This window comes from Thermobia domestica, chromosome 9 (genome assembly GCF_964235325.1).
Source record: "Thermobia domestica chromosome 9, izTheDome1.hap1.1, whole genome shotgun sequence".
In the NCBI taxonomy this organism is placed as follows: Eukaryota; Metazoa; Arthropoda; class Insecta; order Zygentoma; family Lepismatidae; genus Thermobia; species Thermobia domestica.
Window position 1 is genome coordinate 60,260,934 of NC_137462.1, and position 72,089 is coordinate 60,333,022.

Genomic DNA, 72,089 nt, shown 5'->3' on the forward strand with positions numbered 1-72,089 from the left:
AATATGAAAACAGGTAACTGGTTTATAAAGAGGTATAACTTAATTGAGTGCCCGATCAATATTGATTATAAATTTTCAATCATGAATCATCGACAACAATCGCTAGAAAACGAATGACTTTTTTGTCTGACTAGCTAAAAAATTGCCATAGAAAATAAATAATTAAATAAATAAATAAATAAATAAATATACAATAAAGAAATAAATATAAAACAAAACAAAAGACCCTTGATTTACACAACAATCATATTTCGTTTTCCTTTTTGAAGTGAATTTTCATTTGATTTTTCGTCTCATCTACTACACAAGCTACGTCTAACGTAATACCTGAATGCAAAGTTGGAGTTGTTTCGTTGTGCGATGACTGATGTCAGTAAACGAGTTTTTGAAGGGCAGGTATAGGAAATAAATGACAAGTCTTCAAAATTCAGAAAGATTGCTGGATGTTTATCCCAACACTATTCATGAACTGACAAATTACAGCTCTTAAAAAATGTAATAAATTTAGAAAACATGAGCCAGGGCAACAACTGCAAAGTGCCAGTTGGAATCTTAAAACATGCGGTGAAAATTAGGAGTGTTGCCAATTTGAAAGATCGAATAATGGACGTTTGATGCTCATTAGAAGCAGTCCTAAATTCACACTGGTTAATTATAGAACAAAAATAAGCATATCATTGGCTTTTTGGGAAAATTTGCTATTAAAATGAGGTGTCACATTCTATAGTTTTCGTTTTTCAAACTTCATTTTAATTCAAAATGGCGAATTGCAAGATGGCTGCCATCAAGGATACCCTTACCGTATCACTTCCCTCTAGGCATAATATGTATTACCGAAGCGTTTATAAACTTATTATCATTAATACGCGGGTTGGAAGCGGAGGTAAAAGACTTTCGCACATAGTAAGTGAACAATTAAATGCCTGTAACTTTTCTCCAAATAGGTGTATCTCAAAACTACCTTCACCATTGTCTTCCTGATTAAACTCTAGCCCGAAATTATGTATCACATTACCCTATTCCTAATTAAAAACCTTGACCTTAATTCAAAATGGCGGATTTCAAGATGGCTGCGGTCAAGGTCATACCTACCATACAACTTCCCCCTAGGCTTTATATGTATCTACATGGTTGTTCTTTCATTAACGCTTCGTTTATAAAGGTTAGTAAGGGACTTCTGCAGTAATCTCTAACTACCACGGTATCAGAACTCTTAAAAATTATAAAAAATAGAAAACATGCACGATGGCAAAAATTTCTGTCATCACAAATTATACATATATGCTCTCTATCAGCTAGAAAAATTTTATTGAAATCGGAGCCGGACAATTGGGTGAAGTCCCTTGTTAGGATTTGCTTGAAAAATCACCTCTTCGGTGAGGATAGACATTTTGATAGGCTGCAGACTGGGATGCGGTTCATTACTATTCCAACTATTATTTTTTCCTGCATTTGAGATTACTTCCACATATAGTGTACTGCGTTTAAAATATAATTTAAATACCACGTCTTAGCGACTCAGTGATGAAGCGTTCACATTTGTTGTGGGGAGGGTCCCGGTTTTTGCTCCAGCCGGTTCCAAGGTGGTTTGTGGTGAACAAAACAGTGTGTAGATAGGTTTTCTTTTGGTTTTTCCTTTTCTTCTCACTCTCTTCGTTTCAGAAACTCGGTCATTATCATTATCACACTTCCATTTAGCTTGCAATATAAAAGTAGAACATTAAACAACAAAAATAATAATGAAAAATGAAACAAACAAGACAATAATATACAAACAGCTACTCTGGTTCAATGATATAAAATGAATATTTATGTAAAATATTCACTTGATTATAATTCATGACTTTGCTGAAAGTTCAGAAAGTAGACATTACTGTGGAATAATTACGATTTCATGCAGTCTTGGGCAAATTTCAATTAAATTAATAACTAACAATTAATCTGTAAGTTTAATTGTTAGTTGCAATTAACAATTGAAGTAAGTAATGGTCAATTGTTAATACCAGTTTGTCATTAATCAATGAGAATCAATTGTAATTAATCAAAGGATTGAAAATAATTACTGTTGGAAGTAATTGCAATTAAATTTAGTCGTTCCATTGCAACTGAATGTAATTTAGAAGTAATTCAATTATAATTAATTTCCACAGCAACTACTTTTAATTGATTTATTAATTGCAATTGATTTTAATTGATTAATGCCCAACTGATTTCATGATGAATGAGTTATAGAGAGAAGAAGAACAAGACTAAGAAAATCAATGAAAGACAGTAGAAATACACAGAGAAAAATCCGTTCTCCGGACATCGGTATATTGTACAAATATACGGTATCCTCTTGCTTAGTATAGAAATCAGTACGGAGCATACGTTATCCGTATGCTACATAGGCACTGCCCTTAGATGTTACATCATGCCGTTGCAGGATGTCTTACATCTAACAGTTTTCCGTGTATCACATGCATATACTTATGTCACCTTCGTTAGCTATATGTTATATACGTCCATTTGTATGAGATCCTGATTGCCTACATTGTTTCATAAAGAAAGTACGTATAGATGGAACACTTATACACAGTGGCGGCGCTTGGACGTTAAAAGTGCGGGGCAAGACATGATCTGAATATTTGTACATCAATGCTAACATACAAATTTCCCTGGTTGAAACTATATACATTAATAGGCCATTTCAGAAAAGTGGGTGGGCAACTGCCCCCCTTTGACCCCCCTAATCGCCGCCCATGCTTATACAGAAAGTATTATAAAGCATACGTTTTCAGTTATACGTCTGCTGTACGTTAAGTTCAAAAACTACAGTAATTATGCATGTAACCTATCTTTTTAAGTACGTCACCTACATTTCTTTATCAGTGTATTTACAGGATTATCCAAAACTCAGAAATTTAATATTTGAGTTTTTTGTGTTTCAGTCTTTACTGAAATCTTATAATATATGAAATATTATAATTTTTATGAAATCTTATAATATATATATTAACAAGTTAAGAGAAATTTATTACAAAAATTTAATAGGAAGTTATAATTAGTGTAACCAATGATTCAAATTTAGAATCACGTCGATACTAAAAAGGACTTTGCTAATAACAATTGGAGAACATCGAACAATGAAAGCAAAGATCTCAAAAAAGTTTGTTCTCTCTGAAATTGTGAGACTTGTAAGACCAAAGCGTGCTTAAACTCTTATTTATATGCATTCTTTCATCTGGTTTTCGTGAATAAAACTTTCCAAAGTTGTAATACGGATTTTGAATGTAATTTACACTTTTATTAACTTCACTGGAACTAGCATATCACTGGATTCAAAACAAAACTGGAACTTATTTCCTTAAGTTGCATACAAGTTAAAGAAAAACTCCCCATATAACTTTATGCCCAAGATATGAATGAATAAATGTAAATACTATTTTAAAATACAATACTTCAAATACTTGGGTATTGTGGAGTCCAGGTACTATCGTGTCTAGAAGACACAAAATGTATGGTAATATATAAAGAAACCGAATAACAACAATATATAACTTTATTTTAATACAAAAGAAGAAATCTATCCAAGATACGCCTTGGTTGCGAGAGGCACTGTAGCAGCAATGTTTGGTCTTTGAGAAGGATACGCGGAAGTTGATATTGGTGCGGCGGCGATTCCTGGAGCCGCAGCATATGTTGCAGGACCTGGAGCAGCTGCAAGAGTAGGAGCACCTGCATATGCAGCAAAAGGAGCAGCCGCTATGGCTGGACGGGCAGCGACCAGAGCAGGGGCAGCAGCATATGCTGGAATACCCCCATAAGCTGCTAGTGGAGCACCGGCAGCATATCCTGGACTGGCAACAAGTGTGGGGCCAGCTGCAAGAGCTGGGGCAGCAGCAATTGCTTGGCCTCCAGCAAGACCTGGAGCTACTGCAAGACCTGGAGCACCATATCCAGCCAAGGCAGGTGCAGCTGGAGCAGCATACCGACCGTAGCCAAGGGTGGTAAGAGGTGCAGCCTGTGCTGCGTAGCCAACACCAGCGGCACCTCGTTTGTCCTTCGATTCTTTGGCAGCCACAATGGCGACAACAGCAAGGAAAACAGCCTATTTGAGAAAAGAATAGAAATAGAAATATATTACATGTTTTGGATGGATAATAGTAAAGAAATGTATTAAGTATCTATACTGCAAATAGATGTATTTGATATATGTTTTCATTACGATTCAAGGGAAATCAACTATACGTTTTTTTATAATCAGTCTTTACTGAATAAGTACTTAAGAGCACTTAGAATTGACATTATTACTAATTAAATACAGGTATAATTGACGTTCTTGATAGTAAATTTTAAATTTTCATTTTAAAATAATTGCCGTACATCAAATACTAGAAGCCAAATTAGACTATCAGAAATAATATAAATATTAATTTTACCCATATTAAATAAGTAGGTCTTCAGAAGGTAAATTTTACCTAATTTGTTTCTTTCTTTACTTTATGTACAGTGTACAATATTTAATATTACAGTATTACATGAAATAAAGGTAGGTGTAGTAAATTAGGTTTTTGTTTATGACGCAACAACATTGAGGCCCACTTTGTTATATTAATTTGGATTAATGAGAAGAATGTAATATGGAAGTTTGTAACATGATACTTCTCATATTACAGCATTACAAGACGTATATAGAAGATGGAGATTTGGGAACTGGCTATCATTCGACGTTGAAGTTCTCAAGATTCCGCGAGATAAAACGGCAATTTAAGTTCCTTATAATCCATTTAACAATGACATTTTAGGATTTTGTTAAACAAACTTATCTGTTTTTTTTTTTTTTTCAAATTCTGAATACAGATTTGGTACTCCAATCAGTAACGTTTCGGTTACTTGAAGGTTAATGAAGAAGAAACATGGTTGGTTTGATTCATCAAGGAAAAAGAACAATACTTTGTCCTAAAACACAACAACATACTGAGCAATGCTATGTGATAATATGTAACAAAACACACAATCACGTAACAGTTTTGACACAATAACTGTGTCTTCATTAGACTTCCACTCCTTCTCCTTGGAGACTACTCCTTGCACTCCTCTTTGGAGAAGGAGTGGAAGTCTAATGAAGACACAGTTTTTGTGTCGAAACTGTTACGTGATTGTGTGTTTTGTTACATATTATCACATAGCCTTGCTCAATGTGTTGTTGTGTTTTAGCACAAAATGGAAACAAGGCCTGATAGAAAAGTTTTATGTCCTGTAGACTATAGATAGACGGATGATAAAAGAAAGCGAATAATTTTGAAATTAATTGATGGACTGAGAATGGGAGGAAACAGAAGAACCAGGATAAAATCAACAAACGCGATTTCGTCAACCACAAGCTCCTCAAATTCGATCGAACTAGGGACGCATTGCACTAGAGGATAGTGTTGTACCAATGAAAGATCAAGGTAGAATAATAATGATATATTATTATTTCAATTTATATCCTTATATTAATTTTTCTTATTTTACCGCTAGAGTTTGTTGAGCCTGTACTTGATTGTATTTTTGACATTTTATTTATGCTCGCTACATATATTAATGTAACATTTTGGAGTAAGCCAAAAATTCGAGACTAACACTCACTAACAGTTTATATCGTTACTTCTGCTGTACGTGATATATGACCCAAAGAAAAAATATCTTGCCATGTTATCACCTTTCCCTTTAGGAAGCAATTCCAACCCTTCTGAATACTATAGTAATTTGTATTATAGGATGATTAACCTTTCACGTAATCTGCAAGACCTGTAGAAATAGATGTGTTTACCTCTTGAAAGTAAATATCGTATGGTGTACTTAAACTTACCAAGACCTTCATGTTTCTGCGTTTAGTGGTTGCTAGTTGACAGAAGTCTTCTACTGTTCTCATGACTCCCAGTACCTTTTATACTTCTTAATGCATAACTTTCTCCGAAGAAACAAGACTTTGATCTGCATATTCCGTTACATTCTATCTTGGATCACGTTGAAAACAACTCTTTAGTGTTCTTATATTACTAAAGTTGTATATTAAAACGCAGATTGAAGAGAGAGAGAGAGAAAGAAATAACATTAAAATTAAATATTCGTGAATTTTCACTGCTTGTTTTTGCTTCCCAATATAAACATATTAGTCATAATATTGCATGTATGAAAGACTAAATACTTTGTTATCACATAATAGAAACTCGTTACATTTCGCCTCAAAACAACGTGAAATCGGTAATATTGCGGGTACAAATCGAAATCAGTTAGAACTTCCAACTGTTAGTTCTTATGGTTCTTACAGTTAGTTAGTTCTTATAGTTATAGTTAGTTCTTATAGTTCTTATCAGTTCTTATACTCGTGCAGCCTAGTCCGAGTTTTCAATTATTTTACGTCATAGGGAATTGTATTATGCTTAAGTAATTCGTTATCATCTTTAGCTCTGGATTCAGGATTCAGGAGGATTCAGGTCACACTAACTAACTGTATGGATTATGGAAACTGAAGGTTCAATGTTGCTATTTCTGGAAAATCTGTCTTAAAATTGTCCTCCCATCTGCAACTAGGTCTTCCTAATGATCATTTTCCGATTGGGATCAATATGAATGTCACGATGTAGGAATTTTATACTTGGCACGATAAGGGTTTTAGACGTTGCAAAATTCACGAGTCTAACTCCATTGTCATTACTTTCCTTATGCAGACTTCCGTTTCCTATAATCAGGTTGAAAATATCCTCTCGCCTACCTTCGCATTGAAATCCTCTAATAGATTTTTCATATGGTATCGCGGGGACTTGTTCTACTTCTTCGTAAAAGCTGTCTTTTATATCGCCATCTTTATCTTCTGTTCAGGCATGTACACTTAGAACAATAATATCACTTCCCGGACCCTTAAGGGTAATAAAAGACTGTCTATCACTAACAAATTCAGCACATTTAATTGTTAATATTATTCGTTTGTGAACGAAAAGTCCTGTTTCTAGTTAGCGATATTTATTTCCTTTCCCATTAAAAAAAAGAAAAAAGAAAAGAAAAGAAAAAGAAAGTAAAACTTCAGGTCTGTACCGCTTCCTTTCCACTTTACTTAACTTTCTGAACTCCTACCAGATCCATTATATATTTCTCTGATTCACGTGTTAAGGATTTTAATGCGCCTGCCTTGCAAATACTTCTTGTATTCCATGCTTCATGTCTGTTTTACTTTGCAAAGATCGTGTTATGTTACCAGTTCTGGTCGGAAGCTTCTGTGCATATTTCTAAACGAGTGTTGTTTTACAGGATGAGGGTATTAGCTTTACTCCAAACTCATGAGCTGGAGAGTCACCCCTTGTCATCTGTCCGCGACTGCTTATTAGGTAATCTCCTCGATCCACAGCTTGAGGAAGCGTTATGCCATGGCAACAGGAATACACGTTATACGGTCACTCGGCAGTTTCTAAATTTTTTACTTGAGATTGTGTTCTTCTAGTCATCAAGTGAGGTATCAATGACTCCAAACATACAAAAGTTGAAAGTACAAAATGTTAAAAATAATTCAGAAAGGGAAACATGGCGTACGTACCAAAAGTCTTATAGTTTGCTAATGCGATATATGATAAGGCGTTCTACGGAGCTTCATAAAAAGTGAAGAAATGTTGCGTGCTGTCTTGTCTTTGTTCGAAGTGACATTGGATTACAACAATTGGATAGAAATGTGATGACTACTGGTATAAATGGTTGCTTCAGAAAAAAAAGTTATGTTAATAAAATTGTAAAAATTTCTTATAACTACCAATCGATATAAAATTTCATTGCATTGTAATAAGGCTATAGCACTGAACACACGAAAATAATATTTCATAGTTGCTTTCAAAAGCATCAGGAGCGTCGAAGATTCTCTAAATACAGCTGTTAGACAATTGAATTTCTTTTCATTTTGTGAAACTGTGAAACAACAAAAATACAATTTCTGTATTTGTCTTGCCATTTCTGCTTGACACCCTGTCGACAGACAAGTAGATTGATGGACAAACACACGTATGGTATGCACGTATTATCTATCATACTTATGCACAGTGTTAATTGAAAGTTAAAAGTCTGAGATATATTGAAGAAAACTTTATAAAACTAAAATATGTTTACTAAGTAAATAATATGTTTACTTAATAAAGTTACTTAATAATCATATAAACCCTAACAGATTAGTGGAGAGAAATTCTAATATAGACATTTAAAAGTTTTATCGGAAAATCAATCGTTGTTGAAAAATTATTATATAAACAATAATCATTTTTTTTAAATAATTAGATTTGCTGCAAGTTTTACTGCTAAAATCATCCAGCAGTCAACAAAATACTGTGTCGGACAAAATAGATTGAATACTGATACGAAGTGACAAAGTTGTTATACATAGCCATCACCTCCAGATATCAAAATAACGATACTAAAGATATTAGAGATCCATATATCGATACTTTTGATACTTAGATATTTTTCGATATATTGTTAAACATAATATTTCAACATTTTTAGATATTTCAATATTTCAGAATTGTAATATTCGATGTGTTTTGAAATTTTGTTCTTTCAATAATTCCCGATATTTTGATATTTTAATATGTGATATATGGATATTGTTCGAAATTTGGAAATTTAATATTTGAATATTTGTTGAATATTTTTATATTTTGATATTTGATATTTTCATATTTTTAAATATTTTAATATTTGATATTTCAATACGTTTGATATTGTGATATTTTAATATTCAAATTTCTTTTTAAAATCATTATTTTCAATATTTCGAGATTTTGGTGTTCAATATTTTACACTATTTTTATATTTTTGGATCAAATGATATAAAAATCTTATAGGCCTTATATCTGGAGAACTACCTATAGTATAGCCAAACCCAAACTATCACTTAACTCAGTATGATACGCTTATTCCGTAGAAAATACGAAAACTCGATTTAGGGGCCGTTCAAAAATTTTGTGGTCCCTAATTCAAAAACCAAGATCAGGAAGATCGTAATCTTTTGATGTATATTTTTGATAATTCCTAAAATTCTTGGCCAAGATCGCAATCTTTTGATCCATTTTTTAAAAATTCTTCCTAAAATTCTTGTTAACACTTCGAAAGTATGATATTTATTATATCGATCAAATTACGATGTTGTTTTATTTGATATCCAAATGCGAATACCACACAGTTTTCTGGAAACCATAAGAAAAACGTGAAAACGAATCAAGAGACGACATTCACTATTGTGGAGGAAACCGAAAAGAATACAAATAAAAACAATGAATATAATAGATATTATGGGGTTTGAAATCTCAGTTTAATCCGCTTCTATGGTCAACATATGAAATTCTCGTTCGCAACTTCTGATAATTTTATACGGATGAAATACGTTTTGTAAGAAATCCTGTCGTTGTGCCAAGGACTTTGCATCCATCTTATATTTAAAATTTTCATACTTTTCGTAATCTGAATATTTCCTTTTCCTACATGTGGAACAAATATTAAATCTAACAAAATTACAATTATTATCGAAATTAACATTTTTTATCACACACTAATTCTTCTATAAAACTGCATTGGTTAATAAGTTTAGTATTATTAATATTATTTTTGCATTTCTATAAAAGCTTCTAGCTTGCAGCGTATTTCAATATATCTCATTCTTCCTTTACACTTATATTTTAAGATCGAATGGAATTTAACATTGATTATTTCATCTATAATTTAACACTTCGGAAGAACTGTAATAGCATACAGATATTCATGTGTAATACATTTGAATAAACACATATGCAAATTTGAATTACTCTTGAATTCAAAGTAAAAAAAAGAGAGAAAGAAAAGGAAAAATTCGTTTGTTTAGCATATGTATAATATTGATAATATCAGTACGTGTTTTAAAGACTGTTATATTTAGATTATAACATAATACATGTAAATGATAATAACTAAACAAACGGTTGGGATTAGAAAAATGAGAAATAAAACTGGGGGAGTGGTTAAGTGAAAGTTGTTGTCAGAGTAGAGAAAGTTAGTGCTTACATAATGTACTAATTAACTAACAAACTACATTGGTTAATTAATCCATGGGCCACTGAAACAAACCCATTAAGTTATCCAAATCAGGATAAACATCTAAACTTCCCTAAGAATTACTTTTTCATTATCGTTAGATCTTTTATTGGGCCTACCCTTAACATTTTTTTAAACCGATTTGCAAGGAAAACTTGATGCACCTCACGGGTATTCTCCAAGTAAATTACACGATTCATTCATCTGGTACATCTGTTTTAACTTGTGTGATACACAAAGAGTATAGATATCTTAATATTAATTTTGAAGTAACTTTTTCCCTTCTTCTGCGTGCTTACAGAAAGAGCTCACGTGATTCTCTTTACTTTCTTTACCAGAGTTTATTATTAAAAATAATACGAGTAACCAGGGGTAAAAGTGGATCTGAAAAGGTAGGGGTCGGATGACGTTACGCCGTCCCTCGTGCCTATCTTTGCCCATTGTAATTTTTCTAGGAAGTGGGTGGACGGCGTCCACCCGCGTTCCCCCGCACTTTTACCCCCTACGAGTAACAGGTAAATATGTTGCTATGCATTCAGTTTATATAGTGTTTCCGCAAGTTGTGAAATTTACGTAATAATGAAGTTTTATTTCGAAAGCTTAACTATTAAGTTCAGGCATTTTCTACCCTTAGCATTTGTTCCAAGGCAGATAGCTCTTTCTGAATGAGTACTTTTTAGATATAATTAAAGAAATAGTCAATTTTTTTCGAGACATTCAAGACGAAACGTGGTATTTCTCAAGCCGTCTATTATTTCCTTTCAGATATTCCGGAATAGAAATAAATCGGTCTTGTCTTGTCTCAAATTCTACAAAGCGCATTTCATCTCGTGCGCATTCCTACTGAAGAACGTGATCGGATTTTGAACTATTTCGAAGATTTGTGCTTGCGTTTCTCTATCGTGTTGGATTGCGTAGTATCAGGAAGAGATGATTATATAGACAACTGTACCAGTTGACGCGATTATTTTTATTTTTTAAATAAGAAAAACAGCGCTGAAATTTTGCGTGTGTTCAGGGTTCAATTCCTGATAGAAGTCTTAAATAGTGTTGGCATGAAATTTCTCATTTCCTTGTCAATTCTTATCTAGAACACGAGATGAAGAGTACCTTTTTCAAACTCTAGACAAGGCGAGAAATTTCACGAATGTCAAGAGTAGTACTAATTCACCAAACCCTTGATTCTCTCAGTGTTACTTGATTCATAGCATAATGACTATAAATTGATAAAATTATTTCGCGAACACAATGAAGACTGATCAATGTTTAGAGATAGGGAAGTCATTACTCAACAGTGGCGTATTTACGATTTTGTTTCGGGGGAGGCTTTGCTAACTTTCGGAGGGGGCTTTGCCTGAAAATGAAAATTCTGCAAGATATTTCATATACTTTACTGTAGTAAGTAAGATTTCGGAGGAGGCTTAAGCCAGGTAGCCCCTCCTAAATACGCCACTGTTACTCAATATACTACAATATAAACATTATTTCAATTATGTTATATTATACTTTTCTTGGAACTATCGTGAAACGGAAGGAATGAAATTAAGAAAAAATCATGACATTAATTTTGCGCTTAAATTTACAAAAGAAAGTAATCTTTCAGTTTAACGTCCCACAATTATGCCCTGGAGGCTAAAGGAGACGATGATTAAGACAAGTGAATGATAATGGAAGAATTGGTGGAATGAGAATGTGGTAGGAAATGGAAATACCCTGAGAAAACCCACGAACACGATGTTGTCTTCCTCAAATTTCTTACTTGGCAGGGAATCGAACCAAATATCCCACGCATTAGAGGTAGGCGCTCTACCACTGGACCACTGCATTCACATTACATAACTTTTTCTGAGAACTAAGACGGGAGTTCTTAAAAACTTACGAGACAAGACAAAAGAAAACCTTATTTCTTGTCTCGTCTCGTCTAATAGGAACGCTAGGTTTGAAGTTTGAACGCTTTACGGTGGTTCACATGGTAAGTTAAACTGTAGATTCATATCTCATATAGCCTTGGTTATTGAAAGAGACATTAAACTCTAACCAAGTAATAGAGTGATCTTATACAATTTCTACATCTGTAGCCTTGTGCATATATATGCTAGGAACTGCTTTTAGTTTGTTATTTGAAAAAAATGAATCGTTAAACCACTGTCATTTTGTAATAATTAAAACCACATTATTCGAAATCACATTTCTGTATTTCTTTACTATTTAAATACAGTCTTTCTCAATACTTCTCGTCACATGATTCTTTTCGTTATTATTATTATCATTAAGTATTCTGCCTTTCGGTAGTGCTGGAACTAATGAGTTTTTTTTTTTTTTTTTTTAAATTTTAAATCCAGGGGTGGAAATGTCTCTTCCACGTTTCTCGATCTTTAGCTTCCTCTTTTAACTCCCAACATTTTCTTCCATTTCTCAAATCATCGATCAAGTGTGTTCTTCTTCCTCCTATTCCTCGCTTTCCTTCCATCTTTCCTTCTATGGCGGTATGAAGAAGACAATTTCTTCGCAAGATGTGTCCTATCTAATTGCTAGGAAGGATGCTGGCTAAACAGTCCTCTTCTCTCCTATTCCTTCTAAAACATGTTTGGTTACTTCCTCTGTCCATTTTATTTTCTCCATTTCCCTTCGACATCATATTTTAAAACTCTAAATATTTCTTCTCCAGCTTCCGTAACGTCTAAGTCTCTGAACCATACAGTCCAACGCTTCAGATGCAGCACTTGACTAATTTTACCCTTAGTCCAGTATTAAGAATGATCTTCCTTCTTGAATGTTACTTTGGCTATTGCTATTGTCGACTTAACCTTTACTTTCCCGACTTGTCAGTACACTGCCAGAATAGTAAATCCGTTCTTTCCCGCGTGTCACTGTACTGACACAGGCCAAAGGTCTACTTTGACCCGCGAGCACACCGGTTGAGAACCAACGTTTTTGGTTCCTTTCACTATGGACTCTCTCTTCACACAATAAGGCACATCATTTAAAAAAAATATGTGTGCTCGCCGGTCAAAGTAGACCTTTGGCCTGTGTCAGTACACTGCCAGAATAGTAAACCCTTTCTTTCCCGCGTGTCACTGTACTGACACAGGCCAAAGGTCTACTTTGACCGGCGAGCAGACATATTTTTTTTTAAATGATGTGCCTTATTGTGTGAAGAGAGAGTCCATAGTGAAAGGAACCAAAAACGTTGGTTCTCAACCGGTGTGCTCGCGGGTCAAAGTAGACCTTTGGCCTGTTTCAGTACAGTGACACGCGGTAAAGAACGGATTTACTATTCTGGCAGTGTACTGACAAGTCGGGAAAATAAAGGTTAATCTCCTTGGTGCAGTGTCTCTCGTCAAAATACTCCCCAGATGCTTGAAGTTATCAACCTCTTCAAGTTTTCTTTGTCCTACTTTTTGTTATAAGTCTGTAATTATCGTAACCGTACGTAGAACAACTTAACACTTTGGCTTCAAATGAAGTTTCTAAAATACGAAACGAAAATGAAAATGAAATGAAATCTTTCAGTTTTACGTCCCACGGTTATGCCGGTTAGGCTAAAAGAGACGGTGATGATGAAAGATGAGTGAAATGAAGAAAGTGGGAGGAAACAGGAGAACCCCCAGAAAACCCACAAGCACGGTGTTTGTCCACCACAAAGTCCACACGGCGTGAGCTGGGATCGAACCAGGGGCCCTAAGCACTGGAGGTCAACGCTCTGCCACTGAGTCACCGCGCCCCCAAAGTACGAAAAAAAGATTCAAATTTGTTTAATGTGTGTTTCGCTCATTGTTAAGAGTACTATGTTCCTAAACATAGACAAGGAGATTAGAGTTTTTGTTTTTGAATAAAATTCTTTCATCTGACATTAGTCATGCAATCTGCTTCCTCCCTTCGGACTTTTATTTTCAGCTCCGTAAAACGATTATGCCTGTCTGTTTTTCGATGGGTATAGGAACAAAAGCGGTAACAGATAGCAATGAATGCTATTTTTACACTGCCCAACAATATGAAGCTTGTTGAAAGGTGTTTTAAATTTAACACGTGATTTTATATAATTTGAGGGGAAAAAATATTTTTCCACAAATTGGGAAACATTATAGTGTAAATTTCGCTATTTACGCAGCATTGCTGAAAAACTAGAGTAAGAGTATGTCTATATTTTGCTTATAAAAGAACATTATTTTTGACTAGTAGCCGGAACCCGATTACTGACATCACCACTGTGCTAAGGGGATTCGGAGCTTAGAACGCAACCATCTGCATCCAACAAATCTACGATTAAAAGAGAAATAGAATGAAACCGAGCTTAAGATTTCGGTACCCTATTTCTGAGAATTCGAGAACAGAGCCCGATTTGTGACATTACCACTGTGCTCAGACCAGTGTTGGGAAGTAACGTAACGCAAGTAACGCGTTACTTGTAACGCGTTACTTTTTAAGTAACGTTTCCTAGTAACGCGTTACATTTTTTCCAAAGTAACTGTAACGGTAACGCGTTACATTTTTTCCAAAGTAACTGTAACGGTAACGCGTTACAAATTTTTAAGTAACGTACCTAGTTTGCGTTACTTTTTTTCGCGTTACATTTCGGATGAGTAACTACAATATATGTATATATTTTTTCGGAAACAAATGTTTCTTTCCTGTAAGTGAATTTCTCAGAATGAAACAATCGAGCATGAACTACATATGTCAGTGACCAACAGTCACAGAAACACAGAGAAACAGATAAGTTCGTAGTTCCATTTGCTGTTTTTTTGAAGATGAGGACAGCCTTTGGGAAATCACGTGTACTGATTGCAAGCACCTGGAAGATTTTGTCGTAGATTTTGACAGCTCCAAATCAATGCATTCAGTGAGTGAACTAGGAGTGCAATGATACCGGTAGTCTATTTTACTTTAATTGGTGTTGTTTTTATAAAGATGGAGAACGAAAATATTTTACTGTTCGAACATTTGAAAGAATACTTTTTTCTTAAGAGCTGAGAATGATGGTAGACAGAATTTAAAAGTAAAGTGTCTGAAGTGCCCCAGCGGAAAATATTTATCAACAACTAGGGTGCCTTAATTAACGATTTACAATAAGGGGTTAATATGAATAAACTGTTTTGATGAGCAGACCTACTTTATTACTAGACAATAGTTTGCTGATGATATGTAATATTGGAGTTCTTTCAGATCAGTTTGCTTACCCTAGAGTCCCGTTGATTATAGAGTACTGTAATGTTTTTCTATATTCTTTATTTTTAATTTTACATAACAACATTGTTATTATTATGTAATTAGTTTAACAGACTAATTATAAGCAACCATTTTTCTAACTCTAAGCTAAAATTCGACTCGACTCGAATTCAAGTCAAGTTTCGAGTCAAGTGTAGGGTAATATCCTCGAGTCGAATTCCGAGCTGATTCAGTTTTTTTGCGTCGAGTTTCGAGTCCAGTCAAGTTTGATAAATGGCTCGTTCGTTTTAAGTCGTCTTGAAATCATGGCCTGATTACACTGGAAAACGAAAGCCATGAGAAATGTAACCTAAACAGTAATATGGAATACTTTTAGTGTTGCTCACGAGATGGGACACTACTTGCATCTCCTCTCGTCTCGATAACGAGACCACAAGAGATTTTTTATAACAAGCTCAGCTCAGCTCGGCTCAACTGAGAAGATGACTCGAGCTGGCTCGGCTTGGTAGGGATGAGCCATTTGCTCGGTTTGGCTCAATGAGCCGAGGGCTCTAGCCGAGTCGGTTGGGTGAGCTGTTGGCTCGGCTTACTTCTCGGTTCTGGTCGATAGTGAATGAGCTGTGAGCCGAGCTGCTCGAGTCGTTGACAATTCTAAACCCGGGTCGAGCAGTTTTGAAGATATTTGGCCAGTGCCCTATAACTTTTAACAGTGTTCGGCTCGAGCCCGAATACTCAACCTAGACCGTCAACCCAAATTCAGAAGCTCGTGAACAATGTCCTTGACTCCTAGACTTCACGACTACCGAGGTCGGCAATCAACTATCTTTTTAGTATTCAAATAAAAACCGCCTACCTTGCTTTTTATATACAGTGTTATTAATTATTATTATTATTATTATTATTATTAATAATAATAATAATAATAATAATAATAATAATAATAATAATAATAATAATAATAATAATAATAGCGGTAGTAATACGGAAAATTGAAGTCATAATTTTTTCACATTTTTTAAGTGTCGGACCTAAAAGTAACGCGTTAGTAACGCGTTACTTTCGAAGTAAAGTAACAGTTACTTTTTGGGGGCAAGTAACGCGTTACTAACGCGTTACATTTTAAGAGAAAGTAAAGTAACTTGTAACGCGTTACATTTTTACAAGTAACTTACCCAATACTGGCTCAGACAGCCCGAATCTTTGCAATGCCATCACCCTTGTACAGCACCTCCATGTTTAATAGGCGTATAGAAAGGACTTGTGCCCAAAACTTAGGGACCCCATTTCTGACGCCTCATGGCCGGGACCCGATTTCTGACATCACCACTGTGCTCCGGGGACCCAGACCTTTCTAACACCACTACCTGTGTCTAGCAACTAAATGCCTAACGCAGTTTCACTACCGTAGTGCATTTAATGGAATTTTCTCCATGCTGTTTATATTCCAAATTTGTCTTCTGATTTATTAATTAATTTCATCTACAAGTTATCAGAATCCGTCCACATTATGTAAAGTCCATTTGAAATATATATTATTGAAGTATATAGTGTAATGTCTTCAGTACCTTTAACGTTAAAAAAGTGTTCTCCATTGTGTTGGTACGATCATTTTATCAGTTTATGGTCTTTATACTATGAATCATGTAATATTAAAGTAAGGTTTGAGACTTAAGACGTGGGTAACTGGTGTTGCTCATAAGATCTGTGACACTTATCGTCTTGTCTCGAAAACAAACGAGAGGCAAAGAATGATTGAAGATAAAAGTAGAAAAGTATTTAATAATAATAATAATAATAATAATAATAATAATAATAATAATAATAATAATAATAATAATAATAATAATAATATAGTGATACCAATCTGAAACTGCTGTAAATATATATTGAAGCAAGAAATACTGGATAAAAAAATGCCGAGACACATCAGAAAGTATTGAACACATCACAGGCTCATGCCATATAATAGCTCCCACACACTGAAAAAAAATTTAAAAAAATAAAAAAAAGTCCAGATGTAAGATGGAAACGAGGATAATATGTTTTCTGTTATTGAAAACACCATGACCAGACGATGATGTCAATCGTAATACTGGGTGAAACACTCTTACTTCCTGTGGCAACGTACGTCAGTAATTGAGTGCGGTACTTACTGTTTTCACAGGAGTATTTGTGCTCTTACTTACTAAAGTATGTCGCCACAGGAAATAAGAGTGTTTCACCCAGTATTACGAGTGACATCACTACCTTGTCATGGTGTTCCCAACAGAAAGCATATTATCCTCGTTTTCCCTTTAAACATGGACTTTATTCTTTTTAACGCAGACTATCTAAAACAGCCCTGCCCACGGCGAGCAGATAGTGGGAACTCTCCTCGTGAACGCTCACGAGCATTCTACGGGCAAATACCATTGTTCGTGCTTCGTGGATCTTCGGGTTTTGTCCTTAGAGGAGCGGAAGTGTTGTCAACCTTGGCGGTAATCACTAGCTTACCAAAAAAAAAAAAAAAAAAAAAAAAAATGTATGGTAACTGATTGCCATTTAGTGTAAAGTGTTTTTTTACAATGTGGTAACCGTTAACTATAGACCATACAAACTTGTAACAGCAATCAAATGATAAACTATGTACGTTCCTTTTCTTCTTTTTTCTTTCCTTTTGTTAAAGAAGGATGTGGGTTTGTTATATCCGAGTGTGGGTTTGTTATATTATGTTGTTTCGCTTTTTAGGAAAAGAGATAATCTGTTGATACGAAAAAATACTGTAGCACTTGTTTGTAATTATCTAAGTATTATCTCCAGAAAATTAGCTTATCCATGTATGTGTGTACGAATAGGCTTAGCAAGGGGTTGGTTGTGGAGATTAGAAGCCACTATTACACTATCAATAGGAAGAATAGTATTTCTTACTCCACTTTTAAAGTTACTTTGATCGCAAAGAATCAAACAAAATATTAAGAGAGCCAAAGAGATTTTCCATTTTTAAGTGTGACCGTTAGTGACTGCAATTAGTTTTTTTTTTTTTTTTTTTTTTTTTTTAACAAGGAGTGTCTTTTTAATAAGGAAAAATGTATTGTCCCTGGCTGGTTGCTTGGCGGTGGCTTGTTAAAAGTGAAAAAGAATGTTAAATCATTTCAACGACTGAAGCTACACGCTTGTCTTTCTTCGATAGTTACTGACTGATTTTGAAAGTCACAATGTTGTAGGCCTGCTGTAATAGCGTAGGTCTACTGTAATAGCATAAATTCGGAAGGAAACGTTCCAACTGAATGATACGAACAATTATTCCCAATGTCTTGAACATGAAACGTGGGTTGCACGGATAACGTTTAAAGTAGGCTGGACTGCACTGGAATTTCCTTCCGGCAAATTAGTGTTTGGTCGGAACTCAGTTCTTCTGTGTAATTGTCTCTTAACAACATTTGAACATTTCTTTTAGATAATAATAACTAACTAACTCTATGGTCTATGGAACCCGAAGGTTCAATGCCGTGTTTACAAAATATTTCCACTAACTTATGTCCTTAGCCAACTGGATCCAGTTTCTACTCTGTACTCTTATTTCTGCAATATCCATCTTAATATTGTCTTCCCATCTACGCCTAGGTCTTCCTAGTGGTCTTCTTCCAATTGGGTTTTCAGTTAAAATTATGAAAGCGTTTCTAATTTCTTCCATTCTGGCTACATGGCCTGCCCACCTGAGCCTTCTACACTTAATAACCCTAATAATGTTAGGTGAGCGGTATAAACTATGCAATTACTAGTTATGAATTTCCTCCAATCCCCATTTTCATCCCTCTTTGGTCCGAATAATAATAATAATAATAATAATAATAATAATAATAATAATAATAATAATAATAATAATAATAATAATAATAATAATAATAATAATGTGTATTATTATTAGCAAACATGAAGCGAGTGACAAGTTACAGACCGAATGCTAATGTAATACAACGTCACGAATTGTGTAAGCAAGCTAAAAAGGTCTGAAACAATTCGTTTCCGACTTTTGCAGTCGTTTTTACGTCTGTAAGATGACATGTTTAATATTAGTTTCTTTCTTTCTTTCTTTCTTGTTCAATTGTTAGTTACTTCAACGCTAACTGTAACCTCTATCATGCGTCTTCCTCGACCAAAAAACGTACCAATTTTATTTCCTGCAGTGTTTTCGCGTCATTGCTTTCGAAATGGGGAGGGGGAGAGCACACCTGTACATTTCACGCTTGCGTCTGCTCAATGCTTATCATCGTGCGAATTTCTGGCCAGGCTTGGCCATAGGTTTTTTGTCATCATGTGTGGTTGGCAACACTTATCGGATGCAGTGGAAGAAGCGAAGCTAGCAGCACCTGTGCTCACCTGTTCTTATCTTCGCTCGTGGTCGCTCACGCTTTGGCTCCGGGAGCCAATTCATGGACAGGCCTGATCTAAAAAGACATAAGAATGGTTCAAAAAACATTCACCAGCTTTTAGCACATAACATGCAATTAAACACCCACACCAAACCAAGCCCTGCCAAGTCCAGTACTTGAAAATGACAAGTACAATCTATACTGGAATCGAGAAATCAGAACGGATGTAACGGTACTTGCACACAAACCCAACATTACTATTATCAATAAACTGGAAAAAGAAGTCCCACTTATAGATGTAGCAGTACCATTGACTCATAACATACATACGTACAACATTCAGTATGAAAATAAGCAAATATAAAGACTTGGTAAACGAAATGAAATAGACCAAGCATTGCCTCAACTACAGCAATTGTCCTGAAAAGCCCTGAGACATATATTGAACAGATAAAAGAAACCATCTCCTAACATACCTACAGTAATATTACTAGTAATACTAAATCAGTACTAATACTAGTATTAGTAATACTAATTAAACTCCTGACATATGGCACGAAATTGTTTGGAGATGAAGAACTCTTCAAATAATCTGCAGTTGCCAGAGACTGGAGTCAGATTATTAAGTTGAAACCGGTCAAATCCGAGATAGAGTAATAATAATAATAATAATAATAATAATAATAATAATAATAATAATAATAATAATAATAATAATAATAATAATAAAAACTACAAGTTATGGAGGAGCTGTCATTTCTGAATCAAAGATTAAACTACGATATACTGTGCATATTGTAGGCGACGTGTTTAATTTTTATTTTATTGAAGGAAAAGTTAAAGGAATGTCGTGATGACATTAGATTTAGCGAACTTCTTTCACTGTTTCACTATAGAAATGCATTTCGGATTATGTCAGAGTTGGTTTCTGAATTTTGCTATATCTTTGTTTTTTTTCTATAATTAAATTAGAAGTTTAAATTGACGTAAGTTTGAAGTAAAGTGGGTGATAACATTTGAGTGGAAGAATTTTCTTAAGTTAAGCTTGAATTTGTTCATAAATGGGAATTATCAGTATTTTCAAATAGATTTCTCAAAGGATTTTTCATCTTTTCCAGACCGTGTGAGTTTGTGGTGAATAATACGAAATTGCACTTTTTAATTTTAAATGGTTCAACTTTTACAACCTAGAGAACATGTTATTAATTATTAACCTATTAAACAAACATTGAAAAATTACAAAATCTTATTGAGCTGAAGATTTTCACCAATACCAGAATTCTTAAGCTCCAATCGAGCAAGGAATAATATAATATTACAGTTTGAAGTGAGTTTAAGATAAAAAAGGAGCTTGGTTTATCTAAGACGCTCTAGTGAGTGTTGGAATAAATGAAGAAAGTTTCCATAGTTAATGCTAGGACAATAAATTAAAAGAAAACCAATTACATTTAGCCAAGTTTAATAGTAAATATCTCAAGTAACCTTTTAACAAACAATTTTAGTTTTCATACCTCTTGAGATTCAGTACGAACATTACCTCAACTGAGATTGAAATGATATTGCCCTGCGAATATGTTTTTGTGCCTTAAGAGTCTTCATCCCGGCGAAATTAAAATACCGCTAATTTTACAGTAATACGTGATATCTTCAAATAGATAAAAGATAATGGAAATATGGAACAAGAGCGCCCTAGACAATATTATTTTACATGAGAAACCGTTATCACGACTCACTTATCTGCTTTCAATTTCGAGTCATTTTGAAAATCGACATTTATTTTCGCGTTTCTAAACAGCTGAAAACGGAAAGCCGCTAGGTGACTTGTGATAACGGTACCTCACGCAAAACAATATTGTCTAAGACGCTCTTGGTCCATATTTCAATTATCATTTATCTATTTGAAGATATCACATAATTACTGTAAAATTAGCGGTATTTTAATTTCGCCGGGATGAAGACTCTTAACGCAAGAAAGACTTATACCATTAGGAAAATTTCTGTACTTATATTAAGAAGTAAAGAACCAACGATCACGTTGCTAGTAAAAAGTTACGAGAAAAATAACTTCCAGGTTCGAATATTTTTAGACATCTCACGTATTTAGACATCCCATAAACACATATGTTTTACAATATTACCATTGGATTCAGCGTCCTCAAACTAATATAAAAATTGCAATTAGAAATATATCACAGCGTAGGTACATTTACTATTGACATAAGCAGTACTTCGAAGGTACCAGTTTTAACTCACTTTTATCTTAGTCACATGGAAAAATTAGTTTATATATACGAGTAGTATCACTGGATTCAGCATCCTGAAAGTAATATAAAAAGCACAATTAGAAGTGTTTTCAAGCCTGATCACTTTTACTATTCTGATAAGCAGTACTTCAAAGATCCAAGTTTAGCTCATTTTTATTGTGGCCAAACGGATAAATGTGTAGTTTCATTGAATTCACTCCCCTTAAAGTAGTATAGGGAACACAGTTACAATGTATGGAAGCCTGAGTACTTCTACTATTGACAGAATTGGTACTTCAAAGAACCCAAGTTTTAGTTCATTTTTATGTTAGCCACACGGGCAAATACGTTTATATATAGTTTTATTGAATTCAGCATGCTGAAAACAGTATAGAAAGAACAATTAAAAATTTATCCAAGTGTAGACATTTTTAACTTAGGGACATGACAGTTACTTCTTTGAAGCACATTGTATTCGAGGCTTAGAACTGAACTTCAGTCTTCGAATTTTACGCTCAATATAAACGATGAAGATGGTTGCTTTTCTTTAAATTTTCACTACATATGTATATAAACTATTGTTAAAATGTTCAGGTACTTTCTTATGAATGAATTAAATTAAATGATTTTTGGACCACATGAATCTCTATAGGATTAGGCCAAACAGTGACGAAGTGATTATCTGTAGATTTTAAAATTTAATTTAATTATCATAAATAAAACACATATCCATTGCGAGTAGCGTTTGCTCGTATTTGAAGTATACGCACCAGGAAACAATTTAAATTAATTACACTTTTAATAATTATGAAGCATATAGTAGTGTTGGTAACTTTATGTAATGTAGTAATTATACATTTAAGTATGGCTATTTGCATAAATGTAAAAGTATTTCTGCGACTATAAATACAGAACATATAGAGGTTTGTTCAGCAGAAGAATTCTCGCAGTCGAGCATCAGCAAATAGCAGAACATGAAGGTGTTGGTAAGTTAATGCCTTATTGTTTCTTGCATATATAATACTCACTAAACTCTACGATAACATTAGAATTTAACATAAAAGAAATAAGTTCAAATGTTAGACATAAACCAATCTCGATAGATTTCACTGAGATCTACAAAATACGTCTGAATGTAAAAAAAATCTCATGCGTAGTTTCCGAAAATATAGAAAAACTCAACTTTTTACAAACTTCAAAATTGATGTACGGTAACTGCAACCCCTATTAACCATTTATTTGGGACTGTTGCTTTCAAGCAACATAGCATTCTATTGCGTTATCGGCACGAATTATAACTTCAGTGATAATTTAATTGGCATTATTGCTTTCATACAATATTCATATACATGATTTGCGGGTCTCTTCTTTAGATACTTCTAATCTTCGTCAACAGGGGACAGTCAAATTTAGTATTGTAGAAACTCTATATCCTACGTTCCGCGAAAGTCTTTTTTGAAGTTTTTTATTTGTAGTCTATTGCTCTGTAGGAAAATATTTCAACGAAACTGTTGCTAATTACTGAGAGTATTCTTATGATATTTGACAATAATTGGACAATGCTACTCAGTAGCTACACATAAGACCTATTTTATGGTGATGTTGCTTTGAAATAAATATCCTTGTATTTTGTAACCAAAGTACAAAAATACTTTAAAAATTACGAAATTATGATCAGGAAGACAGGGTTCAACCATAAAAGCAAACTAAATATTTTAATGGTACTACTATCTGCCAATTAAAGGGTTAAAAATGAAATTGATACTGTGGTAGAAGCGTCTCATTATGACGCACTAGTAAAACGACAGTACACAATATGTTTATTCAGAAATATTTCAGAATTACAACTAACCCTGTAAGTTTAAATTTTCTTTAGCTACAATTTTAGTCAATGATTTTATAAGGAAATTAATCAGTAGATCATATCGAGGTAAACAAAACGAGATGGTTGAGGATAAATTCCCATGTGTAAATTTGAGATCTGAGAAAATATGAAGACTACAGGGGGAAAAGGAGGCAAGTCAGTTTTTATAAGCTTTCAAAAGTGCCCTGTTTCCCACTGACTTGCCTCCTTCTGCTGTATGCGAAATCTTTAGCATTAAATTTCTTAGTTACTAACCTTGTTCTTACTGTGGGATTTAGTCCATGCAAACTACACCTTTCTGGCTACATAATTCTGCTCTTAACTCATTTTCGGCCATTACTTGACTTAACTCCTTTTTCCCTGTAATCTTCATATGAGAAAGAAAATCTGAGATTTGAGAAAATCTAGGAAAATTAATTTTTATGGCGGAAAAATATGTTGGTTGTTGCAGTTATAGTTTTATTATTCCAAACATTTTTCCTACGTTTTGTTTAATTATAACAAAGAAATACTTCTATCAAATGACTCAATTACTACTTGAACAGACAGCTACTAAACATAGCAAAATAGTACTAAATATTACCTTTCAAACCTTAGTAAACTTTTATATAAGTTCTATACTAAGACATAAATATATTCTTTTAATGGTACGTTGAATTGGCTTTATTTATAAATATTTATAAATGTATTTCATTATTACAGATTATTAGATACTAATAAAACTAACTTGACTATTTAGCATCTAACATCTGGAATTTCTAGCAATTTCAAATTCAACATGTGTCCTGCAAACATATGTTATTTGGGAAAGTTAGACTTTCAGGATGACAATTTTAATTTACAATTTTACAATTTTAATTTACTTAATTTCTCTCAACAGGCTATCATCCTTGTCACTTTGGCCGCTCTTGTAGCTGCTGAGGAGAAGAAGGAGAAGCGAGGTGTCGTCGGCCTTGGCCTTGGCTATGCTGCTGTGGCATCTCCTCTAACAACCCTTGGCTATGCTCGATATGCTGCCGCTGCCCCAGTACTTGCCGCTCCTGCTATTGCAGCCGCTCCAGCATTGGCAGCTCCAGCAATTGCAGCTGCTCCTGCTCTTGCTGCTGCCCCAGCCATCTTAAGTGCTCCAGCTATTGCCGCTGCTGCTCCACCTCTTGCTCCTTTTGGAGCTTTCGGAACTCGTCCTCTTCTTGCTGCTGCTCCAGCTATCGCAGCAGCTCCAGCTCTTGCAGCTGCTCCTGTGGCTGCCCTAGCAGCTCGTCCAGCTCTTGTTGCTGCTCCAGCCATCGCAGCCGCTCCAGCCCTTGCAGCTGCTCCAGCCATTGCTGCCGCACCTGCCCTTGCAGCTGCTCCAGCCATTGCTGCTCCTGTAGGTGCTTTAGCAGCTCGTCCTGCTCTTGCTGCAGCTGCACCTTTAGCTGGTGCTTATGGCGTTTCACCACTTGCTGGCAAGGCTTACTTGGGATAGATTTCTTCGACGAAACTACAATAAAAAGTTAATATTTAAATAATTATCTTGTTTTATTGCTAGTGAATCCTAAAACACAAACATTCTAAGTCAAAAAGAAAATTATTGTGATATTTGAAAAACGTATGTAGAACTTCATAAGCAGTAATATACTAACTGATGCTTTGGGTCAATGATTGGATACGTTGTTTTCATTAACAGTACCAAAGACAGTAAGGGAAGGAGACCAAATATACACACATGGAATCTTCATTATTTTATTGAACTATTGCAATTGTAGAGCAGAATGGAAATATACCGTAACATGTGGTAATAAGTAACTTAATCGCTTTTTCCTCATGGAGTCTAATATTCTTTTTGAGATTTAAAAGTGGTTCCCACTCTGCAATTGTCAGTATGACGTCATATGTGACTCCACTTATGTAAAACTCAGTTTTATGTTTTCTTTTGTATAATAATGAGTAGAGTTTAAATCTGATTCACATCCCCAGAATGGTGTCGTAACTCCTTAATGTCAACTTTACAGGAGAAAAATATCTGTACCTAAAGAAACTTATTACTATTTGCTTTGACTCATTGTATATATTATAGTATGTACTGAATAGAAAAATGCTTAAAAACGTTCGAATTATAATCATGTATTATAATTAAAATTATAATTATATGAAGCAACTGCACAGATGTAACACTCTCAGAGCAAGACTGTCGAAAATCTAAAATTTCAATTTGACAGGTAAGAAAGTAAACTTGTATTAAAAAAAAAAGTTGATTATATTTTCTGCTTTTGGGAATTGTATAGCAATTTCATTCCAATATATGAAGTATTAAGTATTGTATAGAGCAGGGCGCAAAATTTCAAAGTCAGACGCGCTCGCCAATCCAAAAATGATGGTCGCCAGTATATCTCAGATACAAAAAAATGAAATGAAATCTTTAAGTTTTACGTCCCACGGTTATGCCGGTTAGGCTAAAGGAGACGGTGATAATGAGAAATGAGTGAAATGGTGGAATGTGGGAGGAAACGGGTGAACCCCGATAAAACCCACGAACACAGTGTGTGTCCACCACAAAGTCCACAACGGCGCGAGCTGGGATCGAACCAGCGATCTCAATCACCGGAGTTGAACGCTCTACCACTGAGCCACCGCGCCCTCATCTCAGATACAAGTTATGAGAGACCCCTCTTCCGACCTTTGGTTTGACAAAGAAAGAGATTACATCAGGACATAAAATTTCAAAACCAGACAATCAGATTCAGAATACCGGTAATCAATTTTGAATTGGACAATTCATATACATGTTTTAAAAAATGTGTTACTTTAAGACAAGAATTACAACGTTGTGAACACTTCATTTTCCTGTCCGTTAAGAAGACTTCACATTCCGTGTTTTCTCTCACTCAGTGACAATTATTTTCGTGCGAAACAGACACTACGGAGCCCTGTGAGTTTAGGCAGAAACCGTTACTAATGAATACTGGTCGCCAGCTCTAAATTTTCTAGTCGCCAATGGTAACCTGGCGACCGGAGATTTTGCGCTCTGGCATAGATGACCTTTCTTAAATGCATACAAATTATGCATTAAAACTGAAAATAATTTAACACTTATTTTTAGTTATCGGAGTCTTATTTTGGGGGCTCTTGAAATGAACCGAAATTTGTTTTTACACCCCACAGTTATGCTCTTTGTGCTAAATGACACGGATGATTAATGAAGGCAAATGATAATAAAAGATCTGGTAGAATGAAAAAGTAGGAGGAAATAGGAGAATACCTAGGAAGACCTACAAGTACAATTTTGCACCACAAACTTACTTAACCTGGAATTGAACAATTAGCCTCTAGCACCAGAAGAAACGCTTTACTAATGAACCACCATGTCCCCAACATATGTTTTTGTTCTTTCAATTGTAATTTCAGTTCTCATCAAACGTTTCCAGTCCCTCACAGAAACTACAATATTCCTTGGATATAAGATTGTGTTGATATTGGCTGTAGGGACCACGAAGATTACGTCAAACTTTAACAACTTTTAACTTCTGAGCACAATATTCAGTTTTGTAAGTACATTATATTTTGCTTTACTCTCTTTTCTACTCTGAGGATTTTGATGTCTAGCCATTGCACTTTGTCACCACTCCCATGTAGCGTGAAGACCCATTTGAGAAGAAAGATCCTTCATGTCATAAAAAGTTTTCTGTTTCCATGTGCAGTGTCCCGATTTTCATATTTAACCACTAATATCCACTTACTAGATACATAAATTGGTTCACTTCTAAAAGTTCTTTCTTCTGTTCTTCTGTGCAAGAATGCATATTGTCTTCTTCATTCTGCATATGGCCAGCAATAATATATATATATATATATATATATATATATATATATATATATATATATATATTCAGCAGCAAAGAGAAACATAAACACCATATGTATGTTCTTATCTTGACCAAGAGAATACTGTAGTATAACACTTACGGCATTTTTCCGTTGTACATTGAAAAAATTTCAGTAAAATAAAACTGTAGTGTCAAGTTTTGCAACTCTGCACCATCATTTACAGTTCTCTGTGTCCTATGTTTTAATACCTTTCATCAGCTGTAACATCTTTTCCCTCCGGTCGTACCATCTACAACATCCCACATAATATAAATCCTTCTCAATCTGTCCCAACCATTTTCTGTAGCTCTTTTAAATTACACTTAAAATGAAACAAAATGAAACTGTACTTTACAAAATGAAATTATCGGAAGAAAAAAAAAAGTCAAATTTTACTGGAAACAAGAACTGCAAGTTTAGTATTGAAATATGTAGATAACATTGAAATACAAGATTTCAACCAAATATATGCATGGCACTGCATATTATGATCAATTACTTGACACTTCTTACTTCTGTTGTATTACGAAAACTTCCATTGTGTTTTAATCGTTTTTGAGATATATCATGTTTCTGCTATGTAGAGTACAATACTCCACACAAAATAGATACTTTGTTAGAAGTGAAAGTCTATTTACTATTTGGATATATACTATTTCATATTATCTGCTGTGATATGTTCAATTACATAAAACGGCATAAGATACTAAAATAACTTCTACTTTATTATAATATTTTAGTATTATAATATATTAGTATGATAAATAAATAAAGGTTCTGAAGCCACTTGAACAATATATTCTCCGCTGAAGCATGTAGTCATAGATTTTTAATACGGATCTAATATGATCTACAATTGAGAAAATCCATGAGTATAGGGAGAAATGAAATGAAATCTTTGAGGTTTACGTTCCACGGTTATGCCGGTTAGGCTAAAGGTGACGGTGATGATGAAGAATGAATGAAATAGTTGAATGAAAAAAAAATGGGAGAACCCCGAGTAAACTCACCCACTCGGTGTTTGAGTGAACCACTCGGTGTTTGGGTGAGCTGGGATGCGACACATGCACCAGAGGCGAGTGCTCTATCAGTGAGCCAACGCGACCCTCATGAGTATAGGGAGAAGCAAACACCGATAAAGAACGGAAATTAATTACAACAAATGGCAATACTCCAAATATGATGTGAAAACATATTGCTATTTTGCGTTCTGACCAGACCTGTAGCCAGAACACTTATACAGGGACGGTGGTATGATTTTTTGGGGTGATGACTTGAATTCACCTTACACACTTACCAAAAAACAAGTGGAATTTGGCTGAAGGTAGTCATAGGTTATTCAGCTTCCCTGGCCACTGCCTAGATTCAGATATAATTATGACTTACACTAGACTGTATAATTTCTGAACATGTTTTAACCTCTTTTCCTTAATAACTTGTCTATCCTTAACCTAGCCAAATGTGTTTATAGTTTTGCTTAACTTATGATGGAAACTTTATGGTTAATTATTTCGAAAATTTGCAATCAGTTTCCTCTTTAATTGTCACAGCATTTTGTATATTTATCGTCTGTGTGTCGTTATCTGTTATATCTCCAATAACAACATTAATAATCATGTCGATCTCAAAGTACAACTAATTAATGTATTGCTGGAATATTCTCATCTTTGTATCAAGAAGAATATCTTTGGATTTTTCTCTAACAAATTACATGTTCAAGAATATATTACTGATGCAGCAAGTAACTTTCTCTTTGAATAATAAAGAAGTGTAAAAGACCAACAAGAAATAACGTCTCAATGGACAAATGTTTAGTTTACAGATGTCTGTCATATTGTTTCAAGTTTAGTTGGAATTTCTTCAACCATCATTACCCCTTCATGAACAAAAGTTTTCGAGGAGGACGTATAAAACTTGAATGTTTCTGGCTTTAAACAAGTTATCTATTTTTTCAAGTTATTGAATACAAACTGCATGCTCATTAAATAAAGGTAGATAGTCCTGAGGAGAAGATCTCTTACTGATGATTGAGTAGATAGAATTGTAATATCTCTCTGAACTATAAATATCTGAACAATACAGTTCAATATTCCACATATGACACTTGATCAGCTTCTTCCTAAGTTCAATATTAAGCCTGCGAATTAAGAGTGATCTTGTGTTGTTGAATGCCTCTTTGGTTACGGCAGTTCTTGATCTAATCTCTTTGTGCAGTTAGCGTCTCTCGTCAAAATACTTCCCAACTTCGCAGATACTTGAAATTATTAATCCTCTTCAAATTCTCTTTGTTCTACTTTGATCCGTAAGGGCGTATTTTCACGGGATATTTTAATGACTTTCGAATTTTTGATGTTAATTTCTATTCCATACAGTTTTCCAGTGTCAACTATTTTGTCAATCATCTCCTGTATTCCTCCTTCGGTTTTATCTATTACAACGGTACCGAACCTCAGGCATGGAAATGTAAGAAGTACAACTGATTTGTATTAAATGGAGCTTTATTACATTATTTGAAAATGGTGCTTTAGAACATTGACTATTCTTATTTAAATCTTAGCTTTAAAATTAATTTAAGTTTAAGGAATGTGTACATCTTAAATTCTGACAAGGGTACATTGCCGTGCCGTGGAAAATCAGCGCCCGGGGCGAGACAAATACAACAAGCAGTTGAATCGATTGCTACACTAGGAAGTGATGCTAATATCAATCAATATCGACTTTAGCTACCATCTGGAAAGAATCGATATAACTATTTGATAGATTGGTAAATCTAATCTATGGTTCTTTATTTGCGAATTCGTGTCTCCAGACGAGGACTCGGAAAGGAATATATATATATATATATATATATATATATATATATATATATATATATACATACATATATATATATGCTTTAGTTTGATTTGTAGAAAAATGCTCTGTGGTCCGTGGGTGCCATTTTTAAAACACCCGATATATAACATAGCTATAGACTTGCATTATGAGTAAGGTCAAAAACTATTGCAATAAAATCTAGTAATCCATTATAAGGATGAATAAAATTCTTACAGATTTTGATATCCATGGTCATCTAATTTATGAAGTTTTATATTTTGCATTTTTAGACACAAACAAGGCTATGAACATCAAGACTGACTATTAATGTGGGCTCTGAACCACAATCGGTTCTTAAAGGCGGTAAATTTGAATTTGAGCAAAGACCGTCATGCAAAATCAATTCCCACAGAATAGGCCATTACCCATCACACTATTTTGCTTCCAAAGAGAGTTCGATTACAGGATCACAAAGTGAATGCAATAATAGAGTAGATGAATTTCACTCAAGACTCGCTTTTTATGATCCAAGCCTTAAGTGTTTATAAATAACAAGCAGTAGGGTCACGTGTGCACCACGTGAAGAAGTTTGGTTTGCAAGTGTGGTTTCCTCAATTAATATTAAAATTGAAAGTGGTAGCATATTTATACCACTTAGGGTTTTAGTGGAGACATTAGAGTGGAGATGGAATATATACTTAGAATGCTTAATTAATTGCAGAAAACAGCTGCTCTCTGTCTGGGATCAGATCCGGGCTGGGATACCAACGAGGGCGGTTGGCATGTCTACCAACAGGGCGCCCACACAAACACGAATACATATTATATATATATATATATATAAGTACATGCAGGGTTGACCCTACGCAATTTGCCAAGCCTGTGACATCATTAGCCGCCCACCATACTGGAGAAAGGACAAATCTTCAAAGCCATGACTTTAATTATGCTACCCCATCATGAACAACGAATGGGACGGAAAGAGCACTCGTACTGAGAAAGGAATAAACACTCGTTGTGTCGTTTTGTTTTTCGTTATGTCTGTTTTTTTCTTTAAATAAGAATATATTATGTTAGTGAAAGACAAAGCAAACAACCTGTAGAGGAAAGATGGTAATCTTTTTTATCGAATTCAATATCGAACTTAAATCTCAGTATACAGTTTGCAATTCCAGTTCAACTAGCTCTTTTATCTTTATTTCTTAATGTTCCTTCTACATCTATAAGAAATTGAAAAAAAAAAAACTTGTTTCTAATTTCAATGATAAGACGCTTGTTTGTAACAAAGACAAGACTAATTTTCATATCAAAACTGTGATAACTAATTAAATGGAACAGGAGTTTGCTACTGTTCGAGAATGAAGTTCTTGTGTTTAACAGCAATCAAGCAATTGATGATGGGATTCGTTTGACCATTTGCTTTAGCACTGTCCATGTGACCTTAAACTAATGCGACCTAAACATAATTTATGAATGTAGTATTCAGATAGAAGATCAGCTTGGCAAATTGAACTACCATCATTATGAAGTCTGTTGCCAATAAGAAATATTTATTTTAAATAATAGAATAGTTATGACAGATTTTGTCGCCCCTCGAAACCTGCTGCCCTGTGCAAATGCATATTTTACACATATGATAGACCCGGTCCTGTATATATGTATGCATAATATTTTTAAGTGCTATTTTATATACGTATTAAAATCACCAAAATTATTTTAATAACGTAAATACGTAGCTAAGCTGCGAAAGCCACTTTACTTGAGAAACACTTTTTAGTTCTTGTATTAAAACTTATGTCAAACAAATGAATAGTTAATATACCAAGAAATCAATATAGGTATATTTTAGAAATATAATAGGCATTGGTTATCCGAACATTGGTGTAAAATACACAGGAACAATTAATATGTGGATGCATGTTGAGGCTATGTAATCCACGATGCTTTAAAAATCATATATTACGTCTACTATATCAATGTACTATTTTATGAATGTGGATTATACGAATGTGGATTACACGTTTAATTGTACGAACTTTTCTCGATTTCTCACAATGTTTTGTTTTATAGATACGTAACTTTGTACATACATATATTTTAAAAAAAGTGCTTGTGCTCTTTACCTATTCTCTGCCAATAACAACTGTATGAATGTATTTATAATACGTATAAAACCGGTATACAGAATAAAGATCACGAGAATAATAATAAAATATTTATATTGGAACATTGCTGCAAAATTTAGCAAATATGATCATTAAATTTACTTTTAATAGCCATTTTCATTGTACTGACATGTATATACCTTTTTAAAATAAACTCCTAAAGTTCAATGTGCAGTTAGATCACAAATTTTAATTATTTATATTAAACTTTATTGACCTTTTGTGAAAGTCGAACTACGCACATTCTATAGTAAGGAATAGTGAAAGCTATATTTTGTTAGTATAAAAGCTTTTGTTTATAACTAATTTTTCACAATATCTCCTTCTCTTTAAGTCATTTATCATCTTACAATACAATGCAGTTCTTGGTATGTATATGTTCGTTATTTAGCGCGGGGACTTTATTAGAAGTGTACGAATTGTTAACTACATCTATTGATAGAATTTTCATAGAGTCTTGTCTCCACTTTCTTTCTCTTTTCATAAAATATTACTGAAATCATAGGCAAAGTTTATCTCAATAATTTTCTTTTAACTATGAAATGCTAATAAGTAAAGTACAATATCCTGCAATCAGTAACGGATCCAAGGCAGGCCTGTAGCCAGCTCAATAATGTAGGGGACCCGATTCAACCATATGATAGTTCATCACCATATTATAGTTCATTTGCAAGCCTACCGTGAAAATTTTAGGAGGGGCCAGCAAAATTTTAGGGGGGCTCCCCCTAGACCCCCCTGGATACTGGCCTGATCCGAGGGGGAAGGGCAGTGTGCGTGAAATATTACATATTTTATTTTGTAAATTCAGCTATTTACACATTACATTATAGTTATAGGATATTCTTTATGAAGGCAAGTACAACAAATGATGTGTATATAGGCCTATTCTGTTTTATTCTGTTTATTCTGTTTTAAGTAAAACTCTATGTCTTGAGCTTACATTCAGGGATCTATACAGAGGGTGAGTTCTGGGATCGGACATCCCATCATCCCGACTTTTCTGTAAATTTAGTCTAATTTTAGGGATAATTCTACAAATTTTAATATAGTTTATCCTCACTTGAATTTTGATTTCCCTGAATGAGTTTTAGATCCCTCCCGAAATTATTGCGTACGTGCATTCCTACATTCATTTTACAACAAGCTATCGACCCCTTTCGCCTCCAAATGACCCTTCTGGATCGTCTACTTCCCTCAGGTGAAGGGGGGGGGGCGTGATCATTTTTAGGAAAGGCAATTAGAGTTAATTTTATATTTATATCTACATAACAATAAACAACTTAAAGTTTCAGGGGAGATGCTGAAGGTAGTCCGAGAGGAACTGAATACTCCGGTCACACGCTAGCTACGGGACTGCGTCAAACTTCAATGAAACTTGAATATTTTACCTTTTTGTACAACAATTATCCATAAAACGAGCACATTCAGTATTTTGACATTCAAGAACGTTATGTTTGGTTCTGGATTTGTCTCTAGATAGGGGCACAGTGACTGTCATAAAGCAGATTATTATTGCTCGAACTGAGCTCTAGATTTAGTATGTTGTAATTTTCCTGTTGGTAGAAATGTCTTACTAATTTCATTGTTTACTTATACATACAGGCAATTGTCTTGACTTCACTGGCTATTGTATCAGCTACGAAGAACACGAAAGAGACAAAGGGGAAACGTGGTTCAATCGGTCTTGGATATGGACTCAGTGCAGTGCCTGTACCAACCACAGCTGCAGGATATGCCCGTTATCCAAACTTACCAACAAATGCCGCTTATGGCTCACAATTGTTAGCAGCTGCACCACAAACCAACTACGCCGCTATTCCAGGTCTTGGAGCAGCTCCTCAAGGAAACTTTGCAGTTGTTTCTCCTGCTCAAGTCGCCGCTCTACAAGCTAATCATCCTACGTCCCCTGCTCTTGCAGGAGCTCCACCAGCCAATTACGTCGGTTCACCAGCATTGGCAGCTGCCCCTGGTCTTTCAGCTGCTCGTTTAGCTGCTTACCAAGGAATTGCGTCGATTAGTGCAGCTCCTACTCTCGCAGCAGGAGTTCCAATTGGTGGATTGGCTGGTACTTATGCTGTTGGAAGTCCTGCTTATCAGTCTGCTCCTTGGACTACGAAAGGTATAATAGGTTAAATGTATATAATTCATTTCAATTCAATAAAAATAATGTTTTTTTTATATATATATATAAAATGGATGTGTAAGTTTGTTCTACTTTTAAGTCTGTAGACAACAAGAAAATTGGAAGGTTTGGCTTTATACGTGATGAGTGAACTTCTATTTGATATTAATTTCTTCCTTTCCTTTTGTTCTTCAGTGATGCCTTAGGCCGCGGTGGATTAGTGGTAGAGCATTCACTTCTGGTGCTTGGGGTCCCGGGTTCGATCATAGCCCCCACCAAGTGAACTTTGTGGTGGACAAACACTATGTGCGTAGGTTTACTCGGAGTTCTCCCGTTTCCTTCCACTTTCTTCATTCCACCATTTCATTCATCTCTCATAATCACCGTTATAACGACTCACCAAAGGTAGTCGTCAACCTGGTTCGGTTAATAATTTGAGTCAAGTTTTTGTGGTAGTAATCATTCACACCTCAAAATATCTTCTGTGAGTACATTTACTTGTATTCTCACCTTTTATACTGAAATTACAGAACGGTGATACGTATTAAACAGTTTTATTCGTTGATTCTTTATGAACGAATATGCACATAAACTGTTTTTCAATCGTACATGTTTGTTAGATAACTATCAACAACTACATAGCAACGAATTGTACAATAATGTATATTTCTTACATATTGTAACAGTACAGAACATCCATGAAACAGTACAGAACATTGGTTCTAGTCCGAAATAGCATGAATGCTTTTTATACTGAAGTACGGGATGAATGCCGTACTTGTACCTTACTCATGCTCACTGTGAGCATCTAACACACCAATGTGTTCACCACCAATCAGGTTAACTGGAATAAAACAAACACAATTTTAATTTAAGAGACATGAGCGACTAATAAAACATGGGGATGAAAGTAGAGCTAGTTATGAGTTTAGATAAGTAAGATATTAACGTTAAGTTGTCCTGTTTGTGAGTGATAAGTCAAGGCTTATCCTCACGACAGAATGAAGTTCGACGTGAGCTGCGACGCTCTCTTCTCCTCCGTCTGACTGGATCTCATCAAGATTTTTCAAAATGACAAGTTTTTATTGCTTTTGAGTGCAACTGGTTGTTGCCCTCACTCCGTGGTATTTTCCTAATGAAAATCCAAATTCAGCTCGATGACAGCACAAAGTGGGCTTAGTGCAAGTGCACTAACGACGTCTTCTTCCAAGTTGGTCATCGACTGGCAGGACGCTGTCCTCGACGCTGTGACGATGTCGCAGAAAACCAAGAATATTGAACTTGATGACATGAAGTAAATACAGGACCACTTAACATAGCAGAAATAAATAGCAAGAAATCAAGACGGAAGGTAAACAGAAAAGTGATGAGACAGAACAAGAAACTAAAGGCAAAGGAAGAAGTCGCTGACGCTCTACGTTTATTGTTTTCTAAAGAATTTTACAATTATGCATCAACTGATGCTTGAAACTACAATTTTTATAAAGAATAATGTCTTTCTGATGATGACGAGATTCTGCACAATGTCCTATGGAGAGACGATGTCCTCGGTAAGGGTAATAACCGTAGGTGTCCCAGGCAGCTGGTCTTGAGATCGATCCTCTCTCTCTGGCAATCAAAGGTATCCAAATAACCCAGCTTATTTGGATATGCAACAATATATTAAAAACCTTCTTCTTTTGTTATTTTTAAATTAACACTATATCAGGTATAGTGCTTGTGTATGAGCACTTTCTGCCCAAGGTACAGGTAATTATTAAACGATACAAATTACGATACAAATTACAAATTATCTCGTTATACCGTCTCCTTTAGCCTAACCGGCATAACCATGGAACGTAAAACTCAAAGATTTCATTTCATTTTCAGTGATACCTTCCTGAAAAATGCAGGAAAGTATATAATGTACGAATTCAACCAAACTTATCCTCTCTGGAGTAAATCTGGTGTAGTGGTAGAGCTAACCTTCTATATCAGAAGATTATGAAATATTATGATATATGTTTTTTATTTTTAAAAAGATTCCGACTCAGGCTAATCAAATTTAGGATTTCACATTTCCGAAAACAAAACGAACTCATTCGATCTGGATCGAACTTGGGATGGCGATAGACTTTGATCTGCTATAGAAGTTTGTGAAGTATTATAATGCACAGACTTTTGGTTCATGAATTATCGTCCATCAAATTTGGAGAGTGGACTTAGTTTAAATTTCGCTAAACAATTTAAAAAAAGATTCAGTTAAAAATACTGAAGGACAATATATATATATTACAATTGGAAACTCATTGTCGTATCTTCTATGGAATTTAAGCTGTGCTGATCGGAATTTTTCTGGTAAACAAGTAAACCAGTGTGGGAATTAGGCTATTGATATTTGGGGGGAACAAAATAAGGTCCAACAGGGGACAAAGAACACAGAAAAAATTAGGAACACTAGTATAGCCTTGCTCATACTCATTGGCGTATTTAAGAGGGTGGCTTCCGGGCTTAAGCCCCCCCCGATATCTTACTTAGTATAGTAAAGTAAATGAAATATCTTGCAGAATTTTCACATTTCCAGGCAAAGCCCCCCGAAAGTTAGCAAAGCCCCTCCCGAAACAAAATCGTAAATACGCCACTGCTTATACTAATAGTGATGAGCGCAAAAGTCTTGGTCTTGCACTTTTTGCAAGAATCTTGCATGCAATACCAAGACCAAGACCAAGACAAAGACTAGGAATATCGATGCAAGACCAAGACCAAGACCAAGGGGTGCAAGACCAATACCATACCTGCAAGACCAAGATCAAGACTCTTGCGCAAGAGTCTTGCAGAAGTAGTGATACTACTTGAGGTTTTTCATGGAATGTAAAAAGGGTAAAAAATCATCACACCTTTCACTTGAATTTTTTGACTTCAGTAAAATTGCCGCTGTAGTGGATGTGTTCCCAGTAGAGTATGCAATCTGTGTGAGTCGATCTGCTCCTGTAGCATATAGCTAATAGTATTTCATTTTCTGAATAGGCTGTTCGCGTTTTTTGTAGTTATTACTCGTTTTCATGCCACACAGATGTCATTCTAATCAAAGCTTGTTGCACATCAAGAAATATATCATTGGTGCTGGATTACGATGCGTTTTTAAACGATGAGAATTACTTATCCGGAAATCAGACACTATTCTACATGTGTGTGTTGTCTGGAGTAAACTTAATCCTTTGACCTTCAAGCTCGTAAAGTTTGTCGACTCGTCCTAGGATAATCTCGCCTTTGGTTCCAGGTTCGATTCCCGGTGGAGACACTCGGTCGAAAAAGTGTAAGAAGCTTTTTCAGGCCAGCCATCCAGATTGAGGTTTTCCTGGGTTTTCTTCACTCACACCAGACAAATACCGGGATGGTATCTAACTTATAGGTCCCAGGCCGCTTCCTTCCCTTTCCCCGGATAGTGTGCTCGCCGAGGGACGTCATCCCTCATACGCAACAGGCTAAATGACCATAGATACCGAAAGCCAAGAAATCTAAATCCTAATACCAATCAATAAATATACAAAAAGATGGATTTTTCACCTTTCAGCTGCTTTGCCTTTGCCTCACGCAGTCTGCTGACGAAACGCCACAAACGTCCAGTAAGAAGAAATCTGCAAAATGAAAACCGCAAGTCGCAAGCGCAAAAAGTAAATTTCATGTGTGCTTCGAAGATTTCTTTAAAAATGTTATTTTATATAGAAATTATAATATTCTAGAAATTATTTTATATAATAGAATTATATAAAATATATTATATATATTAAAATATAATATATTTTAATATAGGCCCTATATATTAAAATATATTATTTATATATTATATATTATTTATAAAAATAATTTATAAAAAATAAAATATTAAATATATTATTTATATATATTATATATTAAAATATATTATTTTATATAATAGAAATTATTTTATATAGAATAAAAAGATTATAATAAACATTATTTTAATTTTTTGTCTCTTTTTAGGCCAATATTGCTAAACATACCATCATCATAGCTATTCTGCCATTACTGGCAGGTCACTTGCTGCAACTGAGAAGTTTCGATGTACGGTGGTTCTCAGCTAGTCTCTTCGTCTTGACGTAGCAATTTTCGGTTTTAATAACTTCCTTCAACTACAGTCTCCTTCGCCCTCTCCCTTCCTTTCCTTCCACCATACCCTCTAGAATGTCCATTATAATACAGTTCCTCTTCAGCCAATGTCCCAACCTGTTCCTCTTCCTCCTCTTAATTACGTCTAAAATTCTTATTTTCTCCGCTTCTACTACTATTTCTAACATCTCCTCATTCGTTTTGCGTTCAACTCAGCTAATTCTCTCCCTTTTTGTCCATTCCCACGTTTCGAAAACCTCCATTTTTCATCACTTTTGCGTAATGTCCATGTTTCTGCTCCATAGATTACATATTGAAATCAGTAAACGAAAGTCTCTATATTTAATTGGAAGTTGGTTCAATACAAAGATTAGCTAATCGAGGTTGAAAAGAAAAAAAAAATCTAACGCCTTTAAGCTTAAAAATAATTTTGCAATTCATGGTATTTCAGTAATCAGTGCCGTCTTGATTTTCTTTCATGTGCCTCAGGGGCATATGATATTTTAATCAAGGTCGACCCTAGTCATAGGAGTTAAATACTCGGTTCTGATTGGTTGAAGTTATCCGTTTCTCGCCATATAACATAACTCTTTTATCATTAAAATAAGAAAAAATAATACTCATTTGCCCTTCTAGTAATATATAATGCATAAAAAGTGATTTACTTACGTTATGAAACGTAGCTGAGCGAGCGTCAGCGAGCAAAGTGGTTTAGAAGCCCGCAGGGCTCGTTTTGTTCCACTTTGACCCCCATGATAATACCAAGTGACTAGGGACGTACACAGGGAGAGGGTCATGGGTCCGGACCAACCGAAATTTCAACTTTTGTGTAAATTTAGCCTAATTTTAGGGACAATTTTAGGAATTTTAATATAAAATATCATTGTATTGAGTTTGGCCCCCCCGAAATAAATTCCTGCTTACGCTACTGCACGTGACATTACGTCATATCGGGTTGTGCAACTTTGATGTAAATCTAACTTCACTCACTTCGTTGTGACCAACTTAAAACAGTTGCCTAGGGCAGTACGTAAAAGAAATATGGATCTCAGGGGTAGCTTCTTCAGTTTGGGAACCTAAAGAGTATTGGATCTGCTAAAAAATAAAAAGATTGCGATACGTTGTGATTTATCTTATAAACAGTGAAGCACGGGCACCTATTGGAAAAAGTTTAAGGCCACTGCCTATGCTATACACTATCATCATACACGAAGGTAATCTATATTACATCTAGAAACAAACATTGTATTTTCGTTACTATTAGCGCATTGTACAATTTATCATCCCTAATATCCAGAGTAAAATTTACTTATGAAAAGCATAAAATGTAATAAAAGCAAGACTTGCTAGACTCTTGCAAGCAAGATCAAGACCAAGACCAAGACCAAGGGTTCCAGTGCAAGACCAAGACCAAGACTGGATGTGCAAAACCAAGCCCAAGACCAAGACCACCCCGGTCTTGGTCTTGGTCTTGCATTTGCTTATCACTACATACTAACAATGCGTGTGAAGGTAAAGGGTCAACATTTTCTTCCATCATCCATGGTTTTTTGGCTTTGGGACTCGTGGAGGTATTATAGTCACTACCACGCTTCGAACTGCTTTTTTTTTTCTCAAGTTCCCTGACGTAGATATTTTAGAAATATGGATGAAACTTATTTGTTAGAACCACCTGGAAAGAGGATAAGAAAAGAAACTTTTCCCACCTCCACCAAGTTGCCTGATTAGCAGGTAGATTCCTCACCAACTATACTCATCTATGCACAGATTCACATTTGCTTATAGGCCATTGGATTATTTAGAATTATCAATGATAGATCTATTGAAAATGAAAGTGAAATATATTTGTTTTTTCTTTATTGTTTAGAATGCGAATAATCGAGTAACAAGTTATATAAACCAACGGATAAGAAAATAGAGGAAGGAATAGTAGAGGAAAGTAAAATTAAGTGAAGCCTGGAAGACTGGAGGTTCCTAACAAGAACTGTTCAATATATAACAAAAGAAGGAGTAGTTGCAAAAGATCTGCAATGAATACATTTTGGTGAGACGATGAGAAGGGCTTAAATGTAGTCATGTTGCAAATTAGGTGGGTTATAAAAGAAGCTGAAACAGAAATTTAAAAATTAGTAAAATAGATTAACATAAGGTATAAATAACATGGAATGAAAGTAACAGACAAAAGCGAAAGTGATTTAGACAAGGGAAACCATGGCCAAAATAGAACGTAGAATGAGGAATGTAGAGCAGGACGTACCTAGAAAGCATTATTGTTGAAGATCTAGAAATAAAAAGAAAATGAAATAAGAGCAGAAACAGCAGAAGAAATATATTAAGAAGAAACGTACAATTTTTGGATTTCATACTATTATTATCAAATGGTTCGAATGAAGTATTTTACTGCACGGAACAGAAATGTGAACAGATTGGTGAACACGTCTCGAAGCATTAACTAGGGATATAGAAAATGAAGAATATCAACTAGGTGGAATTAGGGAAATGAACAACAGTGAAAATAATTGTAAAGAGAAAAAGAAATGTTCATTAAATTGTCTGGAGTAAGTATGATGAGGTAATATTATGATGAGTGTGAGAGAAGCTATGGTAGAAACGAAAATAGAATATAGCAATCGATTGACTACATTGAAGAAGAGAATTCTTAATAGATTAAAATGCTTACTGGAGAACTGTGGTGCATGGAAGCATAGGTATAACCCGGACATATGTAGAGTGTACTTTAGGGGAGTGTATGGTTCCCTTTTTCCTTATTTGCTATTTTTATTTTATTTTGGAAAACCGGTACTGATAACTAACCTTCTCTCACATGAATGTTTTTTTTTTAAAAGTAAATTGCAAAACCCAGCTGGAACAATAGCCACGAAAAGACAAGAAAGACAATGATACTGTGGTCTTCTGGATGTATTAAGAAATAGTTTTTGCATATAAATACAGCGTGGTATTAATGCAAGCAGTGGCTAACATAAAGGGGAGGTTTCCGGGTTTTAATCCTCGCCTTCAACAATATATTATGGGAAAAGAAATATTTATCATGTTAAAATATGTATTAAAGATTGCACGTGTCCCAAACGATATGAACTTTTAAGCTTGAAACTACCTTCCTCGATGAAAGTCTATTTACGCCACTGATATGCAAGAACGGAAACGTTTAGATTCAATAAGCAAACATAATGGCAAGTATTCTTCCAGGTTCACTTTTGTAATGGACATACATTACACGCAATACCTGGCATGCTTGTTTGAATACCAAGTTGACACTACACTTGACATAACCTTGAGTACCTCATATGCACGAAACCTAGACAAGCATCAAAGGATTTGCTAACGATAGCAGAATTCGATAATCACCAACTAGTTAAGATCAGCGATACAGTTGGGATATGTTAGTTCTCTGTTTTCTTATATTATTCTATAGTAGGAATCCTATTTTTCTGGACTTAAAGAATCGGGGCATACTCTGAACATTTATAGTAGACTAGCTGAAATGCCCATTCTTCGTACGGGGATAATAGGTTTATGGGGAATATTTAAATCCCCTTCCTCCTTAGAATAATTCAAACAAATTTTAATGATAAAAATACAGATCCTTCTCTTTTGATATAAATATTGAAACACTCTACTTTCACAGGATACACCTTTAATCAAATTTGATATGATTAAAAAACGCAGTCCAAATGGGTACTAAAAAACTTCCAAAAGTCATTCAAACGAGTCAGACGTTTTCTCGACCCCAAAAAACTATGAATTTGACACGATTCTAATTCATTTTTCACATTTTGTTTTTCACTTTCCCTACCTCGCGCCTCCTGCCGATAGGAATGAACTTAGACTTAACGGCATTGGGAGCATCGCTATTGATTTCAGCGATCTCGAAAACTATTTATTACACACTAATATTGGTCATTTTGCATTATTTTTACATGTACGTCTTCCAATTTCCATCCCTTGGGGTATCTTACTCCTCAGTATTGTTTTTTTTGGTTCAGATTGAAAGTCATATGGCTACCAAGTTTTGTTTAAATTGCTCCAGGCGTTCCAGATTTATGCTGGAATATACATTCATATACATACAACCCTATATAAATAGATATGCGGGGATGCGAGTTCTGTAAATTCCCAATCCAGCTTACATTCCAGTTCATCCGACATTCCGACATTTGGGAGTAAATGTCATTGCGATTGCAATTTGCAACCTAATAGTTTGACAAACTCAAACAATGGATTCGACAACAATCTCAGTCGTTTGAGACATTTTATTTTTCACCCCTTCTCGCTACTCATGCAGATGAGGGCTGAACTTGGACTTTTAACGCTATCAGGAGTGTCGAGAATAATGGATTCTACACTAATATCGGTCGTATTCGATCACTTTATACAGTATGGCGCTAAATTCGTTGTACAAAAGCAGAGGAGTGATTCCTGAGAGTAAAACAAACAAAAAAGTTCCAATAAACATAGGGCGAAAATGAATTTTAAAGTTTCATAGCGCCAAAACTATGGGACCTACCTTAGTCGGGTCCAGACTTCACTTAGGAACTAGTATGTGCCCTATCCAAAAATCCGTGTTTCAAAATCCTGAGGTACTTCCACAACAATTTTTAAAGAGGGAGTTTGACTACGGGTCTATCGTATAAAGTACTCTCCAACTATCTCCATAAAAATTGTTGCGTGAGTACCTTAGGATTCTAAAACATGTATTTTTGGATAGAGCACATACTAGTTTCTAAGTGAAGTCTTGACCCGAACAAGATAGGTCCCATAGTTTTGGAGCTATGAAAATTTAAAATTCATTTTTGCATGTTTTCGCCCGCCTATAACACGTAAACTATGAGGTTTTCGCCCTATTGGAACTTTTTTGTTTGTTTTACTCTCGGGAATCACTCCTCTGCTTTTATACAACGAATTTAGCGCCATACTGTATGTTACCTCTTGTACTCTCCTTAGGGTTCGTCTCACTCCTACTGGAAGTTGAACTTAAAAGTCATCGGAACTGCTACCAATCAACTTGGGGACCCTGAAAACTATGGATTGAACACTGATTTCGGTCATTTTCAATTACTTTTACATGTCACAATTCTCTTCCACTAGAGTGATAATGGGAGTTGAACTTAAATAGCATCTGAGTGTTACTCTTTATCTAATCGATTCCGAGAATCATGGATTCGACACAAATATCAGTCGTTTATTATAATGTTTACGTCAACTCCTCCCATTCCAATCAGGAGTGCTAAGGGGGTCTTTCACCTACTGGGGGCTAAACTTGGACTTAAATAGCATCAGGACTGGCACTAATTAACTTAGTGACGCTGCAAACTAATATCGGTAGTTTTCGGTCATTTTTATATGTCTCTTTACCTTCCGCTAGGAGTGCTAAGGGGGTCTTACAAGAGCTTAGTTTGGACTTAAAGTGCAACTAAACTGTCACCAAGCAACTTGGAGACCCCACAAACTATAGATTCGACACTAATATCGGTCATTTTCAATTATTTTTACATCTTACTATTCCCCCTCTTTAAGAGTACGATTGGGGAATGAATTTGGATTTAAACGGCATCGGAAGTGCCACTGTTCATCTCAGCGACTCCGGAAACTACGGATTCGACACTAATATCGAACGTTTTCGATCAGTTTCATATGTCTTCCCTCCTATGCCCCTCTTGATGTACTAGAAGAGTCTTACCCTCACTGGAAGGGGAATGGAGAGCTGAATTTGGTATAAAATTCGATCTGAAATTCAACCCTACTATTCCCTGTTTTCCAGTGTTGTAACTTAGATTTCTTTTTTATAACTATTTGCTAAAATTTGTCACAACATTTTCCTAAGTTCTGGAAAGCTTTCTTATTCAACAAACACTGACTATAGTATTAGGAAACTTGAGGAGACAATAACACAACGTTAACATACACGTGTATTAATACAAAGAACGGAAAACAAAATTGTACAACAAAATTGATATCCCCTTCTTTCTTGCATTGCAGTACCATACACAAACTAATAAAAAGAAAGTGAAAATGAATAATTGCAATTTCATTAAAGGAAATTATGTTATATCATGTAAAATTGGAGGAATTAATTACAAATATTCTTTCTAATCTATAATTTAAATATAAGAACTTTGTTTTACATAATCACTTAGAAAGTTAATAATTAATATTTAAGTTGCTTTTAAATGAAAGTGAAATTTCTTCAGGAAATATAAAACACTTCGTTTTTTATGCAAAAGCTTCATATTGATTCCTGTTTACTACAGAATCTTACACAATGAAGTTTCTGGTAAGTATTTCACTTCACTGCTAGCAATGTATACGGTTTGCAGATGATATGGCGCTTGTTGCGGAATTTGGAGAGAAAAATAATAAGATGTTAGAAAACTTGAGAAAGGGCTGTGAATAAAATGGATTAGAAAGACAAAAGTCACACGGTAATTGGAACGGAGCAGTCGGTATCAAATATAGAAAGAGGAGGGTATCAGTCGGTATCAAATATAGAAAATAGAACATAGTTTTATAGTATATAACTGGGTAGTATTATTAGTGATGATATGAAATGTGAACATGAAATAAAAGCAAGGATAGGAATGGCGAAAGAAGGCTTTAGAAAGAAGAAACTACTATTTTGTGGGACCTTGAATAAAGAGTTGAGAAAAAGACTCATAAAATGCTTCGTATGGAGTATTGCACTGTATGGATCAGAAACATGGACATTACACAAAAATGATGTAAAAAAACAAAAAACGAATGGAAACTTTCGAAGTGTGTGTGTAGAGAATTAGCTGGATCAAGCGAAAAACGAATGAGAGGGTCTTAGAAAGGGGGACAGAAAAGATATTTAATTTTAGATATTACTATTAAGAAGAAGAAAAAACTTGTTGGGACATTGGATAAAAAGGAACGGTACATTGAGGAACGTTTTAGAGGGTATGGTCGCAGGAAAGAGAGGGAGGAGGCGAAGAAGACCACAAATAATGGAAAATATCAGAACAGGAAAATTCGTACGTGAAGACCAAGAGTTTAGCGAAAGACCGTGGAGCATGGAAGCATGAAAAAAAAAAAAAAAAACAAGGGAGCGAAAAGTACACTGGTATGAAAACCTACCCTACTTACAAGGGAACCTTCCGAAAATGATAGTTGCAGTGAAAGATGTGACCTATACCAATTGAAAGAGCTGTAACAGAGATGAGCATTCCCAAAATATTAACTGCCCATAGCAATAGGTTCAAGAAATATAACGGATGGAAGTTCGGGAAACAGCAAGGTTGGACAAGGGAATAAAGTGCAAATTCCGCAAAGAAGGGAGGCACGGCAAAATACAATACTGACAAGTGATGTATAGAAAGGGACTTGCCACAATAGGGAACAAATGAAGGCCACCAGTGGGGTTAACAGTGTTGCCAACTGCAATGAAAAGTACGTTTTGCAAAGAGCACTACATGAAGTGAGAGCAATATTCAGTGTCAACCTGTCATGTAGAACATAAGATATGACGTGTATAATCAGTGGTACAATCTAACAAAAGGAAATAGAAAAAACAGAAGTACGAAAAATACGGAGTTAGCCATAATGCGCAACATTTGATCACGAGCTGTACATATTAGAATGAACAAAACAAGAAATCACCAACTATGCAGGAAACCGACGTACCTAGAATCGTAAAGAAAAACGAGTTCGAAATTTGGCAACACTGGTCATGAAACTCCAGACAATTCTAATACAGTTAGGCCACTCGCTTCAGAAAAAGAAAATTCCGGGAACATGCATCACTCGGAATGCATCAATGCTGGAGTGATTGAGGTAATGTCAGGTCGGGGAACATGAAACGGTTGGATTGAGCCAACAACCTATAATAGAATTAGTGAACATTATGTCATGGTTGGGTCGAATGTGGGAATATACAGGGTGTTACACCAAACTTTGTGACCTGAAAGATTTACGAAACGAACAAAAATGTGACGGATCCAGTTGTGCAGATGTACCAATGTCAGGGGGTGATAAAAGTCTGTAAGAAGCAAGTGCCCACAGGATCCCCATCATAGGGCCCCAGGAGCCAACTTCGAACTTTCAAATGGCAACAGGGACCGAGTGGTACCTCTTTCGATAGATCATGGAATATGCAACAATACCTATAGAAAACATCTGCTATATGAAGCATGGCTTTCAAAATGGCCGCCACAAATATGTGTTGTGTCTTAACATGGCATCGAACATTGTGATCTCAAATTGCTGCGAAGCGTAAAGAGATATTGGAAACCCAATTGCACAGGAATGTACTCATGTCGAGGGCCAAGAAAAGTTTGTAAGAAGCAAGTAGCCCAGGGTACCCATCATCATCGAGGGGTCAAACGCAAAATTTCAAATGGGAACAGGGGGCGGATGGTATTTCTTTGGATAGATGCAATACCGCCTATAAGAAACATTTGCTATATGAAGCACGGGTTTCCAAATTGCCGCCAAAAATGCACGTTGTTCTTGTCACCGAGCAGATATTTTTGGCGGCCATTTTGACTTTCTGTCAACTCTTCCGAATATCAAGGCCTTCCCAAATACAACCGAAAATATGCGGAAGTGTGATTTAAGCGTGTTTTTTGCCAACGTGTTTTGGCCACGTTTGGCAGAAAGAAACCTAACTGATGTTGTGCTACTTGTTGATTCTTGGACAGCGAACAAAGACACCAACTTACTCTACGAGCATGTACCATTCGGAGTGAATTTCAATGTTGAGCTGATCCCTCCTGGTTGTACGGGTCTGATACAACCACTTGATGTTTATTGTTTTAGACCATACAAGAACTTTGTGCGCTACTTTACAGAGCTTGTGTTATCAGATACTCACTTTAACATTTGGTCCCGCGAGAACTTTCTGAAACTTCAAGCTTTAACCCATTACCAGTTTATGGCATGTTTATTCAAGCCTTTGATTATATATGCTTTCTACAGGTGTGGGTATGTGACAGAAGGACCACCAAAGCTTCCGACACCTCTAGAGTATTGTTTCGAAACATTCACAGGCGATCATTGTGCCATGTGTGGACGGATTGGCAGTATTCCGCTGTGCTCATTGCAAATGTATCTTCTGTTTGGACCGAAGTCTCATCGAACAATTCCACGTACAATGTTGACAAGCATGCACAAATGATGCGAAGGCTAATCCCTGTTGCCGGAATTTTCTTTTTGTGAAGCGAGTGGCCTAACTGTATTAGAATTGTCTGGAGTTTCATGACCAGTGTTGCCAACTTTCGAACTCGTTTTTCTTTACGATTCTAGGTACGTCGGTTTCCTGCATAGGTGGTGATTTCTTGTTTTGTTCATTCTAATATGTACAGCTCGTGATCAAATGTTGCGCATTATGGTCAACTCCGTCTTTTCCGTATTTTTCATACTTCTTTTTTCTATTTCCTTTTGTTAGATTGTACCACTGATTATACACGTCATATCTTATGTTCTACATGACAGGTTGACACTGAATATTGCTCTCACTTCATGTAGTGCTCTTTGCAAAACATGTTCTTTTCATTGCAGTTGGCAACACTGTTAACCCCACTGGTGGCCTTCATTTGTTCCCTATTGCGGCAAGTCCCTTTCTATACATCACTTGTCATTATTGTATTTTGCCGTGCCCCCCTTCTTTGCGGAATTTGCACTTTATTCCCTTGTCCAACCTTGCTGTTTCCCGAACTTCCATCCGTTATATTTCTTGAACCTATTGCTATGGGCAGCTAATATTTTGGGAATGTTCATCTCTGTTACAGCTCTTTCAATTGGTATAGGTCACATCTTTCACTGCAACTATCATTTTCGGAAGGTTCCCTTGTTAGATACACAGTAAGCCTAATAGTGAGAAAGGGTAGTCAAGAGAACTGCCAACATTGGCTCAATATTGAAACTGCCAGCCTGTCCAAGCGTTTGCTAACCAACTCAATAGCGAAAGTTACCTCTAAGAAACACGTGAAATTGCTGTTGGCATTGCGAGATTGAAACGTTTATATAAATGTTTCAAATTCTTAATTAGACAACATACTTTGAACTACGAAGGGCAAACGTGCTATTTAGTTGTAGTTTTGAAATTACTAATTCCAAACTTTATCGACTCTTAGCCTACGTTGTGTTGATTTTACCAAGTATGCTGCTAAGCATTATAGAAAAAAAATAAATAAAATGGTAGCGTTTAAATCAACTAGTTACATTATGATTTGTAGTATGAAGTCATTTTACTAACACAACATCGGAATTGTAATGTGTATAATTACCAAACAACTATGTTACTAAAAACGCTTTCTTTCTAATGAAACGATAATTACTGTTATGAATGGTAATCAAGTAACTGGCATAAATATTTATAAGTGGTCACGATGAACGAAATATAGTCAGCGAAGAAGAGGAACATCGTAGAGTTTAATGTGACAATGTGGGAACGATGTTTTCTGAATGAAAGAGGAACATTGGAAAATGGGCAGCAGGGTAATCAAACGTGGCGTCAATGATCTCGGTAGAGCATCATTTTGAAGAGTTGAAACGAACGAAAAACAATTGCTAGAACATTGAAAATAGAAAGTAGCACTTCTGCAAATGTGATTTCATACGCGTAAATAACTATTTTCGTAAAAGATTACAGAAAATACAATACATGGTTTGTTACTCGGTATAAATGTTAAATTTACCGTGTATTGCTTTTCATAGCTTAATATAATAATAATAATAATAATAATAATAATAATAATAATAATAATAATAATAATAATAATAATAATAATAATAAAATAATAATAATAATAATAATAATAATAATAATAATAATAATAATAATGATAATAATAATAATAATAATAATAATAATAATAATAATAATAATAATACAAACCCTCAATGTCAGTTACTTGGATGCTTGTGACAGCTATGCAATATTTACGCTAAAATATTACAGTATATGTGTTCCGATTATACTGCGATTCTAACGGGTACGATGATGATAATGAACGAAATAATGGAATAAAGAAAGTGTAAGAAAACGAGAGACGCATGAGAGAACTTACGGACATGGTGTTTATATGAGTGACTTTGTTAACAAAAGTTCTGTCAATTGAAAAAAAACAACGCTTAACCTTCTAGTTTCACTTGAGAAAATACTTATTAGTGATTGGTCCGCGTAGCTAAATGGTAAAAAAAGAGTGCATTTCTGGTGTCTAGGGTCCGTGGTTCGATCCGAGCTCTCGCCAAATGGGTTATATATGTCTATTTTCTCGGTGTTCTTCCGTTTCCTCTCACTTTCTTCCATCGTCATCCATCTCATTATCATCGCCTTCCTTATTTGTGGGATATAAAACTAGAAAAGCAAAATAATCGTAATGATCAGGAGAGAGAAGGAAAAACAGATTTTTTAATGTGTTATAACATCTATTTTGTCCTAAGTTCGTTATTTCAGAATTTCTGGAACTAATTAAAACGTAGTTTACTGATATAAAATAGAATATATTTAAACTTATGTATTTTCCGAAGATTTTCTGCATTTAGCTTTCTATTTTTTACAAAATTTCTTCTTTATAATTAATAATACATCGACTATAAATGGATTCTCTGCTTATTATATTCTTTACTGCTTAAACAAACATGTTTATACATCTCTGGCTACACAACTTTACAACACAGATGTTTAAATCTGGCCATACAAGAAAATGTTATCATACGATACGGATTATTGTCCATATCAACCTATACATAATTATAAAGTTTATTGTTATAGTTTTTTTCCTTTGTCTTTAATGTGTTGCACTCATCACTTTTCACAGCCTGAACACTACTGTTTATCACTTTTCTCTTTTGATTTGCATTTTTTATTAGGTTATATTTAATTTTAGTACAATTACGCGTATTAATTACATCCACATGTTACTTTTACAGTATATAATTATTTGTTTGCTATTACAAAGTCTAATCTTCAGAGAAATCAATATGAAATCTCTTACAACAACAAAAGTGGAAAAAATAGAATATAAATTTTCACCACCTAAATGTTTGCGTTGTACTGTCTAAACAGTACAAAAATAAGTTTAACTGAAAACAAAGGTATTAATACATACTGTACTGTAGTCAGTATAGTACAGTTTACTAAACAAAATTTAACCGGTTTCTGACTTCAATTCTTAATGATATTATTCTTACTTGAATGAAGTATTTTGAATAACCTACGCCATGAGAAATGTAATGAATAAAATTAATGTAATCAATCGTTTTTCATTGTAACGATCTTTAGAAAACTTACATTATACTTTCACTCTTCATAGTTTTGCCACAAAAAATATATTATGTATACCTAAGAATTGTCGTTAATATGCTAATATATAAAACACTTTGTACTATATCTATATATTTATTCTTTCAAGGTTATTGTTCTTACAACATTGGCTGTTGCTGTAGCTGACCCACCAATAAGGAAAGGTGTATATGGAATTAGTTTTGTTGCTGGTTCTCCACTTACAACGGTTGGTTATACACGATACGCAGCTGCAGCTCCAGTTCTTGCGCCATATGCTGCTGCTCCAGCTATAGCTGCTGGCCCCGTTGCTGCTGCACCAGCTATTGCTGCTGCTCCAGTTGCCGCTGCACCACCTCTTGCTGCTCCAGCAGCTGTACCTGTGGCACCATTTGCCGCTGCTCCAGCTTTAGTTCCTTCACCAATTGTGGCTGCTCCAGCAATACCTGTTGCTCCAGGTGTTCCTGCTTATCCAGTACCAGCAGTTGCTGCTGCTGCTCCTGCAATTGCAGCTGGTCCATTAACTGCTTATCCAGCTGCAACATTTGTAGACAAATCTTATTTGGGTTAGTTGAATTGTTTGTTTTGTTGCAATAAATGGTTCTTTTAAGTGAACATTTCACTAAAAGACTTCATTTATATCTTCATATGTGCCAATTGTTATTTTGCTATGTTACAAGATAATCAAAAATAAATGCTCATTGTAGATTGCAGTCTGTGTAACCATTTTCTTTAATTCTCTCTCGCTTAGTGATGAAGATTTTGCTCTTTTTCAGTCTATTCGATTTACTGATTGTTTGATTTGTATGTGCGTTCTTAGTCAGCAAGGTGGCTGCATAGGACGAGATTTCACCCGAGTTTAAAAGCAGAATCTGAACCACTGTAGAGCGTTCCATGTCTCTCACTCGGAGTGAACTCGAGACTTCATACCCACTAGACATGCACGGATAGCAACCTAATATTCCAAAAAGTAAATAAATTTATAAAAGCAAAAATTTAATTTGCAAGCTTGAAGATACGTAAACGGAAACAATTTCGAACTAAACTACCTGGCTTGTAGTGTAAGACCGAAGCAGCTCTGGCTTCCATCACTTTAAACAAACTGATTAGGAACTCACTCGTCGGTTGGATGTCTACTCTGTGATAAAAGTTACACACATTAAACAGCAAATATAAATAAATAAATAAATAAATAAACCATACGTAAGAGAACTTAACACTTTGGCTTCAAATGAAGTTTCTAAAATTCGAAAAGAAATTGAAAATAAAATGAAATCTTTACGTTTTTTGTCCCACGCTTATGCCGGGTAGGCTAAAGGAGACGGTGATGATGAGAGATGAGTGAAATGAAGAAAGTGGGAGGAGACGGTAGAACCCCGAGAAAACCCACGAGCACGATGTTTGCTCACCACAAAGTCTACAGAGCGCGAGCTGGGATCGAACCAGGGACTCCAAGCACCGGAGGTGAACGCTCTAGCACTGAGCCACCGCGCCCCCCTTGTAGTATTGAGTCTCCCAAAGTTTGGTCCTCTCCCAACAAAAATTTACTGGGTGCACGCCTGAGGCCACACAATAACTCTTGAACAAAAGAGAAAGTTTTAAATTTTGTTTATTGCAATAGATGGCTAAAGCAACTATATCGGTCGACTTTGTTGGTTCTTTCAATCCGAATACTCTTAACGGTCTAAGACCATGACAAGGAACTGCTTTTCGCTATCTATTACCATTTTGGCTCTATGGCAATCAACGTTAAAACCTAAAATGGTTGACTTCTACCACTTCCGGTTTGGAAATCAAATGAAACTTAATTTTTCAGTTTAACGTCCCACGATAATGTCATTTAGGCTAAGGGAAACGTCAATTATTGCAAGTGAATGATTATAGAATAATTTCTGGAATGAGAATGTGGGAGAACCCAGAGAAAAACCCACGGACACAATGTTGTCTACCATAAGCTTACCTAGCCGGGGATCGAACTAGCAGCCTCATGCACCGGAGGGGCCAACGTGACTGCTTTACCACTGAGCCAACGTGCCTACCCCGTACACTTTCGATTTAAGTAGATGGTTAATGTATAAGACGGAAGCTATTCTTGGGATTTTTAATACCTTTTGCGGATTTTGCTTTGATACTTATCGAGAGAAAGACGGACCCAGCCGTGTTATAAGACTTCCGATACGAGCACGCTCGTGACTAAGCGGCTAGCGTACGTTGCTTTTCCTGTGGGAGATCCGATATAGAATCCCAATGGGAGTTCGTGTGGTTCAAATCCCACGTTAATCATAGATCCACGTGCCATACATCCTCGCTGCCTATCAAATCAATGCTTCCAATACTTATGCATAGTTTAGTCTGAAACTCTTACTTCTTCCAGTTGTCAATTATTTTTTCTTTTTTGTTTCTTGTAACACGGGATTTAGAAGTTAATTTGGTACACATGTTACTTTGTGCTTTAACATTTGGTTGGATTATTCCACTCGTCTTCCTCTTACGGAATTAGATTTCAACTGATGATGAGGAGAGCAGTCGTAACTACCTAATTTAATTACATTCTTCTCAAATAACTGCTCACCGTCTTTTCCTTTTAAACACGTACATATTTCGTTACGTAGCTTTCTTGACACAAACGAATGTCTGGGTTGGAAGGCGGTGTAGATGAACATTTCTTAAGACAACAAGGAAATGTGCACCAGACGTTTGAAAATATCAAAATGTTTAAGAAGAGCATCAGCATTATAAGTAACTTTAAGGTTTTTGGTTTTCAAAGAATGTTGTTGTTTAGACAATGGTAATTCATTACCTGTATTGTACAGTGTCACCAAAAATAGTGATGAAACAAGTCTTTCAGAGCATATTGTGTCGCTCAAAACTTGTGGGAGATGAATTAACTTGTATCTTGGAGGGGGGTTGCAAGATAAAAAAAAATCATCATCATCATTTTACATTTAGTGACAATTCTTTCACAATCCTATATTAGAATGGAGTGAAAGCAATGACGTAACTAGGGGGTCAAACGGGTCTTGTGCCCCGGGCGCCGGATTGGAAGGGCGCAAAATTGGTGAAATATTTGGAGGAGCGTTTTGGTTTGGTTGGTCAGGGGAGGCGCTAGGACGTGTTCTTGCCCCGGGAGACAACTAGCGTATTTTCGTAGCTGGGTGAAAGGGTGAAAAAAAATAAAGTAGAGTGTCTAGTTTTCGGGCTCAAGCTGTTTTGTGAAAATCCGGATAACTTTTAGACCAAGGTTTGGCGAGAATGGACATGTCAGCTGGATTGAGAGTTTACAGACACAATACCCTGCTGGAGTCGTCTGCTGTGAAATTTACTGGGCGCACGTTGTATCACCTTGTTTTTCATGTGAATAGTTGTTTTCATGTGCTGATCCAATTGCGACTTCATTGAACAGCCCACTTTCTTATCGCATATTTGACAAAAACAATTTTACCGTCTGTAGTATAAGCGTCACCCATAGCTATCCACGATTTTAATTTTGACGCTAAAGAAGAAGCCGTAATTGAAAACAAGAAACTGACCCGGTCACAAGCGTGCACACTAACAAACCGGTCGCGAAAACACCATTTACAAAGCCCATTCTGAAAATATGGAATATATTTCTGAAGATAATGAAATGCCTGTGGATATTGAAACAGAAGGACAATATCAACGACCTCCTGCAAAGAAGGTCCTCGAACGCTCCAAATAGGCTAGCACCAATGGAGTACAATCCCTGGTTAACTTCAACACAGCTAACAAGTTTTCACCATTATCAAACGAAGACTATTCAACTGAAAGAAATACAGATGGTGATCAGAAAAATGGAAACACCTGAACGAAATTGCAACTTACCAGATTAATATGGTGTCGGGCCACCTTTCGCCTTCAGAACAGCCTTGATGCGACGTGGGATGGAGCCATAGAGGTCGTGAATGGTAGCAAGTGGAATTATACACCATTCCTCGTGCAGGGCATCGGCCAGTTCTGTGAGAGAGGATGGAGGTGGAAATCGTCGCCGGAGTCGTGTTTCCAAGACGGACCACAGATGTTCAATTATGTTGAGATCTGGGGATTGGGCGGGCCAGGGGAGATGTTGAACTTCATCCCGATGTTCCTGAAACCACGCTGCAACAACGCCAGCTGTGTGAATGGGTGCATTATCATCCTGGAAGATGGCGTCATTGTCCGGGAACAACATCCGGACCATAGGATGCAAGTGGTCTCCTAAAATTGCGACATAATCGTTGGCAGTGATTTCGTCCGCTAAGTGTGACCACAGGACGCAATGAAAACCATGATATTGCGGACCACAGCATCACCGAGCCGCCGCCATGCTTCACAGTTGGGCGGAGACACTGCAGATTATAAGCTTCTTTGGGCGTTATCCACACATAAATACGGCCCGTGGTTGGGAATAGGGTGAAGGATGACTCATCCGACCATATCACACGTTTCCAGTCCTCAACGGTCCAAGTTGCATGATCGCGGCACCATTTGCGGCGTGCGAAAGCGTTATGGTCCCTGATGAGCGGTTTGGCCCGTGCAACACGACCCCGTAAGTTCATGTCATGTAATTCGCGGCGGACTGTGATTGTCGAAACAGAGTGGGGGAGGTGCTGACTGAATTCCTCCGTCACTTGCTCCGCAGTAGCACGACGGTTCTGCGTGACAATGCGCTTTAATACCCGGCGTGACCTGTCACTCATGATTTTCTTCCGCCCACTGTTCCGCTTCCCCGATGTGGTTTTCCCGTGTGTTGTGTAGGCCGTCATCACCTTTGACACTGTCCCACGCGACACACCTAACACAGTAGCCACTGCCGTCACACTCACTCCACATAACCGCGCACCAACAATTTGCCCTCTTTGAAAATCTGAGAGGTCTCCCATTTTACACTACCTCCGTCTGCTGCAGCCACTGGACACTGCTGTTGCACTGCGCCTGACGTAGTATGGAGACCGACCTAACACACCACCACCAGCGGTCCGGCGCTGCGGGCGCCACGACACCATTGTCAACTCATACATCTGACGTGTTGCCAACTACAGGTGTTTTCATTTTTCTAATCACCATCTGTACTTCAACCATGTCTGACAATTTGCAAATGGACGATAACATCAGTGACATCAATGCAACAACTTCGAAAACGACTACATTACCAAAAGGATTGTATGTTTATCAAGTAGATAAATAGTTCAACCTCACATCTACTCTAGTTCAGACTCTTGAATATCCACCAGTCTTATTTCAGACCAAGGATTTTCTCAAATTCACCTTCAAAACTGCAAATGATTACACCAAAGTAATCAACTACTGTGAAACTCAGAATTATCAATATGCACTAGAAACCCGTAAAAAAGATCATCCGTTAGAGGTTGTCATTCGTCAACTTCCTAGTGATACCAATCCTCAAGCTATAAAAAAATGCATTACTCGATAAAAACCTGCCAGTACAAAAGGTGACCCAAATGAGGGGACGTAGCAAAATAGATAACACTAGTATTCCAATACCATTATTTCTACTATCTTTGAAAAAAAAACACTTCTACGCACAAGATTTATGACTATCACTCCATACTCTACTATCGAGTAGATATAGAACCATACGAACCACAAGAATATTTACAATGTTTCAGATGCCAGCGTCTTGGACATGCCAAACAAAGCTGTCACGCCAAGCCCCGCTGCTTGAAATGCAAGGAAGAACACCTCACATCAACATGCCCTAAGAAGGATAAAGTACACCAGCTTATTGCTGGAACTGCGGTGGGGATCACCCCGCCAACTATAGGGGCTGACCTGTCTTTCAAAGAGAAAAAGAGCGCAGAATCAAAGCCAAGAATACCGCTATTGACAACAAATCCTCCTCATCAAACTCTACTACAAACAAGACTAACAACTCAACAACACCAGTTATTGATTCAACAACTGAATATCCTCCACTGCCGAAGAAAACAACTTATGCTCAACAAATGAAGGACTCTACCAAAACAACCCCACCATCAACTGAAGCCACTTCTTCATTTGGAGACTTCACAGCATCATTCAAAGAAATAGCCGAGCTCTTCCGTGGACTCAATTTCCAGCACATTCTTCAACACCTTAAAAAAGGAATTCAAAAATTCAAATCGGCTTCAGACACAATTACAAAACTCACAATAATAATGGATACAATCATGGAAATATTTGATGACGGCACCAAATAAGATCAGGCGACAACTGTCAATGATTTTCTGGAATGCAGAAGGAATAAACCGTCAACGACATGAACTCCAACACTTCCTACATGATAGAAAAATAGATATCGCATTAATCTCAGAAACATGGCTAAAACAAAATATCTAATTTAAAATCCGGAAATATCAGGTAATCAGAACTGATAGAATTCATACATGTAAAGGTGGCACAACCATAATAATAAAAAGAGATCTACCGTATATTCAGCTACAACTTCCTGCCCTCAACTCTCTTGAAGCTACAGGTATTCAACTTCTCGCAGCACAGGCTAATCTAAATATCATCTCTGTCTACAAACGACCAATAGCACGACTGGATCCCAATGACCTCACACTACTGCACAACCTTGGACCGCGAGTCATAATAGCCGGAGATCTGAATGCCAAACATCCCCTATGGAACTCTCGAAGAGCCAATAGAGCTGGTAACATCCTGGAACAGACTTATCAAATCTTCATCTTACACCCATGGTCCCAACAGAACCAACCTACTATCCAAGAAATGGAGCACAACCTGATATTCTGGACATGATGCTTTATGATAACGTCACAATTTTTCCATCACTTGACTCAATCAGTGATCTGGACTCTGACCATAACCCATTGTATGCTGAGTTTAGCCATCTCACCACCATACAACACCATAAATCACCAATCTCCAAAACTACGAACTGGGATAACTATAAACTACTCCTCATAGAATTAGTGGATCTTCACTCACCGCGAAACACAGAATCAGACATAGATGACACCGTTAACCACTTCACTGCACATATCGACAGTGCCTTCAAACTTTCCACAACCTCTATCAACAATCCTCAATCTACAGCAACAAGTCAAGAAGCTCGCACTAACTTACTAATAGCAATCAAACATTGGGCTCACAAGAACTGGCAACGTACACGTCACCCACAATATAAACAACTCTACAACAAACTCAAGCAAAAAGTGTCTAAACGTCTCTATCGACTAAATATACAATCATGGGAAGAAAAAGTCGCCAACATCACACCTGGTAAAAGAGAATTTTTGAAGTTAGTGCACTCACTTAGTAAAGCATCAACCTCTTCAAACAACCTGCCATTACAAACACCACAAGGACTCCTTTTTAATCCTGAAGAAAAAGTAGAATCATTCGCAGATGCCATGGAACTACAATTTCAAACTCATCCGGACGTTTATGATGAAGATACAATATTCCAAATCCATCGCCACAATAGTCAAGGACTTCCACCTGTTAATCTAGAAGCAAATCAACTATCCACACCAGCAGAAATACAAAAATTCTTCGTGCTTTGCATCCTAACAAAGCAGCTGGCCCAGACGACATTCCTTCTTCAGCACTAAAACAATTTCCACGAAAAGCAATAGCACAGTTATGCCGAATCACCAATGCTATTCTTCGTACAGGACATTTTCCATCTGCATGGAAAATAGCAACAATAATAATGCTACCAAAATCTGGAAAGGACCGTAAGTTCACACAAAATCATAGACCAATTAGCCTTCTAACTCATCTCAGCAAAATTACGGAACGAGTTCTCCACATCCTACTACAGAAATATATACAGGAACATGCAATTTTACCATCTCATCAATTTGGATTCCGACAAGGCTACAGTACCATTGCTCAGCTTCTACGAATCACAGAAAGAATACAGTACAACTTCAATGATAGAGCCCACACACTGGGTCTCTTCCTAGATGTCGAAAAGGCCTTCGATAAGGTATGGCACTCTGATCTCTTCTACAAACTCCGACTTCTTAGAATTTCTTCTATATACATCAAACTGTTGGAATCATATCTTACAGGACGCACTTTTCGAGTGAGATACTCATCACATTTCTCAACCATCAGAAACATCAATGCCGGAGTACCTCAAGGCTCATGTCTGGCACCCACACTCTATAACTTATATACAGCGGACATCCCAACCACCAGAAACCAGAAACTCCGTTCGCCGATGACACGGCCATTTTTACATATAGTCGTAACATGAATTTTGCACAACTCTGGATTCAACGTCACTTGGACCAAATTTCAGACTGGACAAATAAATGGAGAATAAAAATCAATACTAATAGAACAGTACTAGTACACTTCCCTCGAGGCCGACTGCAACCCCACATCAAACTACTGTTCAACAACCAACCTCTACAACCAAGACCAGGAGTAAAATACCTCGGACCAGAGATGGTCATCCTCCCTCATTTTGCCCTCATGAAGGCAGCCCTCACCCTCACCTCACCCTCATTTTAGTAGTTGAGGGTGAGGGCGTTGGAGGGCGAGGGCGATAAAGTAATTGAGGGTGAGTGTGAGAGCGTCAATGGAGGGTGAATGTGAGGGAGGGTGAGGGGAGGGCGTCGATGGAGGGTGAGTGTGAGGGCGTCAATGGAGGGTGAGTGTGAGGGAGGGCGTCAATGGAGGGTGAGTGTGAGGGAGGTTGAGTGTGAGGGCGTCAATGGAGGGTGAGTGTGAGGGAGGGTGAGGGGAGGGCGTCATTGGAGGGTGAGTGTGATGGAGGGTGAGGGGCGTCAATTGAGGGTGAGGGTGAGGGAGGGTTAGGAAAAATGACCATCTCTGCCTCGGACTGCGTTTAGATCGTCAACTGACCTTCCAGATGCACCTCAAAACACAGCTCAGAAAGCTCGGCAACGTCTATCAGCGATATATAGTTTACTACACTCGCACCAACTCACTCTCAACACTCGCACAAACCTCTACAAAATGTTCATAAGATCAGCCCTAATCTATGGCCATCCAATCTGGACCATCGCAGCTCCATCCAACAAACGTCATCTACAAGTTGTCCAAAAGAAAGCCGCAAGAATGATTACTGGTCATGATCGTTATACAAGAATTCAACAACTCCACGTAGACCTCGATTTACCATTCCTAGAAGAAGTCATCAATATCCAATCCAGAAAATTTTGGCGCCAATTACATGATGCTGTAAACCCGATGCTACATAATCTTGGACACCTAGATCCGCCACGTCAAATCCATCCTATGCCCAAGGCTCCCTTTAAAAAAACAAACAAAAAAACTACATGTTTCAGCGACGGTTTCTGAACATTTACAACTACAAGTACAAACAAATACACAAGATGTATATCTAATTCACATGAGAGCCAGGAGATAAGTATCTCGAAACTCAATAGCAAAATAAAAACTGTCAAATACTGACTTACTGACTGACTGAATCCTTTCCCCCTTTGTTTGAAGGAACAAGTGGCGGAGTCACTGTGTGGATTTTGACATAATCCCATGCCGGATAATAGTAGCCAGCCTTTTTTTGCTTTAGAACAAAGAAAAATTGAAAGTCACTGGAGCTAGGTCAGGGCTGTAGAAGGGGTACTCTAGTCATTCCAAGCGTAAGGTCAGAAGTTGAAGTTACTGGATCTGCTGCAATGTCTAGGATTGTCATTAACGATATTGGTTGTCTTTATTTAAAGGCACGACATCACTTCCCTATACTGTATGTTGCTTTGAAATTTAGTCCTCCCTATACAGATCTACAATCTGCCTATGAATATCAGCTGTTGTAGTATTTTTGGCCCAGAGGAATCCCACCACTGACCTCACTTCTACTTCTGATCAATATTCCAGACAAGTCACCATTTTTAATGTCTGCTTTTCGTGTATACATGATCAGAATCTTAAGTCTTCAAACCTGCACCAAGACAGACATGTTATTAATCTACAAATAAATTTTCGTCAAGTTACAGTGCATAACACAAAAGTTTTAAGCTTTGTTACCTTTTGTTTCGATCATCCCTCGTACATTATTAAAAATTACAAATAAGACTTTAAACTATTCAATCGGAATATCCTTCAATGAATATTGTTCTTCACAAGTGTCTGGTTTTGTCCTATCACGTATTTTGTGAACATTCTCTTATGACAAGCTTAATAGCTGTTCTACCAACGAACACTTTACATGTTGGTATAGGACTTAATTAAAATTACGAGAATATCTAATGTTGAAAGCATCAGTAGCAACCAGAAAGAGTGAGTAAATTGCGTAGAAACAAGCACATTGTGAAAACTGGAATTACGAAAATGGAATATTAAGTAAAACAAACAGGAACATGGTGTAAGTAAACAGGTCTTGTTTTTCTTTCCTCGTTCATTGCGTCTACCTTAAGTGACCCAAGGACACTGTCTCTATCTTCGTCCCTGTCGTATTTTGAATGTAGACAGTTCTCTGTTACATCAATGGAGATCTCACTGTCTTAAGATAAACAGAAACTAAATTCACGTTTACAAAACAAAGTTCTAGAATTGTGTTCGTTTGAGTCTGTCTCTTCTGTACTGTTATTCTCTAACAAATTTTGAACTTGAAATTAGTGAAGAACACTCAACGCTAGAATTTCAATAGGCCTATTCAGGAAAAGAACGTCTTTATTTTCGGCCATAAATTGAACTCAATTTGGTATTGAGTTTTCTAGATCAGGAAAGGTATACCTTTTGAGGTTTGAGGACTATTTTTCATATCGGAAATCACTGGCTGTCTACTTATGTCAATATAGACAACTGGTATCTAAGTATAATAATCATGACAAGCGTAATCGTGTCTAAAAGTAAGATGGAGAGCCAGAGCTTATATATAAAGTTCTTTTTTTTTTTTTTTTTTTTTTTACTTTTTCCCCCTTTTCTTCTTCCACCCGTCCTTCACATTCCGTAGTAACCATATTCAGGAATAAGACATTCATAATATTCACGTAAACAGCAATATGTTCCCTCAATCGAAAATATCCAAAAATAAGAGTTTCTGTAAATAATATGCAGAAAAATATTTTGTTTCCGACAAATGAATAGGCTTGCCAACTAAAAAAGTTACGACCTTACACCTATAATGAATAAAGTACACTTATTACACTTATGACTTACACATAAAACATCTTTTTACATAAAACACTTATTAAATGATTGCTAAGTATAAATTTCTTATTTAAAGTTGTATTTGTTCTTATTTAAAGTTGTACAAACTAAGCAATGTGCTTTATACTGGTTATTGTTTACGCGATTAATCTAATTTTCTCGGATTAGAATCGATTGTATAAGAAAATAAACAATGAGTGTGTACCTACACTTGTTCTGGTTGCTGACTAAGAGTGACCTTTGTTCTAGACCTGCCTTACACTTATGACTAGTACATTTATTGCCAAAAAGATTATCGAACTTGTTACAGGGCCGAACTACTCTGTGTTAAGCTCTTGCTGACTGAAGCAGTTCCTTTAGTCAGAAAGAACCTACCATCATCTGCAGTGACGGCAACCTAGAAATCATACCTTCAAGTCTGACGTTCCATGATTATACCTTTTAGGCTAAGGGTATAAATTAGGCAAATTAAGACATGATTAAGGCAAATTAATGATGGAGAGCAAGCTTACCTCTCTCTTGGAAAATGAATCCTCAAATTTCCGATCTCATTGTGTGACCACAGCCCGGCAGAGTCCGAGTGCAAGAATAGACCATCGCTGGCTACCTCTTACGACTTTACGGTCGACACGTTGCTTTAGATCAACATTAGAAAGCTCATTTCTAGATTGAGGACTCTTCAGTTCAAGTTCAGCTCAAATTATCTTGTAGTGGACAACAAAAGGCATCTATTCTCTTACAAATAATTTACGTACATGTGCAAAATTGGTTTATTACTTATACATATATACAGTATGTATATGGATGTTTCACATTTCCACGTGTGTTCCATCAAATCCCATTGTTTTTGGCGTTTTATTTGGGAAGCCATCTTCGGTTCGCTTTTGTCCTAGTACAATATTCGATACGTCTAATTATAGATCAACAGTTACTACTCGATTAGAATTAGGATTAGGAATTCTGGGCTTTTGGCATCTATGGCCATTTAGCCCATCACGTATGAGAGATGACGTAAGTTGGTAATCACATTATCCGAGGAAAGAAAAGGAAGAAAGGATTGCGGAAGAAAGGAAGTGGCCTGGGACCTGTATATTAAGTACCATTTCGGCATTTGCTTGGTGTGAATGAGGGAAACCCAGAGAAAACTTAATCAGGATGGTTGGTATGAAAAAGTTTCACACTATTTCAACCGAATATTCTTGCCGGGAATCGAACCCGGGACGTACTGCTCGAAAGTTTGGTCAACTTATATATTTTGTTGCTAAATAGTTGAGATAATATTAGGAACAGTCTGATAAATAAGAATAGTACATTTTAAACAAACATATTGTAGTGTAGAATATTGTAGGAAAATTGATTGTATATGTTTACTGCAGTGCTTTCCAATAGCTTAACGAAGTTGTTGAGGAAAAATTAAATCATATAGGTATGCTCACTACAAACCTTCCCAGCAAAGTAAAGAAAAAAATAAAGGGACACATAAATACTGGAAAACAGTTGCAATTTAATTAAGAGTATTATCTGTTTTCTTTAGTACTAGTATCCTCTTCATACAGAATCTGGTAAAAAGTGTTTCAAGTCACAATGAATATTAGAAAAGTAGAAAATTAATCCTTCGACGTGGAATTATGATTGTAAAGATGGAAACGCATGACATAATTATGTAAATTACATTTTCATGTAATGCGATGTTATTACTTTTTCCTGGTAATACATTCAAATATTATAAACATAATTATTACGTTTTCTTTCGATGTTGATTTCCACGAACTGCTTGTAACTTCTTGGAAGTATGGGCATTAAAATTCTATCTGACGGCGTATAAAAATCCTTGCTCTAGTGGTTGATCTTCAGTAGACAGCTTGCATCAGCAACTAACACCAAATAACCACAGCAACATGAAGGTTTTGGTAAGCATCACAACTTGTTATTTGAGTTATTTTTACTTCATACCAACATAGGTAGTTTGATCGGTAGTTTGATGAATAAGAGAAAGGAACTTTGTTTCCACTGGTTTGAAAAGGTATATTTAAAACTGGAATTTAAGTAACTGGACTGACATGGTTAGAAACTATTCGCATAATCAAGAATTGCTTGATTATATCTTCAATACTCATGTTGGCACTTGAAATCGGAAATTATAACTCCTTCGATGTGAGAGTTAACTAGTCAGACACTTCACATGAGCATAGGTCTTTCGTGCAGCAAGTAACCATTGGTTTTCTATTAGTTTTCTTTTTTTTTTTTTTTTTTTGGTTAGGAATAAGGATGAAGATTTCAAACTTGGAGCTTATCGTAGGTTTGTATCACACTCAGAGCAGAAATGATTTGAATTGTCTTCGAAGTTTATTTGTTCTTTTCCCTGTCGGATTATTTTAATTAAAATATGGAATAAAGAGTAATAATTTAATTTCTGGTCATTAGATTGATTTTAAAATATGAAGTATACACTATTTAGGAAAGGCTATTATACTTAGTAATCTTCCAGCCGCTAATTCACAGTTGTATGCTGATTATTTAGAAATATGGAAAAGAAATTTTAAATTTTACTTTTAATTATCTTACAAATAAGACCATAGATAAAATAACGTTCTGATATACTTTTATTAAACGAAATATGAGATAGTCGTAGACGTTTATCCATTCTTTATATCAGTGACTTAGGAATTCTATCATTTGCCAGGATCATTGTAGGGTAAGGCGTATTCTACATTCGCAGCGTTTGAACATTTTATGTAATTTATTTCCCTTCACTTTCCCACAAATCTTCGTAATGTTATCTTCGTTAGAGATTTTCTTTCCGATTATGTATTTATTTTTCTATATTTTGGATAATCTATAAGATTTTCATAACGTGCTTTGAGTGAGAAACTGGAATCTAATATATAAACCTAAAACTGATCTCATTTGTGTTCGAACCACAGGAAAACCACTGAAGCATTTGAAATGAATTTTCCAATACAGTTAACATCTATCTCAATCTAGGTTTTTTATTACGTCACTTTGATTAAGGGTATCCTAATGTAGAAGTAAAGGTCAAATTGTATGAGGAAAATTGAGTATCTCAGGAGAACGTAAAGTAAGGAAGGTGGAACTTGGAATATGAAGTTCTTGTTAAGAATAAGAGAGCTCATTCCCCAGCGATTTTGAAATTCTCTTATTTAAGGGGAAAGAGTGTATTTTCTGTTAGTGTATTAGTCACATTGAAATCAGCATTGTTTGTTCTTTGTGACTACATCGCGAGAAAACGGTATCATCTAAGAAGAAAGCGGAGTTCAAAATTTTTGCAAGAAAGAGATGACCTTATGGACTTTTATAATTAAACTTTTATTGAAACACATATCAGAAGGGGAAGGGGTTCGATACCTTCCATAAACATACTCTACTTGCAAAGAACGGGTACTTTAGCAAATCATTAATTAAAATTAAAATAAATAATAGGAAACAAAGAAAATTTCAAAACCGACAAGAAGAAGTAGGAATTGCACGCTTAATCAACAAATAAGAATTAATGACTTGGAGCAGACGCTTAGAGTGCAAATATGTACTGAAATGAATAGTGGAAAAATTTTTCAGTAGTTGCTTGTGATTTTCATTAGAAAAGTAAGAAGCTGAAGTACTGCGCGGAAAATTTGCAAAATATTATTATGTATTATTTTCTCAACTTTATTATAGAAAAGGTTTAATAAGGAATTGAAGAAAATTTATAGGCAATACTTTTACTAGAATTGCGAACTTGTTAATTCTTTTTTATTTAATTAGGCAATCGTCCTTTTTACTTTGGCTTCCATCTGTGCTGCTGCTGAAGAGAAGAAGGACAAACGAGGACTCATTGGACTCGGCTATGGTCTCGCTCCAGCCATTGCTGCTGCACCAGTAGCCGCTGTTGCTGCTGCTCCAGTTGCAGCTGTAGCTGCTCCAGCAATTGCTGCTGCTCCAGTTGCTACTTACGCCGCTGCTCCAGCACTAGTAGCTGCTCCTCTTACAGCCACCTACGCTGCTGCTCCAGCTCTTGCAGCTGCTCCTCTTGCTGCCACCTATGCTGCTGCCCCAGTTGCTACGTATGCAGCTGCTGCTCCACTTGCGGCCAAGGCTATCATTGGGTAGATTATTACACTTTCCCTTCTTTTATCCCAATAACTTCTCTTTGTTTCAATATTCTTCTTTCAGTATCAAATACTTCTTCTAATGAATTCTAATCTTTTTTAGATGTTCTTCATCTTTCTGACATAATTTCTTCTTTCAAATTTCCTTTTTTAATAAAGAAAAATAAAACATGTTACTTGTTATTATTTTATTTTATCATTATTCAAAAGTTAATATACGTTTCAAGTTTGGAATAGCCACAAGATGAATGGAATACTTTAAAAAAGAGGATATTTCAAGATTTCACAAATATATTTATATTACTTGACAAATTCCATAAAAACAGGGAGAAAATAATTTTATGTAACTAAACTTTTACATTACCGATTACCGACTTATGTAGTTTCTTTCCGTCACGCCTAAAGCTGAATCTTGTTTTTTTTTCTTTGAAACTGAACATTGCAATGATACTAACATTAATAATTCTATTGAAACATAGGGCTGCTATGGCTCAGTGGTAGAGCGTTCACCTCTGGTGTTTGGGGTTCCTGGTTCAAACCCTGCCCGCGCCAAGTAAATTTTGTGGCGTGCAAACACCGTGTGCATGGATTTTCTCGGGGTTCTCACGTTTTCCCCCACTTTCTTCATTCCACCATTTCATTCATCTCTCATCATCACCTTCTCCTTTAGCCTAACCGGCATAATCGTCAGACGTAAAACTCAAAAATTTCATTTTTCTATTGAAATATATAGATGCCTATTTTACAAATATTGAAGTTGGTGTTGTTGTTGAGGACCGAGATTTATCCACCATCTTTTATCATTATATATCATTTTCATCAATCTATATACTAAAATGCTAGGTTTGTATGTTTGTCTCCAAAGAAAAAAAAATGAGATCTTTGAGTTTTACGTCCCACGGTTATGCTGGTTAGGCTAAAGGAGACGGTGATGATGAGAGATGAGTGAAATGGTGGAATGAAGAAAGTGGGAGGAAACGGGAGATCCCGAGAAAACCCACGAGCACGGTGTTTGTCCACCACAAAGTTCACTTGGCTGGGGCTGTGATCGAACCCGGGACCCCAAGCACCAGAGGTGAACGCTCTACCACTGAGCCACCGCGCCCCCTGTCTCCAAAGAAAGTTTATATGTTTGTCTCCAATTTTTTCGACAATGAAATATTGAAAACTACCAGTGTTACATGCCGTTTTCACTGGTCGATTCGAAATTTTGTGTAGATTATCTAGTTTTAATTCAATATTTAAAAAACATGACCGTTATTTCTTTATTACTTTCCAACACCACATAGTTGTATACGAGAGTAGTATATCTCTCAGGCGTTTGTTTCATGCCCAAATGATAATGAAAAACGAAGGATAACCGTTTCTGCACTCTAAGTTGAATCTTTATTGTTTGGAGTGTTTTGCCCAATGGACACCATATATCACTGGCATGATAATTAATTGTGTCTGTAATGCATTTGCTTATTACATACTGCATACAAGAATAAAGAAAACAGTGACCATACACGAATTAGAAACTCCATTCGAAAGTAGACTCAAATCTTGCAAATTGTGCGAGATATTGAAAAAAATACTCAAAAAAATCTCCCCTTTATGGTATCCCTGGCCAATTTTTATCATGACATCTGTCACTTGTGTCTGTAAAGGAACGTGTACAGATGTTGTTAGGAATGACAAGGATATTCATGCTTATATGTGAATGATGCATTGTGTAGAGGGCGCAGGTTCAGCTAGTTTTACCTTAACACTTTTGTAATAGAGAACAATTATTCATAACAAAACTCATTGATATAGGTAACTGGGACCTAGGTCTGCATTTGACAAGATGGAACCTCAATTGAAGTCAAGAAAGAATTAAATATGTTGTTATCGTGTTCCTTCCGAAAGAGGATACTCTCCCATTTTCCTTTAAAAAAACGTTCAAGTTCTTTTAAGGACCTGAAGAAAAACATATTTGAGTAGAAGAGGATGTCTGATAACCCTAGGCCCTAGTGATTTGAGGACCTTGATATTAAATTTGAAGACCATGCGGAGATTCAACTTAACGATTTTGAGGTTGATAATGATGAATAAGGAATCTATTGTTTCGAAACTCCATGTGAATAACTGGTAAATTTGGGCTACCGCCTCAAATATTGTGGATGTGCAGAAACATTGGCGATACTAATCTACAAATCACAAAATGTCATATATTCGAAATTATAAATTTTCCCCAACACAACATATTGAAATGGTTTGAAGATTACAATAGTGTTCTCAGTACGTAGGGTTATCATCTCAATCATTTTAGTAGTGTAGCAGCCGCGTGGTAAGGACATATCAAGATAAACTTGCGACAGCGGGATTTTTCAATTTGTATTTCTTTTCTGGAAATCACCTCATTGTTCTTTTCTCAATTCATCCTAAAAAGGAGAGCGTTGTTAGTTTTTTAGGTCTAGACTAACAATTCAATTGTGGATAGATGAGGTTTTCTAATTGATGTAAGGACAAGGGAACAATAGCATGATCGAACTGAACAAAGGCTTGTTTCCTTAAAATGCACCCTGAACAATCATAACAATCTCCCATTTACTTTGAAAGTGTATTTTCAGAATGGAGGAGGGACGTCCACAAACTATACAGATAGGTACGAAGACTTGCTGCCACAGAGCAATTTAGTATTATATGTCGAATACCTGAAATGCAATTTCGAGCCTTCAGGTTGCACGTAACTTTTGTTGCGTTATCCATTACTACCCGGAACGCCTTAAATGGGTAGGTCAAATATGACGTATCTCCTGCTGGAACTTCCGTCATTATTTGTTTCCAGTGGGCTCCAAAGACGTGAGCTAGACATGGAACTTACAATGACACGTTGAATAATACATATTATAGTGAAAGAGAGAATTGCAATTTATGTTGAAATTAAAAAAAAAAAAAAAAAAAAAAGAGAAAACGGATCAAAGATAAGCAGGGTAAGGGATGGTACGTACGTATTTATAAGAAAGAGCGGAACACACAACGACTTATGCTTTCTTTACCTAGCAGAGGTATTGTTTGGAACCGACAATGTAAGTTTTGGAATCTTGTACTCGGGTTAAGAGAGAGTATGACGAAGTTAGTTGACAAATTCAGGGAATTATTAGTACCTACCCCCCCCTTTTTTTTTTTTTTTTTTGAACAATTGTATTGACTATCTAGAATCAACAGCAGGTCTTCCTTTAATAGCACAATGATTCTCCAGAGACTATCAACCAAACATTCAACAATATGATGTCGATGCTTGTTGTCTTCTTCAGTACACGTTTACTATTCAACTGAATATTATATTGATAATGTCAGACAAATATGTGCTTAGCCCCGTAAAGCAAACTACATATTTGTTCCTAAAGTACTACTGTATTTTAACAACAACACAGATTGTGTTTTCTTCCTCTTTTTGTTTCAATTTAATACTATTACATTCTTAAAATCTTAGGTTCCTTTTCTGCCTGAACTCTATTAGCTCCTACACTCATATCTTCCGAGCACGCAACCAAACGTTAACAGTCAGCGTGGTTTAAGTAGTCACTTACGGCTGTGTGTACTAACGAAGTTCAAAGATAAGTGTTCATGTAAACGAGTTCAAAATTGAACTTTCTAACTTCAACGTAGTTCGAGGAATTTCGTTGCGCCATCGAAAATTATAGATTCAGTATATTTGGTTGAGTATTGTAGGTATAGACTAACCAAGGTCAACACAATAAACCCTAAAAATCGGGAGTTCAAAATTAAACTTATTTCTTCCTCCACCAATTGATCAAGACCTGAGGATGAACTTTGGTAAAGAGTTGAACTATATTGCCGCACACGGTCACATAGTAAGCGGAAACAGTTACTAACATTTAATTATGTTTTAATGAAATAATCTCACTTCAAGCAGCCCTATAAAGAATGGTGAGAGTTTCTCCAAGAATAATGCTCGTAATAATAAAAAGCAAGAATGTTTTGTATTTTATTTTAGTCTAACTTGGAACTAGACAGCTATCTAAATGAACGGTGGCCTATCATCTATATCCAAACCACTGGCGCCTTAAGCTTTTAAACATTCGAAGGGCATATATTTCTTATGCGCAATTCAGTTTACTAGGCACACTATAGTTTCGTTTGATTTTATTTGATGCAAGAAATTTAATGATTTATCGGAACTCATTCAGTGCAAAATAACTGTCATGCATAAGCATACAAATGCATAAATACAAGGAACGAATGGATTGGCAATATTTGTTATCTAATTCGGCGATGGCAATATTTGTTATCCAATAGAAAAGGATCAATTAACTTACTGAAAGATCAAACTGCAGTCAACTAAATTATTAATCATATTTCTCAGTGGTCAGTACCAAATTTTGTTCTTATGTTACTCTTCGAAACAAAAATTGCAGAACCTAATAAATGAGCTAGTGCATCAGAGTATACAGATACGTATGCACAACACCTTTTATAGTAAAGTCCTTATGCGTCTATTTCTAGTTTTAGTGCAATAATTTACTCAAACGACATTTAATATCGTAGAAAAATAAACATTGACTAGGACTGACAATTCTGGAAAATGAAATTGATGGCACCCCGTCACAAATTACTCACAATATGGGCCTACCTTAATTAAAGTAGGAACACTATCTCCAACCCTATCGGCATACCACCCAGTTGACAACCTGAGACGTGACACAATAAATTTGCTTGATGGGACAAGTTCTCCGGTCCACTGCTCTGACCGCCTGTACGCCTGTTATTCGACGTACAAAAGTTTCGTGAATTTCTTCGTATTAATCCAAATTTACTCATGTTTACGCACTCTACATATTTGCATATTATACTCACTGCACACTTCTCCTGAGATCTGTTCCCCGGAAAAGAATTTTGTAGTGGACAACACCGTGTGTATGTTTTTTTTGGGGGGGGGGAAGGGTACAGTCATTTCCTGCCACATACTCATTCCACCAATACTTCCATCATCTTTCACTTGTCTTAATCATCCGTCTCTTTTAACTAACGGTCTATAATACGCTTTCTTTCTTAATTTACCGTGCAGCTAAATGATATCTTTCTTTTGTCCTCAGCAGGATGGCATGGAATATCGAGAACACTTATTCCACCGAGTGACATTTGCATTCTAAGTTTCTTTTAAAATTTACATCACTTCTTCGTTTTCCCATATGTGTGTAAGAAAAAAGTGATCGAATCAGAATTTAACAAAGTTGTTGTTTTATTCCAAAATTATTATCAGTTTAGGAGAATCAATTAAAATTGAGGAGTTTGATGCAATAAGGGCGTAAGTCTAAAAAAAAATGCAGTTGGAGAAAAACGATGATGAAAATTTAAGTAGTGTTTTTTTCTCACATAAAACAATGTTATATGCAGAATTTTATTCCGATATTGAATTGAAATGTTACCAGGAGGCTAAACAAGCATGGCAAAAGCCACAAATGCGTCTGATGCAACATGGCCGTAAACTCACTTACGCCCTTATTACATCAAACTCCTCAATTGATTGATTTGGGATTTTAACGAGGTTCGCTTCATCTTTTAATAAGTGTAAGTTAAAAATAATCTACATAGGAAAAATAGTATTTCGTAGGAGGCCAAAATAAAGTGTATTTGCATTGCAAATGATCTGATAGCTAGAGCATAACCCGAAATGAAAATAAGAAAAACATGAAATAAAATCTTTGAGTTTTACGTCCCATGGTTATGCTGGCTATTCTAAAGGAGACGGCGATGATGGAAAAATGAATGGAATGGTGGAATGAATAAAGTGGCAAGAAACAGGAGAACCCCGAGGAAACCCACGTACACGGTGCTTGTCCACCACAAAGTTCATTTGGA

At 36.0% G+C, this 72,089-nt stretch overlaps 1 protein-coding gene and 1 non-coding gene across 2 annotated transcripts; both read right to left on the reverse strand.

Moving 5' to 3' along the window:
- Nucleotides 1–3,565: 3,565 nt before the first annotated feature.
- Nucleotides 3,566–5,899, reverse strand: LOC145660828 (uncharacterized). Its single transcript, XM_081726248.1, has 2 exons — nucleotides 5,837–5,899; nucleotides 3,566–4,090 (listed from the first exon to the last, which is right to left on the reverse strand). Exons 1-2 carry the CDS (start codon nucleotides 5,897–5,899, stop codon nucleotides 3,566–3,568), a joined length of 588 nt encoding a protein of 195 aa, XP_081582374.1.
- Nucleotides 5,900–26,246: 20,347 nt separating this feature from the next.
- TRNAR-CCG (transfer RNA arginine (anticodon CCG)) lies at nucleotides 26,247–26,318 on the reverse strand. Its single transcript has one exon. It is a non-coding gene; the product is annotated as a tRNA-Arg (tRNA).
- Nucleotides 26,319–72,089: the final 45,771 nt, after the last annotated feature.

Excerpts from the sequence above, each read along its gene's own strand:
- LOC145660828 (XM_081726248.1), bottom strand. The coding sequence starts at position 5,899 with ATGAGAACAGTAGAAGACTTCTGTCAACTAGCAACCACTAAACGCAGA. Across the intron at positions 4,091-5,836 it reads GCAGAAACATGAAGGTCTTG|GCTGTTTTCCTTGCTGTTGT; the intron begins GTAAGTTTAAGT and ends TTTCTCAAATAG.